Genomic DNA, 72,089 nt, shown 5'->3' with positions numbered 1-72,089 from the left:
ACTCGAGTCATCGCTCTGTTCTAAGATGTTTTTCTTTGACCAGTTGTGAAGTTCATATAAGTTGAATTCACAATTGGTTTCAACAATTTTGTACTCCTGGTCCACTAGAAGTTGATGGTCTAGGAATGTAATTGGGGGTAACGTGGGGTTTGGCTCCGTTTTTTAGACTTTCCTTTAGGGGCCATGATGAACACAAAAAGAAATAATGGATACTACGATTACCCAAGAAGAGGAACTGGGGGTTGGAGACCTACTTCCTATGGTTGTGATAGGTAATCCTGATGATTGAATGTTGTATAGGCTCTGCTTCTACATTTGGGATGTAAAGGTAGGTAGATTTTGTTGATTGATCACCACAAAGAATCTTTTTTTATTTTATTTCTAGGTACAAAATGTAGACAGGGGCCACTGGATGGGGTTTTGTGTTTTCATAGTGTAAAATTACCTTACAGTTGAGTTTGAGCCATTAGGGAAAGGATTTGTAGATAAAGGGGGAACGTTCACATGGTGAACGAGTACTTAACGGATAGGCGTAACAGGTGGGACAAATGGAAGGACAGGGTTGGAATAAGAGTGGGGGAGCAATAACAGTAGGTTGGAGTAGGGAAGGTATGTGGAAGACAGTTATTATATGGGATGGGCGATGTGGTGAGGTTATACTCTTATTTTTGGTGGGAGGCAGATGGTTGTTTTTGGAGGGGGGCTGAGGGTAGTAAGGGGTTTTAGGAGGGGGACAGGTGCAAAGCACTTGGGAGGTTGCCATGTCACCCAAAGAGGGTAGGTTGTTTCCACTTTTTCAGACCCTCCCACCGCCCCCCATAATTAAATGTCGAAGGGGCTGGGAGGGACTGAAGCTCATCACCCTTCGTTGATCTGGGCAAGTGAGATCTCCACCATCCAATGTTGCACAAATTTTACTCAGAAAATGACAAAATGACATGTCGTGTTAAACTTTATTCAAACCATATACATTTGAGCTTATAGCATGTAAAGCGGGCTTATTACACTAATTTTATTTCGTTTTTAATTAAACCACGATTAAATGGTGTAGTTTAATTAATCAACATTAAATAATCTAATCAAATCAAGGTTAAACCACGATTAAACATTGTGGTTAGGCAATTTGATTCTAACTACTATAATTTTAATCACGGTTACACTTTGTGGTTAAAACATTATTTTTCTACCTAAACACATTTAATCAAGCCTAATCATGCTTAAACGGTGTGATTAAATAACTAACCCTATTTATCTCATTTTAATGTGGCATTTTAACTAGTGGCACATTAATGAAACTTTCTAAGGTATTGCTGATGATTTTTTTAAATTTTTGAGTGGCATTTAGACTTGATCACTTACTTTTTGGGGTATTTTGATTCTTTTTCAATTTTCGCATATTTTTTATTTTTTCCATTTCTTCACATATATATTTTTTATTTTTTTTGTCCCCTTTCTTTTCTTTTCTTTTCTTTTCTTCTAGAAATAATTTGCAGAAAGGAAGATTATTTACAATAATCATATACATGAAAATTCACATATAATCAACTTATGATCCTATAGATTATAGGACCCTAATAGTGGCTCCAATGGGGATTGTGTTGAGATTTCCTATTAATTAAATTTGGAAAAAAATCTCATGAATGTGATTTGTTGCTAAATTAACTCCATTTTTCCTGATGGGGAGTTATGGCATCCTATATTCGCTGTGAGTGAATTTATGATTCAATTTTCTACTCCTAGCTATAAAAATGTAAGCCCGTAGAGGATATGTGCGTTGAGAAAAAGTGCAAATCTGTTGTTGTAATCTCCTGTTGAGTAATAAGATTGTCAATGCCTCTGTTTAGTGGACGTAGCCCAGATTGGTTGGGTGAACCATGTTAAATTAGCTGCCTCATGATTTCTACTGTGTGTATGATTTGTTTTGTTTCTGTTGTGCATACTCTGACAATTGGTATCAGAGCGTCTCAGGTTGAAGCTAGTCGAGTATGGGGCATCAAGGCTTCTGGATCATGGATCGCTGTCTCCATTAATATGCTATGTATGTGTGAAATTGAAGAACTGTGTGAAATTTTGTGTGGTCATGTGTGTTGATCCGCTGTGCTGTTAGCTGGTGGAAATCTCTGTGTGAAGTGGAATGATAATGCAGCAGTGAGTTGGAGGATAAAGCGTTGGCACCTTGATTTTCTGTCCACGCCTGTTTTCTGAGCTCATAAACATGGAGCCTGGTCTTTGCAGCATACCTACTCCACATCTGTGCCTGCAAATTATATCACTCACGCAGTCTACCATTCCTACATCTCGATGAGCTTCCTGGTGCGAGAACGAATGGGTTAGAAATAGAGCGTTAGAACTTTTTTTTTTAATCGATGTTTGATGAGATAGAGCACTGGTCAAGATAGTGTTGTTGGGACGTGCACCTATGATTGGGGGCTGGGGATTTGACCACCCGATCAGTCAATTTGTATTTATGGTGAGCTGTAGCCGTGGTGTGTCTGCTAGTTGGGAGAGAGATCCGATCAAGAGGCAGCAGATCAATTGAGCCGGCAGTACAACATAGTCAAGCTAGCGGCGTTGGTATCTGTTGTCGATGGATGGCGAGTTATGATGCCGCTTGCAGGCCGTGGGACTCCACATGAGCATCACCTGCAACTTTTCATACTGTTTTTTCAGAACTAACCTACTAGGATACTTCCACATGTTCAGTCCAACTTCGCGTTGACCCATGGTTGCCGAGTTACGAGCTTGTGACTGATTTTGTCAATTAAATCATTGACTATGGAATGAGCTGCGGATTGGCAATTTTGTTGTCGATATTGTCAAAAATCATTTAGGCGCAGATTATTAGGCCAAGATCTTATGGCTGCAAGTGGTGCCTTCACACACAGGCTAAGTAAGCATCAAATGGATGCAAGGTAGTGTTTTTTTTTCATTTTGTTGCTAGTAGTATTGAAATGCCATTTGATTCGTATGATAGTTGCTGGTATTTTCAATTTACAGTTTGTGGAATTTTATGAAATTGTTAATTTAATTTAAAAAGAAAATTAAAATGTCAAAAACACAAAGTGCTCGGTTTGAGATCAAGAAGTTCAATGGCAAAAACAACTTTGAGATCAGGAAAGTGAAGATGTATGATCTACTCATGCAACAAGGCGTGGCAAAGGCGCTATTGGGAAAAGCCAAACAACCTTACACCATGATAGATGATGAATGGAATGACTTGGATGAAAGAGCACTGAGCGACATTCGATTGTGTTTGGCAGATGATCTTTTGTTTAACATCGTGTCAGAGAAAACTGCTGTTGGTTTGTGGACAAAGCTTGAAAAGTTGTACATGACAAAATCCTTAACCAATAGGATTCTTCTGAAGCGACAATTGTACAGTTTGTGCATGAAGGAAGGTACATCTATCACTGATCATTTGAATACCTTTAATACTGTCTTGGTGCAGTTAGAAAGTATAGAGGTAAAATTTGAATCAGAAGATAAAGCTATAACTTTATTATGCTCGTTGGCCGAGTCATGGGATCATTTTGTTACTTCTATAAGTCTTAGTTCATCAGAAAGCCTTGAATTTGATGATGTTGTTGGAGCTCTGTTGTCCAAAGAAACAAGGAAGAGGTCAAATTCAGAAACCTCTACATCAAAAGAAATGATGGTCAGAGGTCGTTCTAAAGAAAGATGCTTCAGTAATCACAACAACTCACATTCAAAATCAAAAGGGAAGAAGAGTAAGGTAAAGTGTTGGTTTTGTGGAAAATCGGGACATTTGAAGAAAGACTGTTGGAAGAGATAGAAAACATCCAAAGAAGACTCTTCGACGGAGAAGAAAGAAGCAAACACAACAGATACAGGTTCGACATCCATTTCAGGTATGAGTGATGAAGTGTTATTAGTTAGTTTGTCTAATCATGATCAACATTGGTTGTTAGATTCTGGTGCGTCAAATCACATGTGCATTCACAGAGAATGGTTTAAAACTTATAAATCAATCAATGATGGAGTAGTTTACATGGGAAATGATGTCACATGTAACATTGTGGGAATTGGTAGTATCCAGATTAAAATGTTTGATGGGACAAATAAAATTCTAACTGATGTAAGACATGTACCTGAACTAAGAAAAGACCTCATTTCACTAGGAGTAATAGACACTAATGGATATAAAAAGTTTATTCAAGGTGGAGTAATGAAAGTTTATAAAGGAATTTTACTAGTAATGAAAGCAAAGAAGGTTGGAAATCTTTTTCAGTTAGAAGAACAGAGTCAGATCATGCTTCTACAGTATCTGAAAATGACAATAATTCTATTTGTTTATGGCATCAAAGGTTGGGCCATATGAGCAAAAGAGGATTAAAAATTTTATCTGATCGTAAGTTACTTCCTAGTTTAAAGTCTTTTAAGTTAGATTTTTGCAAACATTGTATATATGGGAAACAAAGTAAGTAGAAATTTAAAACTGGAAAACATACTAGTAAGGGAATCCTTGATTATATCCATTTTGATGTTTGGGGTCCATCTCCTACAACCTCATATGGAGGATTGTCATATTTTGTATCTTTTATTGATGATTTCTCTAGAAAAGTGTGGGTCTACATGTTAAAGAAGAAGTCTGATGTATTCACAGTTTTCAAACAGTTTAGAGCATTAGTTGAAAACATCACTGGAAGAACCATTAAATGTTTAAGAACTGACAATGGTGGTGAGTTTACTTCAAAGGAATTTGATAATTATTGCAAGGACGCTGGGATCGAAAGACATAAAACCACTGTATATACTCCTCAGCAAAATGGAGTTGCTGAACGCATGAACAAGACTCTTTTAGAGAGAGCAAGAAGTATGCTTAGTAACGCCAATTTGCAGAAGGAATTGTGGACAGAAGCAGTTTCTACAGCTTGTTATTTAATAAATCGATCACCATCAACTGCAATAAGATGAAAAATTCCTCAAGAGGTATGGAAAGGTCATCCTTGTGATTATTCTAAACTGAAAGTTTTTGGTTGTGATGCATATGCTCTAGTTCTGAAACATCAGCATTCTAAATTAGATCCTAAATCAAAAAGATATATCTTTGTTGGATATGGTAATATGACTAAGGGATATAGGTTGTGGGATCCTACTACTCACAAGATCATCATTAACAGAGATGTTAAATTTAATGAATCTTCACTTGAAAATCTAGATGTAGATGATAAATTGAAACAGGATAATGTATCTAAGTTTCAACACATTCAGTTTGAAACCAATTCAAATACTGATGATAGTCTAGATGAACAAGTTTCAGATGTAGATCATGAACATGTTTTAGATGCTGATCATGAAGAAGTTCCTACAGATAATAATCAGCAAATTGTGGAAGTACCAGAAACATCTTTAAGGAGGTCCATGCGAATCAAATGTCCTCCTAAAAGGTATGATGATTATGTTACTTCAGTTGCTTTAACCGATATTGATGATGAACCTTTGTGTTATCAGGAAGCTGTAGAAGGTTCTAAAAGTGATAAGTGGAAAGAAGCTATGAAGGACGAGATGATGGAATTAGTCAAGAATGCCACATGGGATCTGGTAGAACTTCCTAAAGACAGGGAAACTGTGGGATGTAAATGGGTTTAAAAATTGAAAAGGGGTGTTGATGATATAGAGGACAGGTACAAAGCAAGGCTGGTCGCAAAGTTTTTCTCAGAAAGCAGGCATTGATTTTCATGAGATATTTTCACCATTTGTAAAAACTGTTTCAATTCAGATTGTGTTAGCATTAGTTGCTTTACTTGATTTAGAATTACAACAACTAGATGCTAAAACTGCATTTTTACATGGAGATTTAGATGAGGAGATTTACATGGAACAACTGGAAGGGTTTGTTCAAAATCGCAACAAGAAATTTGTCTGCAAACTCAAGAAATCATTGTATGGTCTGAAGTAGTCACCTCGACAATGGTACAAGAAATTTGATTCTTTCATGATGAGTCAAAACAATATAAGAAGTGAATATGATCATTGTGTTTACTTTAAGAAATTAAGTAATGGCATGTTCATTATCTTAGTGTTATATGTTGACAATATGCTTTTAGCAAGCAAAAGCATAACAGAGATCAACAGGTTAAAGGCTCAGATGGCTAGGACATTTGATATGAAAGATCTAGGAGCAACAAGAAAGATTTTGGGCATGGATATTTTCAGAGACATGAGCAATGGTAAGCTGTGGATATCACAACAGAAGTATATTGAGAAAATACTCTTGACGTTTGGTATGAACAATGTGAAGCCTGTTTCAGTCCCTTTAGCTTCCCATTTTAAGCTTTCTTCAAGTTTATGTCCTAATACAAATGAAGAAAAATAATATATGTCTCGAATTCCATATGCCAATGTAGTAGGTTGTTTGATGTATGCGATGGTTTGTACTCGACCAGATATTTCACATGCTGTTGGGGTTGTTAGCAGGTATATGGAAAATCCAGGAAAAGAACACTGGTCAGCAGTGAAATGGGTGCTTTGGTATCTGAGAGGCATAAGTGAATATTGTATCACTTATAACAGGAGTAGTGAATTTGTTTGCGGATATGTTGATTCCAATTTTGAAGGTGATTTGGATAAGAGAAGGTCAAATTCAGGGTATGTCTTTAGTCTTGCAGGTGGAGCTATTAGTTGGATGTCAAAGCTACAGAACATTGTTGCTTTATCCACTACTGAAGCAGAATACATAGCTACTTCACATGCTTGCAAAGAAGTGGTTTGGTTGAAAGGTTTGTTTGGTGAGTTTGGTAGGTTACAGGACAACATCAAGTTATTTTGTGATAGTCAAAGTGCAATTCATTTGGCTAAGAATCTAGCCTATCATAGTAAATCAAAGAATGTACCTATCAAGTACCATTTTGTAAGACAGGTTATCACTGAAAGGGGAGTCTCTCTTGAAAAAGTGCATACAAAGGAAAACTGTGTAGACATGTTCACAAAACCAGTTTTGTTAGAGAAGCTACGTTGGTGTTTGGCTTCTCTTGGCTTTCAAAAAAGATAAAATAATAATGGAACAAGGTATCAAGCTAATTGTTGTCAAGGTGGAGATTGTTGAGATTTTCTGTTAATTAAATTTGGAAAAAAATCTCATGAATGTGACAACAATAGGATTTGTTGCTAAATTAAGTCCATTTTTCCTGATGGGGAGTTATGGCATCCTATATTCGCTGTGAGTGAATTTATGATTCAGTTTTCAACTCCCAGCTATAAAAATTTAAGCCCGTAGAGGATATGTGTGATGAGAAAAAGTGCAAATCTATTGTTGTAATCTCCTGTTGAGTAATAAGATTGTCGATGCCTCTATTTGGTGGATGTAGCCTAGATTGGTTGGGTGAACCACGTTAAATTAGCTGTCTCATGATTTATGTTGTGTGTATGATTTGTTTTGTTTCTGCTCTGATAGATTGCATGCTCCTTGTGAGATGTCAATAACATTATAGATCAGTAGCCTTTATCAATTGGGAATGGAGTCCTTATTTTGTAGATAAATTGATTACCTATTGTTATTCCTAAATATGGGTAACAAATCACCAGAAGCTCAGGGCCTTCTCTTCAGGCTTCAATTTATGATGTTAGGCATCTTCACTCTTGCAGTAGAATAATAAAGTGATATATACAATGATTCTAAATGAAAACTAATTTAACTTTGAGGAAAGTAGTGATTAAGAAGTCTTCCATTGACAGGTTCACTAGGCAGTGCTTCTTCAGTCATGTCCTTCAAGAAAAATGCATTATTTCCTTAGAAGGTTGCAACTTTGTAGGGTCCCTTCCATAGATGATAAAATTTCCTATGTTTTTCTTTGTCCTCATTCCTTGAATCCCATTTAATACTAGATCCTCTAGTTGGAAATCATTTACCATCGTCCTTCTATCATGGATATTTTTAATCTTATCCTGAATGATTTGAGTTTTATTGTACACTTCCTCCATCGACTACTGCAACTGTATGGACTGATTTATTCTTCTCTGTAAATCATTGGTTTCTACTTGATATTCTTGTAATAATTTTAACACAGAAACTCCTAGAGAATTAGGAAAAACAACATCAACTCGATATGCTATTTGGAGTGGAGACATCCCAATAGATGTTTTGGTGCTAATTCAGATAGTCCATAGGGAATTAATCAACTTTTTATGCCAGATTGTTTTTCTATTGTAGTAGATTTTTGATGATGTTGACAAAACTCTTGTTGGAGGATGCATAATAGGTAGTTTAGTGACCTATTTTTATGTTATATTATGAAAAAACTCTATCATTTTCCTTGATTTAAAGGTTGTGGCATTGTCTGTTATGATCTGGTGTGGGCATCCAAACCTACACAGAATGTTACCATCTAAAAATTGTCTGATGACCGTGTCTGTAGCCTTTCTGGTTGGGATAGCCTCAATCCACTTGGTAAAATAGTCAGTGGGTGTCAAGATCCATCTATACTGATGTGAGGATCTCAGATGGAATTCTCCAATGAAATCTAGGTCCCATTGTTGGAAGGGGACCTCTACTGAGATAGGCTTTAGGAGTAAGGGAAACAAATTCATTTTACCTTCAAAATTTGGCATTGATGGCATGTTGAGTCCTTATTGTGCACATTTGCAAATAAGGTGGGCCAGTAGAAACTAGCTTTGAGGATTTTACTGGCTGTGGTTTTCCAATATAAGTGTCCTCCACAGTCTCCTTGATGAAATTCTTGAATGGTCTTATCTGCTTCATCCTTCAATAAACAATTTAAAAAAATACCTCCAACATCTTTCCAATACATATTCTGATCTAAAATGAAAAATATCATAGCTTTTAACTTAAGAAATCTAGCTTTAGTTTTAGTTAAACCAGGAGGATCTTGTAAATTCTGTAAAACAAAAATGATATATGCATACCAAGGAGAGGTATAAAATGCTTCTGAAACCTATGGAGTCACCTTCTCTTCCTGTTCATCAAGAGAAGCTATGAAATTTATGTCAAGAGCATGGAAATTTGACTTAGCCATTAGCTTAACCAATCCCTTCCCTTTAATAAGCTTGGTAGGTTTTATTTCAATATCAAACTCTAGGATGGCTGCTATCCACTTTCCTCATTTTCCATTTGGATCTGTCTGTGTTAGAATAACTTTTACCACAACACTAGGAACATAAGGAGTGATGTGTGAATGTAAAATGTAAACTCTGAGATATTTTACTGCTTTTACTAATGCAAAGCCTTGTTTCTCCATGATGTTGTAATTTATGGATGCATCTCTCAAGGGCCTAGTAAGTAAAACATTATGTTGTTCAAATCCTTCACTATTTTTCTGTGAAATATCAGCTACAATAGTATGTTTAGATGCAAAAGAAAAAATCATAAAATCCTTTGTAGAGTTAGTGCTAATTAAAACATGAGTTGTTGATAAAGCTTACTTTACTTCATTAAAATATTTTTTTGGCTTCAATGTTCCATTTTATCTCAACATATTTCTTTAGCATATTAGTGATGCCTTTTAAGATCTGGTCTAGGTTTGGAATAAATCTTTTGAGGAATTTTATCTAGCCTATAAAAGATTAGATTTCTTTCTTATTTCTAGGAGGGTCAACTTTCTGTATGGCTTTGACTCTATTAGGATCTATCATGATACTCTCTTTAGTAATAATATGACCTAGAATTTTTTGCTCATTTAAACCAAAAGGAGTTTTCTTAGGGTTTAAGGATATTCCATACTTTCTTCATTTTTCGAAAACTCTTCTCAAATGTAGCAGATGGTCTTCACTTATTTTTTAAAACACAATTATATCATCTAGGTAAATTACTATGAACCTGCCTATTTCATCAACAAATGCATAATCCATAGCTCTCTTAAATGTGGCCCCTGCATTCATGAGGCCAAAGGGCATCTTGACATACATAAAGGTCCCCCAAGGTGTAGTAAAAGTTGTCTTGTGTTGATCATCAGGATGAACCAGAATCTGGTTGTACCCTGAGAAACCATACAGTAGAGAAGTTCTACTAGAATCAACTAGTCTTTGTAAAATATGGTCCATTTTAAGGAGAGGATAGTTTTCTTTAAGAGAGACCTTGTTTAAATTCCTAAAATATACACAAATTCTAATTTCTCCCCTTTTCTTCCTAGTTGGTACTAGATTAGAGGCCCATTTTGAGAACCTCAAGGGTACAATTGTTTTAGCATCAAACGATTTCTTCACTTCTTTCTGTATTAGAGGTAATAACACTAGATTTACCCTTCTTAATTTCTATTTGAAGGGTTTTTCTTGTTATTTGATGGGGATGGTATGCTTTATGATAATACTATCATAATATTTTAAGTCCTTATAACTCCAAGCAAACACATAAGAGAAATAATTAAACAGATAAATGTATTTTTTCTTTTCTTTAGGAGGAAAGGATCTAAATAGTTTTATAATTTTAGGATTTTAGGATTTTCTTCCGTTGCTATATTGCAGTCCTCTACCTCATCTCCTATGGCACCAATAATCTTGGCATCACATTGTCTTTAAATTGCAGAATCTCAAGTTCTTCTTGATTGTCATCAGTTTCATTTAACACTTTAATTTTCATGATTAGTTACATCATTATAAATATCATTATCTACATCAATATTCACACACCCAAACTCACCTTTCATTTGTAAAAAATTCTCTATTTTCTTATCATTACCAAAAACTTGCGAATACCTTATATTATCAAGGATAGTTGGCCTGTGTTTCACTTCCACCACATATTTACTATTGGGATGGAAAGGGATTTTGTAAGTACTAGCTGAAACAATCAAGGCATCAACTAAAATATTTTGCCTTTGAGGGATAACAGACAAATCATATTCCAAAAAGCATTGCAAAAAATCTAAGACTACATTCCTATAGGCTCTTAATCTAGGGTGTTTAGTAGAATATTCAGCCTTAATTTGATTGATAATTAGCTCAAAATCCCCATGCACATAAATTATTTTTGCTTCTAATCTCTTTAAAATTTCTAGCCCTAAGATCAATGCCTCATATTCAGCTATGTTATTGGTGCACACAAAATTAAGTTTGTAACCATTTCCCTTTTCCATATTTGTTGATGAGTTTAGAATGAAAACACCTACCCCCGATCCATCCTTACTCACAACCCCATCAAAATTCATATTTCAAAGAGCTTCTCCCTCTACATCCTTTTCTTCAGTATCCAATTTTATTACTTGTGTATTACTAAATTTAGCCTCTAAGTGTGAATCTTCATTTTCTACACATTCATTATTATACAAGATAAATGAATCCATGTCTGAATGCACTCAATATAGGGGATAATTTTTGGGTTTGTCTTGAATATTGACCATGTAATTCATTAATGTCTCCCTGTATAATCTTCTTGGCTAACCAATCACCAGAATGGTAGCATAAGTCATATCCATTTGTAAAGTGCCTTGTAATTTTGTTCCCCAGTATCTAGAGAGAAACATTCCATACTTAGGAGATATTTATGCTACTACAATGTCCATCAACAAGCTCTTTGCTAGTATTTGGACTAAAGTAACACATAAATCTTTAATTAATCCTAAGCATCTTATTTTAATTGAATCAAATGAATATAAATCTTTGTATGGCCTGGTTATGTTTAAGCCTAGCTTCTCCATAATTGCCCTAGGCATTAGATTTTGTGAGGCTCTAGAATCAAGAATAACATTATGTATAATTTCATCATGAATATTCAATCTAATTTAGAAAGGGGGCACACTGCCATCTTGAGGTTTTCCTTCGACCTTGTGCCCAAACAATAACTCGGTTGGTCATCAGTCAAGTTTATTGTGTCAGTCCCTTCCCCTATCTTCAAGGATTTTATGACTTGCGATATATATGAATTTCTATTGATTAATTCAGTGAGGGGAATATAAATTTTTACTTTAGCCAATTCATTTTCAATGCTAAGAGTTGTACGATTTTTTTCTATTTCTTTAGTAGCTCCATCCTATTTCTTGGAAATTTCCCTATGAGAATCATCTTTAGGTTGACTAGTAGAAGGGATCTCAATTTGGGTCTTCTTGGTAGGTGTGTGTTGAGGCCACGAAAATTGCTACATCAACATCGGGGAAAACCACCTGGTCCGGACTTTAAATGCAACTCCTTTTCCATTTGGTGTGGTGGCTCCGACTAGATATAATGGGACCAGTTTCCCAATGATTTGTAAATAGGATGGATAAGTGATTGATTTTCTATTATCTAATGATAATGATGGATGATTTATTCTAAAATGCAAAATTATAAACAACTAATCTATCCCAGGAAATTTCCACTTTAGTGCAACTTTTGATGATCTTTATCTACAAATAGGCATATAGATGACTCTATTAATAAATAAAGACATTCATTCATATGATAATTACTTTTTTCAAGTAGTTGAACAAAGTAATAATTAAAACATTATTACACTATTCTTCATATATCATTGATATTAATACGATTCAAAAAATAACATTCCTTAAACATTCAATAGTGATAAGTACAAGGACTATTGTTAAAACACATACATATATCAAATGATAGCAAGATTTAATAAACCCTGATTCATATAAAAGGATGGAGCAACGACATAGATAATAGTACCATATGTAATTTGAATCCCTTCCAATATCAATCGCATTTAGATCCCATCTTCCAACTTAGAAATACTCTCACAAAAAGCAATAGTGCATATCTCATCAAAGTATTCTTAATTAAAATTCAGAATATAGGTCCAGTCTTCATAAAAGGATATATATCGGAAGCACAATAGTGCAACTCCCAATCCAAGTTTTGATACAAAAATTGGGGACCCCTTCTAAAGACATGAAAGGGTCTATAAATACTATCTAAGCTAACTGACTATGAAATAAAAATGTTATGAGGTGGTATAACCAAATCATGAAAATCTCCTTGAAATAGACATGCTTGCAGTCGGTAGAATGATTCACTATTTCGGCTGATTATCCTTTGGCTTGAGCTGGCATATAGCGAGCATTGGTTGCAATTCTGGAGGGTGACTCATACGTGAATGCAGTTGGGCTGAATACGTAGCATCATTAATTTCAGGAATCATGTAACCGATTGCATCGGTTAAACATTTCATTGCTGCCTTTTGACTATGTGGTTTAACCAGGAAGAACCAAAAGGTGTCCCAAGTTAAACTTTGGATGCCCGCGATCAATCTCTCCTTCTTTTCCAATTCCTGTTTGCATGTCTGCTCCAATGCTTTGGCTGATGGCAGTTTACCTGGAGTGCATTCTGAAATCAAATTAGACAGATAAAGAGTATCATTAATTAATTCAATCAAATTACCAGTTGCTGATCTACATCTTGAAGTTGCCCTCTCCGCTTTCATCAATTGAGATTTCCATTCTAGGAACATAATTTCATTATGTGATTCTAGAATTTTAGGTAGATTTGCAGCTTGTCCTTCCTTGCTTTCTTCCCAAGAAAGAAATTATGTTAATGTCTCATCGGCCTACTCCAAATTTTGCCTTGCATCAACTGATTTATCAATCATTGATGAAGAAATTTCATAGAGGGGATCAGCAAGAGAAATATTATGACATAGCAAATTTAATTGATTAATCAATGCCTTATTGATCTAGAGAGCTTTGGATTTAAACTCTGCTACTTGAGGAAAACCTTTGAACTTTTCTATTTGTTGTGACAGTTGAGCGATTTGATCATCTTTTGTTTTTCTCAATTGTTCATTCATTAACTTCAGCTTGGCCAATGCTAGGGATAATTCTTTTTGTTTCTGAACTACACTTTGGTCTATCCTCTACTTCTCCTTGAGCAATTGCTCGTTTATCTGATTGTTTGATTGTTGTTGTGTTGCTAACTGCTCTATCCTCTGCTGCCTTTCAGATACCTGTGCTTCCAGTGAAACAATTTTCTGATCTTTTTCTTTGAGTAAATTGCTGACTTCCGATGAATTATCCATAGTAGTTGTTGAGTATGCCCTGGCATATTGAGAGATTTTTGTAAGGTCTTCGAAAGGATTGAATTCATCTTTCCATACCACATTAGCCATCTCCATCTATGTAGGTAAAAGAGAAAATTGATCAATCTTTCTCTTTTTCCTTTGTCTTTTTACTACAGCCCTATGCTTAGGGTTGTAGAAAACATCTAAAGGTGGTATTTCTTCTATATGTAGAACAATTTCATTCGATGGATCCTTTGGAATCATCTCTACATCCTTTTGACTCATGGGTGGGCCACTGGTTCCTTTAGTTGGAACCGTATTAGTTGTTGTCTTGTGACTAGTTGTCACTTCAGGCGTGCTAAATCCCTGTAAGTTCTCAGTATTGCTTATAATGGAATAGAACTGTTGCCATTCTTTAAGAAGCTTGGGATCAATCTGAGTATCTGTATCCATGAGTTGACTATCTTTTCCCTGTTCTTTCTCCTATTCTGGTGTTTTTTCTTTCTCAGGAACTTTTTCCACTGTAGGAGCTTTGTCAATAGTTTGCTATTTAGTTTCGCTTGACTGGACTGTCAAGGTGGTGGCTAAGAGGTCTAGAGGTAGAGTTTTCATCCTCTGTTCTCTAAGTATATTAAAAGTTTCAAGCCCTTCATCTTGATACCTGATCCTAGCCAATCACTTAACCTGAAATAATGATTTAGTTGAGGAAAATAGATCATCGAAATCATCCTTCTCATGATCAAACTTTGAAATTTTGGCTTGTTCAAGAACATTATAGGCAACTTTTCTTGGATCATATTGCCTGTTAGGAATTGTGGCAAGATTCAACATTTGTATCTTTTCTGTCTCCTTTTTTGCGTGTTTGTAATCATGAAGAGTGAAAACATTGCATCATAAAGGGAATATAGGCCATACCTATTTCTTAGAATTTCTAAGGGTTTTTGATGTCCCTTCTACTGTTATTTGATAAGCCAATTCCCGAGCTAATAATTTATCAGGCACATACAAGGGAAGAACATGGGGTTTGGTAAGGCTACCAAAAATCCTTATATAAGTGAACTTCTCCTCCTCGAACCAATTACCTAGTGCAGTCAAGTCAATCCCTACTTCCTCAGAAATCTTGGGGGCATGCTTATTAAAAATAGCATAATACACAGGCAACATAAAACCATTGCCAATTTTATACAAATGATTTTTGTAGTGAGCCTTCCATAACAGTTGATGATAAATACGGATTGGTTTAGGGTCTTTGGGAGTCCCTCTCCATCCGACTATCGGATATTCAGAATTAAAGCAAATAGTATCCATAATATAAGCACTGTAATAGAAAGGCAGAATGGTCCTGGTAGTTTTACATGCAGTTGATATGTATTCAAGAATTGCTGTGGCCAATTTATCAGACAAAATATTTGCCCAATCCATCACATATCCATTTATTGCAGCTTCCATTTGGGGGACCATTTCTATGGTGAATTTAGCATAATCATGTATTCCCCACATCCTACACATCATAGCCCCAACGTAACAATAAGGGGAGGCCAAAGAGTCAACAGAGTACTTACCTGATGATTCGTGCTTGTGCTTTTCTGGGAAATGTCTCCATTGCTTTATCGGTGCTAACTCTGAGTCGTTTTCCTTTGCAAATGCTTCTAGGAATGCCTTGTTGTATCGCTTCTCAGGTTGAGGTAAGTGATACATTTTCCTGAGATCTTCCAGCTGAAATGAGCTAAATATCCTCCCGTTAGCTGTGCAAAATGTTCTGTTTGAGACTGGAATTTCCTCTACCACCCATCTTACTACGTCAGTATATGGCAGGATTTTTTCTTGCGCTGCTATCCTGTGAAGATAGGAACAAGCTAACTCTTTAAGAGTTGCTTCTGATTTGTTACTTGAGTCAGCTATGGCTTCCTCTAATACCTCCTATGGCTCTTCTGCCTCTATTAGATTGTAAATGGTCTCCCAGCTAGTGTTTCCTAGACTGAAGCACGTCGTATCTAAGATTAATCCTTTTTTGCTTGGTCTGGGATTATTGGCTGGCTACTGTAGGAGCTGTTGCTATGGACTTCTTTGATTTGTTTCCCATTTTTCTTCAGATTTCTGGTTTCAGCGAAATTCTGCACAAGCGATTGAAAAACTGTGAAACAGAGAAATGCTGCTACAGACCAATATGATAATGAAAAAGAGTTACGTCAATTAGCAGGTGATAATGGAATATAGTTAAAGATTGCCGCGAATAAAATCTAAAGAAAAGATCTACCCTTAACTGCTTCATTGAATAGCCGTTTAACCTATCAATCGTGGTAAAGAAGGTTTTAAATGCCCATCATGTTGCTTATATGCCGAATGATTCATTCAAGCATGCCTTAGATTTCTTTGATGGATGATCAGTGATGAATCGCAAATCGGCGATTGGGAACGTCAAGGGAAAGGATTTAATACTTGCTTTAAATATCTCCGATCATCGGAAGGTGATACAATGCATGCAAACAATTTTAAATATATTCTCGAGATGTGCGCCTAATTAATATATCGCAATCAGGAATGGACTCAGGCTTTATTGTTTTTTCAATGTGATTTCGCTGATTGCCGATTGCGATAGGATTTATTGCATCAGAGGATTTGAGCCTGCCTTTGTTCATGGGTTGGCTTATTGTTGTCATCGCCGATTTGCCGATTGCAATATGCTTTATCGCATCAGAGGAATTAAGGGGCTCCATTATATTGTGCTTGGTGTTTGGCTTCTCCGATTTCCAATTGCGATTGCCTTTTTGGATAAGGTTTATTGTGGCTTTGTGTATGTTTCCTTTGTTATTGCAATATGTGATCTTCCAATCGCTTTATCGCAATAATGAAGAGTTTTATAATATTTTTTAAAGTCACACTTTTATTTCCATTCAAAAGGATTTTAAAATGATTCATTTACCTTAAGCCTTTTAATAAGGATTTTTCCTTATGATGGGTGAATACCAATTTTATTTATGAACACACAAATCTTATCTAAGTTAAATTAAAGGGACCCATTTCTTATTTAAATTTTATGTAAATATTTTTTAAGAAATTGGGGGTTGTTGTTTAGCACAATAGAGTGTCAATAGTCTTTTTACTCAAGTTATATTGTGTATGTACTTCCATAATTTCATTATGATATCCCTGTTTGTAGTCTTTAGACTCTAATGGAATGACTTCTTGTTTTGAGAGTGGGACATTGTCTTGTGCTTCCTCAATGAGGAAAATATGGTCAACTTTAGTTTTCTCAAGAAAAATTATTTGATTTTCTTCATGATCTTCAAGTATGTTAGCTTTCTCATCTACATATTTTTCTTAGAATGGAGGTATAATCTATTGATGATCATTTTTGCCTCTCTGCTCTCTTTGTTTAATTTGAGGTTGGTTTTTCCCGAAATTTTGATTTCTAATTTGGGGACCACCTTGGTTCTCCCTTGGAGGGCCTCTATTAGCCATAATAATTCTCTCCATCATTTTCTCCATTGCTTTTACTAAGGTATCCAACTTAACATCAGAGGAAGAAGAAGCATGTTCCTCTTTTATGGTAACTCTCCTTTCAGTCTTTAGTCTAGCTCTTTTTGCTAATAGATTGGCTTCAAAACTAACTACATTTCTTTTCATTTCCTGAAGGGTTTTAGGTTTTATTTCTCTTAATTGGTAAGACATATTAGGTTCAAAATGATTTGGTAATTTAATCAGGGCTATCCCCGGCGGAGGTTGTATTGTTGTAGGGATAGATTTATAGATACTGTTAAATATGATACAATAGTCTTAGACTATTTCACCATGGGATCTTTTGATACTTTCATACTCTGCTAAGATTTATAGAGAGTTATTTTTCACTTCCCATATTCTGAGGGAGGTGTCATGAAATTGAGTTAGGTTTGGAATAGAATAAGCTGGTAATCCTTTAAACCATTTTTTAGCCTCACCAGTGAGACTTTGAGCAAACATTCTCATTTTTACATCATCATCATCTCTCTTGGAGGTATAAGTAGTCATACATTTTATAAATATGCTACTAAGAAGTTATGGGCCTAGTGCTATCGAATTGAGGAATCCTACTCTGGTAATCTTGAGGCATTGCATTGAGTTGTGCAGGTAGGACCAAAGGGGCATAACGGGCTGCCATGATTGGTAAATGAGAATGAGAATATGATGAAACTATAATAGGTGTGTATGTCGAAGGGGTTAAGGAGGTGGAGTAGAACTCTGTTGAGTTGGTGTAGCAGTAGTGGAAGTAGGTATTGTAGTAATGAGAGAAGTTATTAAGGGAGAAGTAGAAATTGGAGGAATTTCTGGTGAGATAGAAATACTAGGAGTAATTTTGGTGGGGTTGGGTATGAAGTATTAGAAGAAGAAGGTGAGGATTTAGGTGACTGATGCACCAGCGATTTATGCATGGCCTGATCTAACTCACTTACCAGAGCTTCAATCTTGTCAAATTGTTTAAATTCATCATCAAAAAAGTCTAATTTAATGGTTTGAGGTTTGGAGATATAAGGTTTTAGAAAGATTTCATCAATCACAATTTTAGGCACAAAGCTATCAGATTTACTTCTAAAAAGACTATGTTCAAAAGATAAATCAAATTCTATATCTTCTAAAGTGACAAAATTCTCAGGAAGGGAATTAACCCTAGGTAGAGGACCTTCACTTGATTCACTCTCAGATACACTTTTCTTTCTAATTATTTTTTTTGGATTATCTACAATTTTTGGTGGATTTGGATCTGGATTAGCTCTAGTGTATATTATTTTAGGAGCTAGATCTACTATTAAGTATTCACAGATAAAATATATACAACTTTTAAAGTGGAAAATAGCCTGAAACAAATCTATTTCAAAGCCACAAACTTGAAATAGCTTTAAGGTCTAATGAAATATTTACTAAGGAAAATTAAATTTCTATGAAATATGTTCGTGTCCCCAGTATGTTTGCCAGAATGTTAGCACTTCGTAATTTCCCAAGCTATAAAGGAATTTTAGAGGTAACCACAAAACCACTTTTAATTTTAGAAGCTAACCCTTCTAAACTCATAGAGGGATCTCTCCGTTAGATTTAACTTTGGTGCTTTAGGATTTTAGGCTAGATATAAGGTTCAAAGTTTGGTTTTTTTAATCTTTTGGTTGAAATTGCAGAGAACAATCATTGGGAAAATGGGGTCAAAGGCCTTAGGGTGATTAGATGTAGAAATATCAAAATATATGTAACATGGAAAGGTAGGAAGGCTCTTGGATCTTTGTACCTTGATGGAGTGATAGAGAGGAAAAGATTAAGGTTCGATTAAACATAAAGAAGTTAAGAATTCTATATTTAATTTTAGTTTGAAAACACAGATATTACTTATAATCCAAGGCATAGTGTAATTAAAAAATCCAGTCTTTCATTTTCTTTAAACAATATAGATCAAAATAATATATGGAAAATAGAGATACAAAAATTTTACGAAGAAAACGTCACCAATTCCTTTGAAACAAGAATCCTGGAACATATTTATGTATTAAAGAAATGATCACTTTCAACTTAGTAAACAACTTTACATCAATAGCATGCTTTCTTCTTCCAAGTTCCAACCTTTGTACTTTAATTTATTAAATACTTATACAAATTCCAAAGAAAAATATCTTGATTGAAAAAACCAAGATTTATTACAAATATCTCAAAATTGTATTACATAAATAGAACAAAAATATAGGAAATTTTGTTGAATTTGTTAGCATCTTCGAGGGTTGTTGTTGAAGATTGGGCCTAGAAAAGTGGTTCTTTTTTATAGAAGATATAAACTAATTTTTACTCGAAGAGTTGACACAACTTGTCCCATCTGTGTTCATCTCAAATGGGCATTTTAACTAGCTTTCTATAAGTTTCATCTACCTCAGTGTATTTCTGGAAAGTTGGTTTGACAAAAAATAATTGCTTGATTTTAGCTCTGATAACCAGATCAAATTCTAAAGCCTCAATGAAAGATTTTCTTGTGATTGTGCCTTTGATAGTAGAAAGATGGAAGGCCAGGAGGTAACTCCTCAAAAATGAGAATGTATATTCATTTAGGCTGTTCATTATTATATACATGAGGGAGTGACTATTGAGTTTCATCTCCCGATGACTCTCCATTTTCTCTATTATTTATTTACATTATTTACAATTGTTCACCCAATCCCTATGATTAGGTGTAAACATTCCCCCCCTTAATCTGACGTGATGTTTGTGAGTCCAAACATCATTTTGAATCTTTCAATCTTTTCTCTTCTAAGTGCTTTGGTGAAGATGTATACAATCTTCTCATTAGTGGAACAATGTCGAAGATGGATTGTTTTGGCCTCAACATGATGTCAAATCAGATGATATTTTGTATTTATGTGCTTCATTTGATCACGGAACTTTGGGTTCTTTGCCAACTTTATTACCGAGGTATTGTCAATCATGAGTGGAGTCAAATGTACTTGTTTTACCTGTAGATCTTCCAGAATTTTCCTGAGCCACACAATTCCTTTTGTTTCCTTAGTTGCTGCCACATATTCTACCTCTATTGTGGAATCTGCTGGAATAGGTTGTTTGCGTGATCTCCAAGAGACATCTCCTGATCCAAGACTCATAACATAACTTGAAGTAGATACCCTAGTTTCTTTGTCTCCATCGAAGTCTGAATCAGAGTATCCAATCAAGCTGAAGTCGCCCACATGTGTATACTTGAGTCCAAAGTCTTCAGTTTCCTTCAAGTACTTTAGAACTCCTTTTGCAGCAGACCAATGCCCCTCACAAGGCTTTTTCATAAGTCTAAAGAGGATTCCAACTTCAAATGAAATTTCTGGTCTGGTAGTAGTCATGTAGTTGAGACTTCCTACAAGCTGTCTATACTTTGTTGCATCCTCAAATTCTTTTCCTTTAATGGATGTGAGCTTTAAGTTTTGTTCCATTGCAATAGTCAGAGGATTGAATTCAGCCATGCCAAACCTATTCAACAGATCTCCACTGTTCTTCTTTTGAGAAAGGATAATGGACTTCGGATGTTGAGTTACTTCAATACCAAGATAGTAATGAACATAGCCCAGTTCAGTCATTTCAAAACATTTCCTCAATTACTTCTTTATGGATGCAATGTAGCTCTCACTGTTCCCTGTCATCAAAATATCATTTACATATACCACAAGATATACAACTATTTTGCCAACTTTCTTGACAAACAAAGTTGCATCATCAAGATCATAATGTTTGAAATTGAGTTTCAGAAGATGCTTAGTTATTTTTTCATATGAGGCTCGCGGTGCTTGTTTGAGGCCATACAAGGATTTCAAAAGTTTGCGTACTTTATGTTAATGTCCTTTCACAACAAATCCTTCAGGCTGGGACATAAAAGCATTCTCTTTTAGCTCTCCATTCAAGAAAGTAGTTTTTACATCCATTTGATGGAAATTTCAACCGTTCTGAGCTGCTAGGGTAAAGAGTGTCCAGATGGTAGCCATTTTGCCAGGGGGAAAGTCTCCTCATAATCAACCCTTCCTTCTGTGCAAAACTTTTTGCCACAAGCTTGGCTTTGTGCTTGTCAAGTGAGCCATGAGTTTTATACTTTTTCTTGTAGACCACTTGCAGCCAATTGGTTTGGTTCCGAATGGAGGATCAACCAGCTTCCAAGTTCCATTCTTTATTAAGGCATCATACTCCTTTTTCATTGCTTCTTTCCACTCATCATGAGAAGCATCTTCTTTGAAGGGAGTTGGTTCAAAATATGTAGACAAATTCAATTCACAATCATAAGAAACATCCATATCAACAGGTGAATCAGAGTCATCTACATCACCTCCATTTTGCCAGGCTGAATTTCTAGTTCCTGTCTTTCCAACCTCATCAGGATGAACACTTTCAAGCATCTTTGTCAGCCACTTTGGGGGACCTTTTTGAGATGGTTTAGGATGCTCTGTTGATTGAGTTAGGACTGAATCAAGATTGAGTCTCCCAATTCTATCAATCACATCACTCAAAGTATCATCTGTTGTTGGAGTTTCATGCGGGGGAGAGAGTTCTTTAGGAAAAGATTCCATAGGTTGATATAGTATAGGAATCCTCCCTTCAAGATATGGAATTTGATTATCAAATTCTTGAAATGATTTGGCATTTGCGAATCTATCCAAGCTATCAAGTTGTCGCTCAACAACATTGTCAGTTTTGGATGATTTAAGAAAGATTACATCTCTAGATACAACAAACTTTTTATTGACTTCATCATAAAGATGGTATGCTTTGTAGGTGTTTGAATGCCCTAGGAAGATACACTTACAACTTCTTGCACCAAGTTTATTTCTATGTACCTTTGGTATCAAGGCATAACAGGTGGAACCAGGGACCCTGAGATGCTTTATCGAAGGAATGTGTCCATACCACATTTCATAAGGTGTCTTGTTTCTAATAGCATTAGATGGACATCTATTCTTTACATATACATCACATAGAACTGCATTAGCCCAAAACATCAATTTTACATTTTTGAAAAACATTGTTATCTCAAAATCAGATCCTGATAGGCTACTGGTCAGGTTGACTCTAAGTAACTATTTCAGACCTACTTTAGGCTGAGGCTTAGCCTCCTCAACCTGAGAGGGCTCTCTCTTAAAGGATTAATGATTTTGATTAAAGATAAGATGGCTAACTCTTATAGAACAACTGTGAAAAATATGAATGCTGGAAATACTTTAAACAACTATCCATTGGGCTTATGGAGTCAACAACACCTCAATATAACAGTGAACTCAACCTTACATAGAAGTCAGGGCACTCAACATTTAGACATTCAGAACATAACTCATATAGGACCACAGTTTATAAATGCATACAGGAAATCAGAGCACATTCAGTGAATTCTGAGTGATTATACATCTATACCACTGTAAAAATTATGGAAAGGACCAGATCACATATTCTGAACATAAGAAATCCTTCATGAATCCTGAGAAGTAAAGTCAAAATTATATTACTGAAAATGAGTCTTTACATAAGCCAAATACAAGCTGTATCATAAAATTTTCCAACCTTGATTACATTGCTGTTTCAGCTATATATAGAGCTCTTATTCTAACTGATCGAGATTCCTCCTCCAGCATGAGGGGAATTCGAAAACTACTTCTAATACTAACCACTCTTAAACTCTAACTACTTAATAAATACAACAAAATGTTGACTGGAGTTTTTAGAGATCTAAATCAACTATGACTCTAACACCGTGACAGTCTTGGTCTACAATCATCTTCGTTCTCTGACATCTGGTTCCCTTTGGCGGTGGCTGTGATAGACCTTTAATGCTTCATGTTGCTCTTCAATGTCACACGTTTTTCCATTGTCCTGAAACATAGGAAATTATCCCTGTTTTACTAGTCTTTGGTTTACCTCAAATGTTCGAATCCAAAGAAGCATGTCCTTTATCCTTTAATTACCCAAAATAGAGCAGACTGCCACGTCCTTGATGTGCTGTCCACCGTTTTCATGTACCTGTGTGATGACAAAACCTTTCAAAAAGATTTTCCACTTTGTTAATCATAATTGATCAACTGAATTGTAACATGCAGCTACAGCAGTTTCGTAGCGCGCTACGAAACTGCTGTGTAATTTCAAAAGCACAGTCTTCCTTTCATAGCTAAATGATTGCCACTGTTCATGGCTTAAGCACCTTACTCCCTTGATCATTATTCATCTTCATTTCTGGGATCCAATAATCAGAGATGTATGGTTTTTTTTTTGTCATCCCTGCAAACTCATTCATAACCATTCATGCCAGTCCAGTTTCTTGAAGAGTTAGACAAATTCAAACCAAAGCCAATATATTCTGCAAGGGGCATTTTCCTATCCATCTGAATGCAATGACTATAGGCTTTTAACTGACAATCATCCTTGGCATGAGACCATTCACTCTCAAACTGGAAACCTTTCTTCTATTATATACCTGTGTGCTTTCCTTCTTATGATTGGCACTTTTTTCAAAAGCCACAGGATTAGTGGTGTTAATGATGAACTTGGAACAGCACTGATTTTTACACGGGCACCGTGTTTGGTTTTTGGATATTGATATTAAGACATTATCAACCTTCTCAATTCCATATTGGCAAATATGGTTATCTTTTGAGTTTGAAAATCCATTCCATTTAACATGTTGAAACATGTCTACCTTTTGTCCACTGTCTTCTTTTCCATTTAATGACTGCAAATTGGACTCCAAAGAAAACATCTGGTCATAAACTAGTATTTTATCTGAAAATTCTCTTGCAACATTGAGCTTTTCCATTGAATCATTTGGAGAAACGTATTGAAATGCTCCATCAATCCGCTTTAAATATCTGTCATTTCCCATTGGAGTGTGACAATCAGATGGTGACAGAAGCTGCTGACTTGATAAAGAATCTTTCAGTGTGCCATCTTTCACTTTGCAGACTCTTTTTCGGGCTTTGTATCTCTCACAGCGCTGCCAACGGAAAGGCCTACAGCGTTTTGGGATTGACCTCCATGTTTAGCAACATCATAGCTCGAAGACTACAATGCTTCTATAGAAATGTTTTCTAAATTTGAACAGTTTTGCATGACATGTTCTTCTCCTTCACATCCTGGGTGGAAAACTGGGTCATATGTCAAGTCAGACTCTAAACTGGGCAAAAAATAACACTGAGATTTATTACTTAAATGGCTACAGCTTCTGGGCAGATTAACTGATCCCCTTCCTGAATGTTCTTTTAAAGGTATATAAGATGCATTCATCTCTGCAATTACATGTCCGATATGTTGGTAACAGCCTCTTGAGAATAATACGCATGCATAACAAGGCTGTGAGTATCAACAAAATCCTTTGAATACCTGCCACACACAATGCAACTTAGAGAACCGGACTTCCCCTACTTCTGGTATTTTTTCCTCCGTTCTGAATTGCTAGGTGTTCTTCTCTAAACTCTCGGAGAGCCTCAGAATATTTTCCCTTGCCTGGAAACCACGTTTGTAGCTGGTACCAGGAAGATTTATAGGCATGGAAATGGTTCCTTCCACAAGTTTACAGAATTCTGACAAAAATGCCTCTTCCTTCGGACTAGACTTGATACTCATTACCCGCTGTAAAGACAAAAGCAAAAGCATCTCTTTAGTTTTGTCCTGCAGATTGATTACGCGGTCATTCCAATGTTGCAGATGTATGTCCATGAACTCGTTGATATCAGAAAGCAGGTGGCCTTTGATCATGGAGGGATTGATCAATGCGAGCATGGCTCCTCTCATGGTTTTATGAAGATCGCTTTGAACAACAGCAATGTTCCATTTTCCCAATAAGTCAAGCATAGACTGCAGGTATCCAGGAATTAGTCCTCGGCCTTCATTCAATAAGATATATCTGTTGAGAGCTGGATCCGTCGATATCACCGTCGGGCATCCTAGAATGTGAGTCTTGAACAAATCTCGATATCTGGACTTTCTATTTTTGACAAATTGTTGACCATATCTAAGAACATTCATGCTATGTGTTGTCAGGATAACTGTTGTTATTCAATTTGCGTTATAATCATGGGAAATGACATATGGCACACAGAGTGCTATCAAAAGCTTCATGAATATTGATAACAGAATTTGGTGAAGTACCCATAATCCACGTAAGCAAGAAAACCCATCTGCTTTGACCTGCTCGAACTTTATTCGTCCGCTGTCATATGTAAGGAGTGCCATTTGACCCAGCAATATCAATTTTGTCCATATCTTGAGAAAGATAAGCCTAAAAGCCTAATCCTGATAGAGGAGAAAAACGTGACTTTCATCCGCAGGAACCTGCAAAGGGACTAACACCAAACCTTTATAACAAAAAAAATTGATGTTCAAAATTTAAAATATTTTCCTTGAGTGATAACAGGTGGCTCCACTTGGGATAGTGTGCTCCTGCGGTACACTAAGAACATGCAGGTCCAGTGCTTTATCTTTTTTATTACAAACGGAAATTTGTTTGACAAGCATCCCCTTTAAGCTTCTTGGGCCTTCACCTTAGATGATCACTGTAGGAGAAAGAAATCTATATCTACTGAAAAATGCTCAGTCAACCTTGAGCTTATTTTCATTTTCCTACCTACCTACCCTATCAGCTGCAAGCTCCACTTGTAGCTCAAGCAACATGATATTTCCAATAAAGCCAATCAATTGTCTTTTCTGATATTGGAGGCTCTTGACTGTATCTGACCTCAAAATAACCATAGTAGTGAGATGACCACATCAACTCATAATATACTTGATCTTCATATTGCAAATGAAAATGAAAGACCGGAGTGCAAAGCTTGTCCATATATTCACTTATAGGGTCAAAGAATACATGGTTATGTTGATGATCATCATAACATTCTACATCTTTAGCCAACTAATTCTCAACCACACAAGATTCTTTTGATATGCTATCGAACTGCTTTTCTGAATGCTGCCTACAAACAATGTAATTTTCCTCTTTCTTATGATCATTTATTGTTGTAAGCTGCTGAGAAGTTTGACATAAAAAACCAACCTTTTCCTCTGCCTGAGGGTCGTAAAAGCTATCTTCCAGTACTTCTTCTTGGTGTTTGCAATCAATTTCATACTCTTTATGACCAAAAGACTGGCAAGTTTGTTGCATCTTCTCATTCATATCATGGGATTGAACATGGTTTTCATAAGTAAACCCCTGCTGATATTCATGTTGCATTTCATGAGATGTTATACTTTCTTCTTGGCGCTGAAATGCATTGTTATGAAGAGCCTCTAAAATTTCTTCATCCATAAATTCATCATCATCATAACAATCCTCCAAGTACTGAATAAGACTTAAAGAATGCCTACAGCAATCTTTAAGCAGCAATAAGGAAGGATAACATTCTTTATACAACTCATAGAATTCATCATGAAAACTAGCAAGCGAATATATTGAACCATTTTCCAAACTTTTATACCAAGACCATGCTTTTCCTTCTAAAGTGGTCATAAACATCTTCATGAGACAATCTTCAGGGAAATGAACTTTAAGACTGCGCACATGCATATGAAACCTAACCAAATGAAGAGCAGCATCGTCTTTCTTTTCATCTTTGAATATTGGAAGATCCTCTAACCAATAAACCTTTGGCAAAGGATTTCGCAAACCAGGGATATGAGACTGATTCATAGGAGCATACCTGGCATTCATTCTTGCAGTGGAACTCATCTTGTAACTTCATCAATCTACTGATCTTCTAGCAGTGGAGTCACCTTCCAATTTATTATTTGATGTGTGGAGTCGCCAAGGTAGTTTTGCATCCTCAAAAAGATGTCTGAGCTCCTGCTACCTTCAGAAGTTCAACCATTGATTTCGGGAATGAATAATCTTCAGACTCCCGGTAGACGCACCAAAATGTTATCTCAAAATCAGATCCTGATAGGCTGCTGGTCAGGTTGACTCTAAGTAACTATTTCAGACCTACTTTAGGCTGAGGCTTAGCCTCCTCAACCTGAGAGGGCTCTCTCTTAAAGGATTAATGATTTTGATTAAAGATAAGATGGCTAACTCTTATAGAACAACTGTGAAAAATATGAATGCTGGAAATACATTAAACAACTATCCATTGGGCTTATGGAGTCAACAACACCTCAATATAACAGTGAACTCAACCTTACATAGAAGTCAGGGCACTCAGCATTTAGACATTCAGAACATAACTCATATAGGACCACAATTTATAAATGCATACAGGAAATCAGAGCACATTCAGTGAATTCTGAGTGATTATACATCTATACCACTGTAAAAATTATGGAAAGGACCAGATCACATATTCTGAACATAAGAAATCCTTCATGAATCCTGAGAAGTAAAGTCAAAATTATATTACTGAAAATGAGTCTTTACATAAGCCAAATACAAGCTGTATCATAAAATTTTCCAACCTTGATTACATTGTTGTTTCAGCTATATATAGAGCTATTATTCTAACTGATCGAGATTCCTCCTCCAGCATGAGGGGAATTCGAAAACTACTTCTAATACTAACCACTCTTAAACTCTAACTACTTAATAAATACAACAAAGTGTTGACTGGAGTTTTTAGAGATCTAAATCAACTATGACTCTAACACCGTGACAGTCTTGGTCTACAATCATCTTCATTCTCTGACATCTGGTTCCCTTTGGCGGTGGCTGTGATAGACCTTTAATGCTTCATGTTGCTCTTCAATGTCACACGTTTTTCCATTGTCCTGAAACATAGGAAATTATCCCTGTTTTTCTAGTCTTTGGTTTACCTCAAATGTTCGAATCCAAAGAAGCATGTCCTTTATCCTTTAATTACCCAAAATAGAGCAGACTGCCACGTCCTTGATGTGCTGTCCACCGTTTTCATGTACCTGTGTGATGACAAAACCTTTCAAAAAGATTTGCCGCTTTGTCAATCATAATTGATCAACTGAATTGTAACATGCAGCTACAGCAGTTTCGTAGTGCGCTACGAAACTGCTGTGTAATTTCAAAAGCACAGTCTTCCTTTCATAGCTAAATGATCGCCACTGTTCATGGCTTAAGCACCTTACTCCCTTGATCATTATTCATCTTCATTTCTGGGATCCAATAATCAGAGATGTATGGTCTTTTTTTTGTCATCCCTGCAAACTCATTCATAACCATTCATGCCAGTCCAGTTTCTTGAAGAGTTAGACAAATTCAAACCAAAGCCAATATATTCTACAAGGGGCATTTTCCTATCCATCTGAATGCAATGACTATAGGCTTTTAACTGACAATCATCCTTGGCATGAGACCATTCACTCTCAAACTGGAAACCTTTCTTCTATTATATACCTGTGTGCTTTCCTTCTTATGATTGGCACTTTTTTCAAAAGCCACAGGATTAGTGGTGTTAATGATGAACTTGGAACAACACTGATTTTTACACAGGCACCGTGTTTGGTTTTTGGATATTGATATTAAGACATTATCAACCTTCTCAATTCCATATTGGCAAATATGGTTATCTTTTGAGTTTGACAATCCATTCCATTTAACATGTTGAAACATGTCTACCTTTTGTCCACTGTCTTCTTTTCCATTTAATGACTGCAAATTGGACTCCAAAGAAAACATCTGGTCATAAACTAGTATTTTATCTGAAAATTCTCTTGCAACATTGAGCTTTTCCATTGAATCATTTGGAGAAACGTATTGAAATGCTCCATCAATCCGCTTTAAATATCTGTCATTTCCCATTGGAGTGTGACAATCAGATGGTGACAGAAGCTGCTGACTTGATAAAGAATCTTTCAGTGTGCCATCTTTCACTTTGCAGACTCTTTTTTGGGCTTTGTATCTCTCACAACGCTGCCAACGGAAAGGCCTACAGTGTTTTGGGATTGACCTCCATGTTTAGCAACATCATAGATCGAAGACTACAATGCTTCTATAGAAATGTTTTCTAAATTTGAACAGTTTTGCATGACATGTTCTTCTCCTTCACATCCTGGGTGGAAAACTGGGTCATATGTCAAGTCAGACTCTAAACTGGGCAAAAAATAACACTGAGATTTATTACTTAAATGGCTACAGCTTCTGGGCAGATTAACTGATCCCCTTCCTGAATGTTCTTTTAAAGGTCTATAAGATGCATTCATCTCTGCAATTACATGTCCGATATGTTGGTAACAGCCTCTTGAGAATAATACGCATGCATAACAAGGTTGTGAGTATCAACAAAATCCTTTGAATACCTGCCACACACAATGCAACTTAGAGAACCAGACTTCCCCTGCTTCTGGTATTTTTTCCTCTGTTCTGAATTGCTAGGTGTTCTTCTCTAAACTCTCGGAGAGCCTCAGGATATTTTCCCTTGCCTGGAAACCACGTTTGTAGCTGGTACCAGGAAGATTTATAGGCATGGAAATGGTTCCTTCCACGAGTTTACAGAATTCTGACAAAAATGCCTTTGCCTTCGGACTAGACTTGATACTCATTACCCGCTGTAAAGACAAAAGCAAAAGCATCTCTTTAGTTTTGTCCAGCAGATTGATTACGCGGTCATTCCAATGTTGCAGATGTATGTCCATGAACTCGTTGATATCAGAAAGCAGGTGGCCTTTGATCATGGAGGGATTGATCAATGCGAGCATGGCTCCTCTCATGGTTTTATGAAGATCGCTTTGAACATCAGCAATGTTCCATTTTCCCAATAAGTCAAGCATAGACTGCGGGTATCCAGGAATTAGTCCTCGGCCTTCATTCAATAAGATATATCTGTTGAGAGCTGGATCCGTCGATATCACCGTCGGGCATCCTAGAATGTGAGTCTTGAACAAATCTCGATATCTAGCCTCTCTGTTTTTGACAAATTGTTGACCATATCTGAGAACATTCATGCTATGTGTTGTCAGGATAACTGCTGTTATTCAATTTGCGTTATAATCATGGGTAATGACATATGGCACACAGAGTGCTGTCAAAAGCTTCATGAATATTGATAACAGAATTTGGTGAAGTACCCATAATCCACGTAAGCAAGAAAACCCATCTGCTTTGACCTGCTCGAACTTTATTCGTCAGCTGTCATATGTAAGGAGTGCCATTTGACCCAGCAATATCAATTTTGTCCATATCTTGAGAAAGATAAGCCTAAAAGCCTAATCCTGATAGAGGAGAAAAACGTGATTTTCATCCGCAGGAACCTGCAAAGGGACTAACACCAAACCTTTATAACAAAAAAAATTGATGTTCAGAATTTAAAATATTTTCCTTGAGTGATAACAGGTGGCTCCACTTGGGATAGTGTGCTCCTGCAGTACACTAAGAACATGCAGGTCCAGTGCTTTATCTTTTTTATTACAAACGGAAATTTGTTTGACAAGCATCCCCTTTAAGCTTCTTGGGCCTTCACCTTAGATGATCACTGTAGGAGAAAGAAATCTATATCTACTGAAAAATGCTCAGTCAACCTTGAGCTTATTTTCATTTTCCTACCTACCTACCCTATCAGCTGCAAGCTCCACTTGTAGCTCAAGCAACATGATATTTCCAATAAAGCCAATCAATTGTCTTTTCTGATATTGGAGGCTCTTGATTGTATCTGACCTCAAAATAACCATAGTAGTGAGATGACCACATCAACTCATAATATACTTGATCTTCATATTGCAAATGAAAATGAAAGACCGGAGTGCAAAGCTTGTCCATATATTCACTTATAGGGTCAAAGAATACATGGTTATGTTGATGATCATCATAACATTCTACATCTTTAGCCAACTAATTCTCAACCACACAAGATTCTTTTGATATGCTATCGAACTGCTTTTCTGAATGTTGCCTACAAACAATGTAATTTTCCTCTTTCTTATGATCATTTATCACTGTAAGTTGCTGAGAAGTTTGACATAAAAAACCAACCTTTTCCTCTGCCTGAGGGTCGTAAAAGCTATCTTCCAGTACTTCTTCTTGGTGTTTGCAATCAATTTCATACTCTTTATGACCAAAAGACTGGCAAGTTTGTTGCATCTTCTCATTCATATCATGGGATTGAACATGGTTTTCATAAGTAAACCCCTGCTGATATTCATGTTGCATTTCATGAGATGTTATACTTTCTTCTTGGTGCTGAAATGCATTGTTATGAAGAGCCTCTAAAATTTCTTCATCCATAAATTCATCATCATCATAACAATCCTCCAAGTACTGAATAAGACTTAAAGAATGCCTACAGCAATCTTTAAGCAGCAATAAGGAAGGATAACATTCTTTATACATCTCATAGAATTCATCATGAAAACTAGCAAGCGAATATATTGAACCATTTTCCAAACTTTTATACCAAGACCATGCTTTTCCTTCTAAAGTGGTCATAAACATCTTCATGAGACAATCTTCAGGGAAATGAACTTTAAGACTGCGCACATGCATATGAAACCTAACCAAATGAAGAGCAGCATCGTCTTTCTTTTCATCTTTGAATATTGGAAGATCCTCTAACCAATCAACCTTTGGCAAAGGATTTGGAAAACCAGGGATATGAGACCGATTCATAGGAGCATACCTGGCATTCATTCTTGCAGTGGAACTCATCTTGTAACTTCATCAATCTACTGATCTTCTAGCAGTGGAGTCACCTTCCAATTTATTATTTGATGTGTGGAGTCGCCAAGGTAGTTTTGCATCCTCAAAAAGATGTCTGAGCTCCTGCTACCTTCAGAAGTTCAACCATTGATTTCGGGAATGAATAATCTTCAGACTCCCGGCAGACGCACCAAAATGTTATCTCAAAATCAGATCCTGATAGGCTGCTGGTCAGGTTGACTCTAAGTAACTATTTCAGACCTACTTTAGGCTGAGGCTTAGCCTCCTCAACCTGAGAGGGCTCTCTCTTAAAGGATTAATGATTTTGATTAAAGATAAGATGGCTAACTCTTATAGAACAACTGTGAAAAATATGAATGCTGGAAATACATTAAACAACTATCCATTGGGCTTATGGAGTCAACAACACCTCAATATAACAGTGAACTCAACCTTACATAGAAGTCAGGGCACTCAACATTTAGACATTCAGAACATAACTCATATAGGACCACAGTTTATAAATGCATACAGGAAATCAGAGCACATTCAGTGAATTCTGAGTGATTATACATCTATACCACTGTAAAAATTATGGAAAGGACCAGATCACATATTCTGAACATAAGAAATCCTTCATGAATCCTGAGAAGTAAAGTCAAAATTATATTACTGAAAATGATTCTTTACATAAGCCAAATACAATCTGTATCATAAAATTTTCCAACCTTGATTACATTGCTGTTTCAGCTATATATAGAGCTCTTATTCTAACTGATCGAGATTCCTCCTCCAGCATGAGGGGAATTCGAAAACTACTTCTAATACTAACCACTCTTAAACTCTAACTACTTAATAAATACAACAAAGTGTTGACTGGAGTTTTTAGATATCTAAATCAACTATGACTCTAACACCGTGACAGTCTTGGTCTACAATCATCTTCGTTCTCTGACATCTGGTTCCCTTTGGCGGTGGCTGTGATAGACCTTTAATGCTTCATGTTGCTCTTCAATGTCACACGTTTTTCCATTGTCCTGAAACATAGGAAATTATCCCTGTTTTTCTAGTCTTTGGTTTACCTCAAATGTTCGAATCCAAAGAAGCATGTCCTTTATCCTTTAATTACCCAAAATAGAGCAGATTGCCACGTCCTTGATGTGTTGTCCACCGTTTTCATGTACCTGTGTGATGACAAAACCTTTCAAAAAGATTTGCCGCTTTGTCAATCATAATTGATCAACTGAATTGTAACATGCAGCTACAGCAGTTTCGTTGCGCGCTACGAAACTGCTGTGTAATTTCAAAAGCACAGTCTTCCTTTCATAGCTAAATGATCGCCACTGTTCATGGCTTAAGCACCTTACTCCCTTGATCATTATTCATCTTCATTTCTGGGATCCAATAATCAGAGATGTATGGTCTTTTTTTTGTCATCCCTGCAAACTCATTCATAACCATTCATGCCAGTCCAGTTTCTTGAAGAGTTAGACAAATTCAAACCAAAGCCAATATATTCTGCAAGGGGCATTTTCCTATCCATCTGAATGCAATGACTATAGGCTTTTAACTAACAATCATCCTTGGCATGAGACCATTCACTCTCAAACTGGAAACCTTTCTTCTATTATATACCTGTGTGCTTTCCTTCTTATGATTGGCACTTTTTTCAAAAGCCACAAGATTAGTGGTGTTAATGATGAACTTGGAACAGCACTGATTTTTACACGGGCACCGTGTTTGGTTTTTGGATATTGATATTAAGACATTATCAACCTTCTCAATTCCATATTGGCAAATATGGTTATCTTTTGAGTTTGACAATCCATTCCATTTAACATGTTGAAACATGTCTACCTTTTGTCCACTGTCTTCTTTTCCATTTAATGACTGCAAATTGGACTCCAAAGAAAACATCTGGTCATAAACTAGTATTTTATCTGAAAATTCTCTTGCAACATTGAGCTTTTCCATTGAATCATTTGGAGAAACGTATTGAAATGCTCCATCAATCCGCTTTAAATATATGTCATTTCCCATTGGAGTGTGACAATCAGATGGTGACAGAAGCTGCTGACTTGATAAAGAATCTTTCAGTGTGCCATATTTCACTTTGCAGACTCTTTTTCGAGCTTTGTATCTCTCACAGCGCTGCCAACGGAAAGGCCTACAGCGTTTTGGGATTGACCTCCATGTTTAGCAACATCATAGCTCGAAGACTACAATGCTTCTATAGAAATGTTTTCTAAATTTGAACAGTTTTGCATGACATGTTCTTCTCCTTCACATCCTGGGTGGAAAATTGGGTCATATGTCAAGTTAGACTCTAAACTGGGCAAAAAATAACACTGAGATTTATTACTTAAATGGCTACAGCTTCTGGGTAGATTAACTGATCCCCTTCCTGAATGTTCTTTTAAAGGTCTATAAGATGCATTCATCTCTGCAATTACATGTCCGATATGTTGGTAACAGCCTCTTCAGAATAATACACATGCATAACAAGGCTATGAGTATCAACAAAATCCTTTGAATACCTGCCACACACAAAGCAACTTAGAGAACCAGACTTCCCCTGCTTCTGGTATTTTTTCCTCCGTTCTGAATTGCTAGGTGTTCTTCTCTAAACTTTCGGAGAGCCTCAGGATATTTTCCCTTGCCTAGAAACCACGTTTGTAGCTGGTACCAGGAAGATTTATAGGCATGGAAATGGTTCCTTCCATGAGTTTACAGAATTCTGACAAAAATGCCTCTGCCTTCAGACCAGACTTGATACTCATTACCCGCTGTAAAGACAAAAGCAAAACCATCTCTTTAGTTTTGTCCTGCAGATTGATTATGCGGTCATTCCAATGTTGCAGATGTATGTCCATGAAGTCGTTGATATCAGAAAGCAGGTGGCCTTTGATCATGGAGGGATTGATCAATGCAAGCATGGCTCCTCTGATGGTTTTATGAAGATCGCTTTGAACAGCGGCAATGTTCCATTTTCCCAATAAGTCAAGCATAGACTGCGGGTATCCAGGAATTAGTCCTCGGCCTTCATTCAATAAGATATATCTGTTGAGAGCTAGATCCGTCGATATCACCGTCGGGCATCCTAGAATGTGAGTCTTGAACAAATCTCGATATCTGGCCTTTCTGTTTTTGACAAATTGTTGACCATATCTGAGAACATTCATGCTATGTGTTGTCAGGATAACTGTTGTTATTCAATTTGCGTTACAATCATGGGCAATGACATATGGCACACAGAGTTCTGTCAAAAGCTTCATGAATATTGATAACAGAATTTGGTGAAGCACCCATAATCCACGTAAGCAAGAAAACCCATCTGCTTTGACCTGCTCGAACTTTATTCGTCAGCTGTCATATGTAAGGAGTGCCATTTGACCCAGCAATATCAATTTTGTCCATATCTTGAGAAAGATAAGCCTAAAAGCCTAATCCTGATAGAGGAGAAAAACGTGACTTTCATCCGCAGGAACCTGCAAAGGGACTAACACCAAACCTTTATAACAAAAAAAATTGATGTTCAGAATTTAAAATATTTTCCTTGAGTGATAACAAACATCATGGAGTGCACCATATTTAAGATTGTCTAATTCATTCTTTCATCTACTCCATTCTGTTGGGGATTATAAGGCACGGTTGTTTGATGTTTGATCCCATGTTGGCAAAGATAGTTTTCAAATTCATTTGAAGTGTATTATTTTCCATTATCAGTGCGAATAGAGCCAATATGAGATTGTGCATCATTTTCAATTCATGTATTAAAGTTCTTGAATGTTTGAAAAGCATTAGATTTGTTCTTCAATAAATGAACCCAACAGATTTTGGTGTAGTCATCAATAAATGTCATCATATATTTATTTCGATTTGCAAAAGTTACAGGCATTGGACCAGATAAATATGAATGAATGAGTTCAATTTTTCTATGTGCTCTGGAATGTGAATCATGAAAACACTGTTTTCTATTCTTTCCTAGAATGCAAGCATCACATTGCTTAATTTTCCTAGGAATTGTAAGCAAACAAATAACACCATTTTTCTTCAACAAGTGGTAGCTATCATAGTTTAAGTGTCCAAATCTAGCATTCCATAATAAAATTGATGGAAATTTACCTTCTTCATAATGGAAATTGTATGAGAAATTTTGTTCATGAGCAGAGGTACCCTACAACTTGAGAAGCCTTTCTTCTTCTATCCCTGTCATGACAAGTGAGTGGTCTGATGCTTTTCTCACTTGAAACTTGCCATAAAAAATATGAATGGAGTGTTCGTGCTAGCAGATGTGGATGAAGGACAACAAGCTTCTCCTCAGCTGTGGGAGATATAAAACATGATGTAGAAGAAAGTCTGGAAGACCAGGCAATTTAAGCATGATTGTTCCAAGCACTGATGGCTTGAGTTTTGATTTGTCTGCAAAGTATACTGCTCCATCAACATTGTCAGTAAATTCTTCAAAAAAATCTCTTCTAAAAGTCCTATGGCAAGTTGCTCCTGAATAAAGCAACCAATCATTTTTCCAAGAAGCAAGTGAAGCATTAAATAAGTCTTCATTTACTCCAATATTACAGTGTGCCACAACATAGTGAGCGGATTTAGGTGCTTTACCTTTCTCTTTGTCATTAGTTTTACCTTTGGGTTGGTTTCTTTCCTGTTCAATTTTGTCCCAAGGCAACTTGCATGCGGATGCAACATGTGATCCATCTCTTTTGCAGCGTATGCAATGTAAATATGACTTTTCTCCTTGAAAGTGTCTACCCCCCTGCCTCTGAAATTTCTTCCTCTTCCTCTTCGACAACCTCTTCCTCTGGAAGAATCTTGAGCAAGATTCTTCTCTCTATTTTCAAGACACACAACCTCTTTAGAAGACTGAGGAGTTGTTTTCTTCCCAAAATCTTTCTCTCTTTCAACAATTTTTTCACAAGGGAGTCAAAGGTAATATCTTTGAGGTTTGCATTTGCTTGCAATGACTCAAGATAATTTGAGTAAGTGGGATAAAATGCCTTGAGAAAAGCTATAAGAGGAATGTTCAGTTCAACATTAGTGACTTTGATATCATGCATAATAGATTTTACTTCTGATGCAAGAGCAAGAGGATCATCATTTTGTAATTCAAGGTTGAACAATTTAATCATGAGTTGAACAACTTCAAGTGCAGAGTGTGAGTCATAGAGTTCCTTCAGTTTTTGTAAGGCTTCGAAAGCATTTGAAAATGGAAAAATATGGTGACTCACCTCTTCATTTAGTAATGCTGCAATCAATGCATAAGCCTTGTTGTTCTTATTTTCCCAAATGGTGAATCCCTTATCTGAGGTAGGCTGTTCTGGCTCTTTGTCCCTGTCTCCAACACACATTCCTTTCCACAGCTCATTAAAAATGAGAGTGTGTTTGATTTTCCATGACCATTTTGAATATTTCTCCTTGCCAATAAGAACCACTCCGACAATGGATATCAATGAATGCATTTTAAAAAAACTGTGTAGTGTAAAAAAATGTACCTCTGCTACCAATATGCTTTAAGAAATTGAAATTCAAATGTATATAACAGAGCTATATAACAAAGGTATATATAAAAAATGTTCCTCTGCTACCAATATGTGTCCCAATGTTTCTCTTCTAATTGCCAATATCCAAGTTGTCGGAAAGTGAAAGGACTATTTAGACTTGGAATGCAGTGTAGAGTTCGTGCCTCAGGGGGTTGTAGTCAACACATACACTACACATAAACTATTCACCGCACATTACTTATTGTTCAAAGCACGTAGTTGATCATTCAATGAACATACCAGAAGGACATTCAATGCACCATTCCCATGTTGCATTCCCACTATTCAACGCTACATTCAAAATATATTCAACGCTCCATTCACACACTACAACAGTACATTGAAAATTGTATTCAAAGTTGTTTTCTACACAGTTCAACTGATGCATTCAATACAACCTTCACCATAGTCCATTCATCACACAAAGACTATGAATCGATGCATAGACACCGTAAAAACATTGTATAGCCAAACCAAGTGCACAAATCAATGCATATGAACCAGAATACTGACCTGAGCTTAAATTTGTGGGTAGACTCTATGCATTTATCAACAGAGCATAGAACCAATTCCAATATATAATAACAGTCATGGATAGCAAGGAGGGTATGTGTTACTAGTAGCATAATCAATTTTACAAGGAAGAGAACTTCACGGAATCAAGACATAATGGAGAGTTTCTATATACCAATGCATATGCAGCTGCCAAAATACGTTGGAGCATCCTAGGTATGGAGTTATAGACCAATGTTCAGGCAGCGTTCAATACTTGATTTCCATATGACCAGTAGGAGATTGACAGGTCTTGGCTTTCAATGGTCGAGTGTCATAAATCCTGTGAAGAATTACCTGTAATTGTGGGCTTGATGCCTTGAATTGGCTCAAACGATGGCTCAATGCCACAATGAGAGTAATCCGCAAGAAAGGAGTGTTTCGTTGCTCTTCATGTCAAGTTCACCAGAGAGTGTGGAGACGAATCATTTAGGTAGGAATAGAAAATGCATACATATGACAGTGTAAGTAAGGTGGGTTCAGGCCTCAGGAGCATGACGTTCTGCAAAAATATGCCAAACTTACGCAAGAGGGAGTTACAAGGGAAAACTGTAATGCTAAAAATAGAGTTGGCTCTGATACAATGTCAGGCCAGGAGGTAACTCCTCAAAGATGAGATTGTATATTCTTTTAGGTTGTTCATTATTATATACATGATGGAGTGACTTTTGAGTTTCATCTCCAGATGACTCTCCATTTTCTCTATTATTTATTTACATTATTTACAGTTGTTCACCCAATCCCTATGATTAGGTGTCAACAAAAACTTTGAATTTCTTGGGCTATTGAGTACAATTTTTTATGGTAATCTATTAGTTACACTAACTTGTCTCCATCCCCTTTAGTCCTAGCAGTCCCTTTAAATGTAATAAATTGAATTTATTATGGAACATATGGATGTTGGTCTCTAAATGCTTGCACTTGTTTTCCAACTGTACTAGCGAATTCCTTTTAGTAAGGACTCTCTTGACGTCCAAAATAGTCACTCTCCTATCTACAATTTCAAATTATGCTGACTCATCCTTAGTCTTTGAATTCAAAATTTTAATTAAAGTATTAGCTTCCCCTGGCCTCTGTCCCAAGATGTTTTTGGATTCTTCAATCAACTCCTTTGATCTCTGTATTAAGTCCTCCTATTCAAACATTATTTCAATTGAAGGCCATATTTCTTTGATGGCCTCACTGATTTCAATCCATACATTTTATTTGGCCTATGCCAGTGTTTGATCCATTACAGACTCATTTTCCAGCTTCTCAATCCTTTGGGTTAACCTGTGATATTTTTGTAGCTCTACTATATATGAATTATCTATTTTCAATTTCTGATCATGTAAAGTTTTAGGTTGGATCATTAATTTTCCAATTTCCTATCCTCTGATGGATATGTCTTCCACAGCTTTAACAAGCTCATTTAAGGAATATATGGTTTTTGCTTTTGTTGTTGTCAATGTAGATGATCCTATTGTGGTTGTTAGTACATGGAGCTATAAGGATAGACTGTGACAACCAAAGTGAAATTTTCTTGGTAAAGAACCCTGCTTATCATTTAAAGACAAAACACATTGATGTTCAATATCACTTTGTGAGAGATATGATAGAAAACAAAAAGGTGTTGCTGGTAAAGGTGGAAACTTTGAAGAATACTGCAGATGCATTGACAAAATCTGTGAGCTTTGAGAAGTTCTCTTGGCGTAGAGAAACAATGGGCGTTTCAGGGCTAGATAAATGACTAAGCTGTCCTATGGCCCCCTGTGGAAAGTAAACAACAAGTGGGAGAATGTTGGGTTGTGTTATATTCTTTCCTACATAGTTATATTTTTTTGGACCCTATATTAGGTTGGGCAGACCTACCTATGGTTTTGTGCATGGTTTTCGCACATGGTTTTGGACGTAATGGTTTTTGGTCCATGGTATTGGATGCTTCGGCATGTATAAATATGTATTGTAACATTGAAAGGAATATAATTAAAAATCAAGCTGGTAGTCCCGGTTTTGTGATCCAAGGAAAAATATTTGTGTATATGTGTTTTATGTGTTATGCTCTCGCATTATTTATTTTCTATGTTTTAGAATTCGTATGCAGGTAATTTATGTATGGGGTTAAAACCTACATTTGGTATCAGAGTTGTTTTGGCTTCAAGGGGATGCCTTTGTTGATGAGGGGTTTTGCTAGGGTCTATGGTAGACCCCGTTCAATGGGAGATCTGTGAGATCGATTCTAGTGGTGAAAGAAGATGGTGAGTAGTGGAAAGATAAAGATTGAGAAATTTAATGGTCAGAGTTTTGAGTTGTGGAAACTCAAGATGGAGGATCTGTTGGTGGATAAAGATCAGTGGATCATGGTAGATTTGGGTACTAAACCAACGAGAGTGTCTGATGAAGAATGGAAGAAGTTGGATCGAAAGGAAAAGAGAAAAATACGATTGTGTGTCTCAAATTCAGTATTGGTGAATGTATCAGGGGAAGATACGGCTAAGGCTTTGTGGGACAAGTTAGGTACTTTCTATGAATATATATCTCTAGTGAATAAATTGTTCCTACAGAAAACGTTGTATAACTTGAGGATGAAAGATGGAGACTCAGCGACACAACATCTGAATGCATTTCATACTGTGGTAAGTCAGTTATTATATGTTGATATTAAAATTTCAGATGAAAATAAGTGCATCAGTTTGTTGTGTTCTCTACCAGGTTTGTGGGATAGTTAGGTTATTGCAATAGGTAGCAATATACCTGCCTTGCAGTTTGATGAAATAGTCTCATCCTTGTTGTCAGAGGAGATGAGATGGAAAAATATGGAGAGCCAAAATGGTGATGCCTTGTCTGTATGAGGACGGTCCCAGAACATAAACAAAAATAAGTCATCAAGTTGGAGATCTAAATTGAGGGAGATCTAAATCTCGAGGAAAACCTGTAAAGGTGGTGTGCTGGAAATGCGGAAAGGAATGGCACTACAAAAGGGACTGTATATCTAAAGCTCCTGACAAAGGAAAGGGATCTGATGATGCTCCTTTTGCAGAGGCGAACACCACCTCAGATGAATGTGGGGATGTGTACCTAGCTTCTTCAAGTACAAATTTAGATCATGAGGCATGGTTGATTGACCCGGGTGCATCCTTTCACTTCACTCCCAATAGACAGTGGTTATGCGAGTATGAGAAATATGATGGTGGTGATGTCTTCTTGGGGGATGATAGGAAGGATAGAATTTTTGGTCGCGGAAAAGTAAAGTTGAAGTTTCAAGGTGGAAGGGTTAGAACACTTCTCAGTGTTCTGCATATTCTTGCATTAGCCAGAAATCTAATTTCTGTAAGCAAGCTGGATGATGCATGTGTAAAAAAAGTGTTAGAGAAGGATACTTACAAGATGGTTCGGGGGGCATTGGTATTAATGCATGGAGTTTGGATTGGAACTCTGTACAAGATTCAAGGTAGCACTATTTTTTATCAGTGCAACAGTTCCGTGCTTTCAGAAAGTGGAGCAGAAAATCTAGTGGTCTCTGGAGAGGAGACCATGCTATGGCATCAAAGGCTTGGACATATTGGAGAGAAGGGCCTTCGAACACTTCATGTAAAGGTATGGTAGAAGGTATGAGTAATAGCTCTCTAGATTTTGATTTCTGTGAAAATTGTGTATATGGGAAGCGTAATCGGGTGAGTTTCCCCTCTGGTGGTAAGAGGGCGAAACATATATTAGAGCTTGTGCACAGTGATGTGTTTGGACCTGTGAAGGTTCCATTACTGGGTAATTTTGTGTACTATGTATCATTTATAGATGACTTCTCAAGGAATACACGGATATATTTCCTTAAGAATAAATCTAAAGTCTTTGACAGGTTTAAAGAATTTAAGGCTCTGGTGGAAAACTAGACAGAGAAGAAGATAAATGTGTTGAGGTTAGATAACGGTGGAGAGTTCTGCAACAAGGAATTTGAAGAATTCTATAATAAGTGTGGTATATCACGGCAGAAGACTACTCCATACACACCTAAGAAAAATGGAGTTGCAGAAGGAATGGACAAGAAGTTGATGGAAAGGGCAATAAGCATGCTCAGTGGTGCCAGGTTAGGATAGGAATTCTGGGTAGAGGCAGTGGAGACAGCATGTTACCTGGTCAATAGATCACGTTCATCAGGATTGGAGGATAATACTCCACAGGAGGTATGGACTGGTAAGAAACCCTTTCTTTCACATCTGAGGGTATTTGGATGTGATGCATATGTACATGTTCCAAAGGAGAAAAGAACCAAGTTAGATAGTAAATCTGAAAAGTGCATCTTTATTGGGTATAAGGATGGTTTAAAGGGTTATAAGCTTTGGAACCCAGTAACAAGGAATGTTGTGTACAACCGAGATGTGGTGTTTAGAGAGGTGAAATATGTTATTAAACATGAAGTCCAACCAAAGGAACTTGAGAAGATAGAGTTTTAGCTTAAGGAGGAAGAATCAGACTCTACAACGGAAGAGGAATCAAAAGATGAAGAGCCACAAACTCCGAGTGTGAGAAGATCTGTTCGAGAAAGAAGGTAACCAGAAAGGTATAGTCCATTTTCTTTTTGTTAAAATTTTTCTTTATCTATTACTAATGATGATCCCAGAATTGTGAAGGAAGTAGTAGATTCAGAGAATGGAAAACTCTAGAAAGAGGCCATGGTTGATGAAATGGCATCTTTGCACAAAAATGAGGTTTGGGATCTGGTGGACTTACCAACTAGAAGGAAACCCATTGATAGCAAATGGGTGTTCAACAAGAAGACAAATGCAAAAGGAAAGGTGGAGAAATACAAAGCTTGGTTGGTAGCAAAAGGTTATTCCCAGGTGCTTGTAATTGATTTTGGTGATATTTTCTCTCCTGTTGCCAAGGTAGCTTCTATTATATTACTATTATTTGTTGTTGCTGCTTTTGATTTTGAGGTAGAATAGATGGATGTGAAGACAACATTTCTTCACAGGGATCTGGAAGAGGAGATATACATGAAGCAACCTAAATGTTTTGCGGTGAAGGGTAAGAAAGAACTGGTATGCAAGTTAAAGAAGTGTCTGTATGGGTTAAAATAGTCACCAAGGATGTGGTATCATAAATTTGATACATTTATATGGGGACTTGGCTTCACCAGAAGAAAAGAAAATCACTATGTGTATTTTAAATTGATTGGTGACCATGTTATCTATCTGGTCTTGTATGTGGATGATATGTTGCTGGTTGGAAATGACAAAGAAATTATCGAGGATTTGAAGACCCAATTGTCCTCCAAATGCGACATGAAAGATATTGGTGCTAAAAACTATACTTTGGGCATGGAAATTAAAAGAGATCGGGCAAAGTGGAAGCTCTAGTTAAACTAGAGGAAGTTTATCAAGACAATATTGTAGAGGTTTAATATGCAGGATAGTAAATCGGTGAAGGTTCGTATTCCTGTAGGTGTAAAGTTAGCTGCTGAATAGTATCCCAAGGCAGAAGAAGAGGAAGAGGACATGTCCCGTGTTCCATATGAAAGTGCAGTTGGTAGCTTGATGTATGTGATGGTATGTACTAGACCAGACAGTGCACATGTAGTGGAAGTATTAAGCAGGTTTATGTCAAAACCAGGGAAGGAGCATTGGACAACAGTGAAGCAGGTCTTCAGGTATTTGTGTGGGACTAGTGATTATGGTTTGTGCTACTAAGGAAGACCAGGATTGGACAGAGTTTTGGATATTTGTGGCTTTGTTGATGCAGACTGTGCTAGAGATCTGGATCAGAGAATATCTACAAGTGGGTATGTGTTTAACCTATTTGGAGGTGCAGTCAGTTGGATTAGGAAGAAACAATCTATAGTGGCACTATCAACTACAGAGGTAGAATACATGGCAGCCACTAATGCAAGCAAGGAAAAAGTTTGGTTGTAGAGATTGTGTTTAAGTATGGGGTTAGTACAAGGATCTATAAGGATCGACCGTGACATCCAAAGTGCAATTTTCTTGGCAAAGAACCCTGCTTATCATTCAAAGACAAAACACATTGATGTTCAGTATCACTTTGTGAGGGATATGATAGAAGACAAAAAGGTGTTGCTGGTAAAGGTGGACACTTTGACGAATACTGCAAATGAATTGACAAAATTTGTGAGCTCTGAGAAGTTCTCTTGGTGTAGAGAAACAATGGGAATTGTAGGGCTGGATAAATGACTAGGCTCTCCTGTGGCCCCTTATGGAAATAAAACAACAAGTTGGATAATGTTGGGTTGTGTTATTTTCTTTCCACAACTACCCCACATAGTTAACTGGGGGGTTAGACGGCAGGTGGAGCCCCCCATTCATTGCGCCAATTGCATAGCGGGGGGTTTGAGGGAGGAGGGTAGCCCCCCTCTACGAGGTCCAGCGTAGTGCCCTCGGGAAAATATTTTTGGACCTTATATTAGGTTGGGTGGACCTACCTATGGTTTTGTGCATGGTTTTTCCACATGGTTTTGGACATGATAGGTTTTAGTCCACGCTTTTGGACGCAATGGTTTTCGGTCCATGCTTTTGGACGCGATGGTTTTCAGTCCATGGTATTGGATGCTTCAGCATTTATAAATATGTATTGTAACATTGAAAGGAATATAATGAAAAATCAAGCTGGTAGTCCTGGTTTTGGGATCCAAGGGAAAATCTTTATGTATATGTGTTTTTTGTGTTATGCTCTTGCATTTTTTATTTTCTGTGTTTTAGAATTTGTATGGAGGTAATTTATGTATGGGATTAAAACCTACAACGGTTACAACTGAAATAGGGACTACTATCAGTGGAACTATTTTTAGTTGTGAAGACCAATCCTTTTCCTTCTGCAATCTTTCTATCTCAACCTCCATGTTCTTAGACCATTTTGTTGAATTATAAGTTTGAACATGTCATCTTTTTCTATCTCAAGCTCCAAAAATTCCTTAGTGTGTGGGTCTTCTATAGAGGGAAGGTTGAGCTGCTTCTTGAGTGCTGCAATATCAACGTTATTCCTTTTTACAATATATTCTATTGCTTTCACATCACTTAGATCATGCCCTAGTTTGATTACAAGGTCCTCTAATGATTTTATCTTTGTATCTTTAGCCAGAGATGAGATCTTTTCAAGTTTTAACTAAGGTTTTATATTGTTGAAAAGGATTGCGATTTGGATGTTTTTATGGCAGTATTGGTCATAGTAGCGTATAACATTTCACCAGTTTGTTTATGTATGTCCATTTGTTCAATGGGGTGAATCTATTTGACACTAAAAGAAAATATAGACTTCTTGTAATCAGCTGGGGTTTTTCGAAATGGGACATGTGCTTAAAGGAATTCAATTTGAATTTTTCCCTTTTCTGTGTCAAATGCTGAAAGAAGCCTATGCTGTGAAGAGGTTTTCCTGTTCCAGAATTGGGAGTATGTGGTGGCTCTAAGTGGTTCCCTTTTCTTCTTGATTTATTTGAATTTGAAAAAAATGTTTGGTTCAGCCTGGTCTTGAACCAACTCTGTTTCTTGAGTTGTATCTTGGGGATCCTCGGAAGCTGAGGAAGATGGAGATCCTATGCGGATATCATTTTTCCTTGTAGAAGCATGAGGTCTTGTTAGGACTATGGTTGATTTCTCATCATCCTTGTGCAGAAAAACTGGTGTAGGATTAGTCCTTTGTTTCTTGTTGTATATCTGAAACTCTTTGACTCCAATCTCTATCATTGAAGGGGAAACATCCTCCCTTTACCTCTTTTCCCATTTCTCTTGAGGTGTTGGAGTTGGTGGGCTCTAGTATTGCAGCAATAATGCTACAACTCCTGGTACTCCCTTCTTTACTTTTATCAACCCGATAGTTCGTAACAAACTTGGAAGCGACGGTGCTATATGCACAAGTACTAGCTCTTGTCGCAGGTTGTCACTTGATCAGCTGGCACAAGTTTGCTAGGAGCTTAAGCCAACTTCTATGAGTTCTTAGAAGAAGGTTTTAACAGTGATGGATGAAGGCTAACTCTAAGGAGGCTAATCTATTTGCATAAAGAAACTAAAAGCTGAAAGGAAATGCAAACCCTAGCAAACCCTACTTTTATCAACTAACCCTACTAGTGCAAGAGAAGAGATGGAAGTTGCTGAAATGGATGCCATTGAATCTTGGAAAGGTAAAATGCATGTGTCTAAGCTACTTCTGAACTAAAATCTCGAAAAAATATCTTTTTGTATTTTCGAGTAATTTTGCAGAATTATTATGCATGTGCTTTAACTGTTTTTTATTGTGCAGAGGTTTATTGGCGAAAGGAAATGGAGCGGGCACTTGCAAGAGGTTAGGAAGTTGACAAGAGGGCCTAAGGGGTCCCTAGGACCCTTCCAGAGAGTTTCACAGTGATCAGATCTTGAGAAACTGCCCACGTGATCTTCTACAGGAAGTCTGCAAGGGTTCTACAAGATGTTCTCCAGGATGTTCTATAGGAAGAGCCGAGAGAGGATTTTTGAGGGTTGATGGAAGAAAAACGGTGGGAAAGTGGAAATGGAGGTTGGATGAGGCTATGAAGAGGTCTAGGACCTGGTAAATGAGGCTAGGGGATGATGTAGATGGTTGGATTTGTTCAAGGATAGAGGGACCAATGTTGCACAAAAATGAAGAAATTAGGTCAAACTGGCTGAGTGTGGTGAATGAAGGGAACGAATCCAGAATTTGGGGTTGGAGTAGGTGGTGTGAGGAAGGAAGGATAGGCAGAGATGGATTACAGGTGATCTGCACACTATTTCTCCAAACTAATCAAAGAAAGACTAAAAACATTGGAGATCTATCTACTTTAATTTGTTCTGACCTAAAAACTAGAAATCATGGTGGACAGAAGTTTATTGGCAAAAATCCATGTAAGACAACTATGAAAACCAAGCAAGCATAGTTCTAAGAATGTCATCATAACTGGTATCAACTTCCCTAACTAAAAATCTACCACTTGCGATTGCATGGAAAGGCAAAGCAGTGTTTTTGTGGCAGCAAGTATGCCTTGGTCTCAGCTCATGGTCCCAAGGAGGGAGAGATGAGATCAAGGATTGTTTCATGGCCTTTTTGTAGGTATTTTCCTTTACCAAAATATAAAAAAAACCTGAAGCATGAAAAGCTATTTCAATCATCAAAAGCAACCTAAATAACAAAGCAATATGTTAATCTAAGTAACAGAAACTATTCTAGGAATGCAGCAAAAACATATAAAAGTACACAAGAGGAGGTACTAGTACTTGGGTTGGGCCCAACCCCAAGAGCTACAGCCTCCTAAAAGAATCTCAGAGCTGATGCAAATCGAAACTAATCTCCATCACTGAAAAAATAACCATGTCACAGAAAGGTTTACAGCAAAAGCTCGAAAATGAGCTAAAAGGCAAAGTAGCACTAAAGTGGGAAAATACAACTATTCAAGAGCTAAACTACAAAGTTTGGAAGCCTTCCTACTTATCACCACGAGGACCTCCAACAGCCCTCCTTAACTCAAGGGGCTTGGCTGCTCAAAACTGCAAGTAAACAGCCACTTCACAAAAGCTACTCGGTTGCCCTTGGGGATCATCTTCGGTTGGCTGCTGAACTCCGAGCTAATGGTGGAGAACTCGAGGAAGGGGCCATTTAGTGTAGGAGACACCCTTCGTACAAATCCTCAGCCTTGTTCCCTTGTATTTGGCTATCAACTGGCTCATAAATGCTTGACCTTGTTCCAAAAGATGTCCAAAAATCTGCAATAAGCACGTATTAGACTTCATGGTCAAGTGACTATTCTCATTCATTCAATTAACATAAATATACTATAAAGCATGAATAACCTATGAAGGATGGTGGATTAATGGAGAAAAATAGGCAAAATGAGCCCAATAAGTTACCCATTTTTGGGGCTCATCATCACCCCCGTGCTAAATGGGTTGCTCATCCTCTGAGCAACTAATCCAGCTCATCATCTTTGATTGCTTTGACTGCCTCTCTCACATCCCAGGCTTTTGAGGTGATGTCTTCTTCTCAGTCATGGAACCCTGCTTTTCTCTCCACTTCCTCCCAATGCATGTGCTCCTCTTCTTCTTTGACTCCTTCCAGTAGTACTAAAAGAAAGGGAGGACTGAACTTTAGGCCGATCCAGTTGGCCTGCAGATTTTGCATTGACTATTTATAGAGTGGTACTCTTGCCAAGGCCTCCCTCATCCTTGTTGGCGTGTGGTATTCTCTTATTTTCAGACTGTGGAACAGCGTGTTCCATCTCCTTGTGCAAGCATGAATGCAGTTATCCCCCAACAGTCTTTCCATGTCCTCAAAGTGAGCAATGGCCTGAGCTTTTTTCTCAATGTAATCTGAGTGAACCTGGGGGTTGTTGGCAAGTTTTTGATGGGCATACACTAAAGCTAAGGGATCATCTCGTTCTGCTTTGATCATGAGTGGCTCCTGTAGCTCCCTGTCCATAACATTCCAAATTTCTGCTACCCTCTTTTCCTCATGGTTTAACCAAGAGGCCATGGCCATGAGTTGCACATCCCCCAATGAAGCATTGCAGTCCCACAAATTCTTGTTTGGAAGGGCCAAATTTTGTAAATAGAATTCTGATAACTTGGTCTCATCTTCTGTTGAGCTGCTGTCACACAAAGCCATGAATTGATGGTATTTCTTAAATGGAATGGTGCTCCTTTGGGCCAAGGTGTTAATTTGGAATTGCAACCATTGATCTTTAGATATAAGGCATATGACTTAGCAGGTTGCCTACATTGTAAGGCTTCTACTGCCCAGCTGGCCATGCAGGCCAGTTGGGCCTCTTTCTCTTACACTTGTTGCTTTAGGGACTATATTTCCTCTGCTACCAGCGACTCCTTTTCCTGTAGCAGTTTTGTTAGCGCCTCAACCTCAGCTTACAGCTTGTCCCCTTTCTATTGTTCATCAGATACTTCCTTGTCTACCGAAGGCCCTTCTTGCCGCTGATGTTCTCCCAAAATGGAGGGCCTATCTTCGTTATGACATCCCTATAGCTGCAACTGTTTTCTTAGCAGTTCATTCTCCTGATGTAGCTAGGCTCTTTTGCAGCTTTCTACATGCCTGACCATGGCCAGTTCTCCTCTTAACTCTTTTAACTTCTCCTCCATGTGGCCTATTTCCTCAATTCCCTTAGATTTGGCAATTTTCATCCATGTGTGTGTTCTAATCCTCTCTTGTTCTAATGCAAGGAAGAGTGGCACAACAAATTTCTGTGGGATGATTTTCCCACCCTCTAACAGGGTGTAGTATGAGCCCAAGCTAGGCTGAGGGCTTGGTTCCAGTATCTTCTCGGTCTCTCCCTCTCACTCTGATGATTTGGCTATCTTTTCCTCCAATTTCTCAATCTCTTTTAACTTAGCCAGAGTTTCCTGTAGAGACATCTCGACTTCCTGTAGAGCTATCTTTGAGTCCATCATCTTAATTCTCTCTCTCCAGGTGGAGGATTTTGGGCTTCCTCATTCATAGGTGATAGACATGTTTGAAGGAGACTCTTCTTTTGGTTTAGCTATTGTGTCCTGAATGAAAATTGGCTCTTTTGACTGTGGCTGGGGTCTGCCCACTTTTATCTATGTGCTCCTCCTTGCTTTAAAGTACATGGAGGTTTGCCTCTTTCTTTTCCCTTTTTGTTTTGGAGGTGTGCTTAAGGCAACAAACATAGTTGCTGCCTCCCTTGCCAATATCTCAGGTGATTTCTCCTCTTGCTGTTCTTTTTCCCTGCTTCCTATAGAAATCCCTGTGTCAACTGTTTCTATTTGTGTTGCTGAGATTTCAGGGTGTGTCTTTTCCTTTTGTTTTTGTGTGCTTGCTTTGGTTGTGGTAGCCTTCATTTGGGCTTTTTCAACCTTCTCTGTTCTACTCTACATCCTCTTTTCCTGTGGTATTTTTGCTGTTGTTTCTTCCCTTGTTTTAGGCTCAACAATCTGGCCCATTTCCCCTTTTTCTTTCTGTTCTTTTTGTGCTTGAATGTCCTGTGTTCCTTCACCATTAGTTTTGTCACTTTCCTCAGTGTGTTCTCCCCCCTCACTACTGGATGAGGTGATGTCTTCGGCTAGAATTCTAATATTGTCATCCCTGGACATGTTTCGGAAGGTATCCCAAGATATGGGGACAGTGTAGGTGTGCAAAGCATCTTCCACCAATAGTTTGATGAGCCCATGATGGGCCAACTGATCTAGGATCCCTTCATTTAATTTTGTACCACATTCAATTAGTGACTAAAGAAGAAAATAGGGGATGCTCAGTTCCTTGTTTGGAGGCAAGTCAATCCCATGCCTTAGCTCACACAACAACCTGAAATGATATCCATAGATGATGCTAAACCTCCCTTCACATGTGATGTACTTCATAATTTGGAAACTGACTTCACTCTAGAGAGGAGGAAAGCTGGTTCTTCTAACCCGATTTTTTTCTTCTACAAGATGCTCCGTGGGCAGAAAGAATGACTTCTTAGAAATTTGGCCCAATGATCTCTCTTCTTTGCTCCAAGGGAGCCCCAATGGTAGCCCAGTAACTGCATTGATGAGCTCAGGGGTGAGTTCCAAGGTCAAACCCCTAAACTAACCATGGCATGTGTTTTTGACTGTGGTCTTAGGGACATTAAAAACTCCTCAGTTGTCTCCTCATCATGACCGTGAATTTTGTCAAAGAAGGATATCTAATTTTCTCAGGTGAAAAGGTCCACCACCTTAGGATGCTCGTGCAGTTTGCTAAAGTCTAATGGTTCTTTCCTTATGAATCCTCCTGGCATGGTGAGAGTGCTCTTTTTATGCTTTAATCAGAAAAGGAAATGCCTTTTATGGTTTCCCCTGAACCCAAGAAGGAATTTCTCGAGTGTCCAATATCAACTAGCAACAATTCTTTGGTTTTAAGATTGTTGTCACCCAAAACTCAACTGTCTACTTATGAAAAGACGAATTTGGTTTTTACAGACAGAGCACAAGGATCAAGTTTTCTTCTCAGCACATAGATAGATATGCAAATTCAAAAATTTTTACACACATAGGCTGGCCCCCACGGCTGCATATATCTTCCCTACAGGAGAATTCGAAAAGGAAACGTGGAGGAGAATTTTGATGCAAAAAACTGGGAAACTCAGTGCAATACGCATGCACACATTTTACTTCCAATACACAGGAAAAAAATTTTCTTTGATTTTCCAATCTGATGTTGTTCAATTCACCACCTTGCACAAACACTCATGCATAGAGGAGTTTTTTGAGCCTACCTCGTTTGGAGCTCCAAATTCGACGAAAAATCCCAGGTTCTCTTGCTCCGGAAAGCTGTGCATGTTTTTCTGTAGAACCCTTCCTGTAGAAGGCCCCCGGTTCCTGTAGAATGTCACTGTGCTATTGAGCGAGCCCGATACACGAGAGATTTTCAAAAACAAGTAGGAAAACTGGTGGAGGACGACTTGTTAATAGTTTTTGGAAGCAGAGGACGCGTACTCTAGTCGAGGATGTTGCAAGTGGAAGATGAACAGAAGGTGGTGTAAGTTTCCGCCGGGCATCTTTCAACTGCAGCATGATTCGTGGTGAGGTGATGAGGTGGCTGGACCAGACCGTTGATCCGACATCATAGCCATAATTTCTCTGCGTGTTTTTGACCGCCATGACCTCCTTTCTACCATTATCTTCTGCCACCACTACCAGTCCCGACGATTTCTCCCGGAATGGACACTCCACACATGTTGGCTGCACATTTCGTTGGAAATTTTGAATGTAACAGGGCTCGTTTGGATCCTGCGAGGATATATAACTGGCTGAGGGTGGCCAGTTGACTAGCCACTGATTCCACTCAATCCAAACAATTCCCATAGGCATGCAACTTTTAAAATATAATTTATGCAATTGACGAATGAGTTTAGGCACTTATCTGTGTGGTCACAGCCACGTTATGCAGACTTCAGGTTTTGGAAGCACTCCTTCGTTTGCTGCTATTGCATGCACAGGTTTTGCTTAGCTTTGGCTACTACTGATATTTTCACATTCAAAGAGAGCCCTTTGCATGTCTCCTTTGTCGTTTTTGGCTGTCCCTGTCTCCAGAGTATGTCTTCCAGAGGGATCAACTGCTACAGGATTCCTGTAGCATGTCTTGTAGCTGCTTCTCCTCCTGGAATGCAATGCTAGAATGAGCAGGGCTATACTGTTGAGGAGGGGTTCAGCTAATGAGGCATCCAGATGGAGATTGACAGGTATGGTGAGAGAGACACTACTACTTGATTTGTCACTAGAAGTTCTCGCTGGCAGTATGAAGAAAACAGGGTTTTCTTTGTGTGACTATGCAGGAAGAAATAACAGGATGAGTGCAACGGAGGTGTAAAGAGATGAAAAAGGGTGACATATGGTGATGGACGGAAATAGGGGTGTTGGCAGGTCTCATAGGCAGATTCCCAACCTTCGGATTCTCTTCTGAGATCAATTTTGCTTGTCTGTGGGTTCTACAGGATCTTCCTGTAGAAGACACAGAACTTCCTATAGAGGGTGAAATCTTGGCTCGAATGAGATCAAATCTTAGGAAAGGGGAGTGGTCATGGAGGAATTGTTTGTGAGGAATGCTTGTAGCCTCGTACCAACCTTTGTCCTTGTTTTGTGTGATCCTCCTAACCTGCAATGTCCTTCTTGCAACCTACAATTTTTTCAACAGAAGTCAGGTTGATTTTTCTATGTTTTTTTTTTTGAGAGACAGCTAGGGCGCCTCCAAGAGATTTTCACCCTCACTGTCTACCCTGGGCACCTCCAAGAGGTTTTCACCCAAGGATATTTTTATTCTTTTTCTGTTTTCTCCTCCTTTTTTTTTTTGGTGCTCAGAATGTGGATGGGGTGGACACAGGGACCTACTCCACTACCAACACTGATTTATCTAGAGTTTCAATGAACTCCTGCTTAGAAAGGGACTTCTTGTAGATCTTCAAACGATGCCCATTGACGAGCATGGGGATGGCTTCTTCATCAATGGTCCTGATAAGGACTGAACCATTGTCGTTACATTTCTCCACTGTATATGGTCCCAGCCATCTTGTCCTCATCTTCCCTTTGAAATCCTTGTATCTTGAATCATATAACAGTGCCCAATCTCCTGGCTGAAATTGCTTCTCTTTAAGGTGTCGGTCATGCCATATTTTTCTTTGAAGTTGGACTACTTCTGAGTGGAGGAGGGCCTACATTCTTTGTTCATCCAGTCCATTCAACTGAAGTAGTCTTTCCTGTTACGCATGGCTAAGATCTAGGTCTAGCTGAGCTGCCAACCTTAATGTGTTGTATTCAAATTCTATGGACAACAAATCCTTCTTCCCGTATACCAGCTCATAAGTTGTGAAACCTGTTGTAGTTTTCCAAGTAGTGTTGTAGGCCCAGGTGGCCTCAACCAAGTGATCTGCCCAATCCTTTTTACAGCTGCCCACCACTCTAGTCAAGATCTCTTCCAAAGCCCTGTTAGTGACTTCCACCTGCCCATTTGCTTGCGGATGATAAGGGGTGGAAGTTCTGTGCTTAATCTTGTGATGAGCAAGCAAGTCTTCAATCAAGTTAGAGGTAAACTAGCTTCCTTGATCTGTGACTAATTCTCTTGGGTAGCCAAATTTATAGAAGATATTTTCCCTCAAAAACTCAACCACTTTTTCTTCTGTTGCTGCCTTGATTGCCTTTGTTTTTGCCCACTTTGTCAGGTAGTCTGTGCACACAATGATGTAAGACTTTTGTCTTGAAGGAGGGTTGATAGGACCTACAAAGTCCATGCCCCACTTCTCAAATTGCTTGAATGTCACCTGAGGTTGGAGGGGCATTTCATCCCTTGGAGTCAGTTTCTCAATCCTTTGACATCGGTCACATTGGATGATGTATCTTCTGACATCTTGATGAAGATTGGGCCAATAGTAGCCTGCCTGTAGAATTTTGAAAGTGGTTCTCTTTGTTGCAAAGTTGCCTCCACAGGGTCCATCATGACAGGTGAGGAGGATGTCATAAACTTCCTCCTCCCTAACACAATGCCTCAAAATCTGATCTGGGCCAACTTTGAACAGGTTGCCCCCAATCCAAGTGAATGGGGTGCTTTTCCTCACGGTCTTGCTCTTCTCTTTTGAGGATAGGTGTGGCGGGAATTGTGCTGAAACCAAGTAATTTGCTATATCAGCAAACCATGGTCAGAGTACTGAAATAGAAAATAGGTGTTCATCTAGCAGTTGATCATCCACCACCCCTTCTTCTCCCACAGGCAAATCTAGTCTAGACAAAAAATCAGCAACAACATTTTCCTTACCTGTCTTGTCAACAATGGTCAAATCAAATTGCTATAATAAAAGTAACCATATAATGATATGAGCATTTACATTAGGTTTATTCATCAAATACCTAATTGAAGCATGATCAGTGTGTACGAATGTCTGATAAATAGTGATGTAGTGTCTAAACTTGTTTAGGGAATGGACTACAACTAGGAGCTCTTTCTCGATTACAGTATAGTTTAATTCTGCCTTAGACAAGTTTTTACTGACGAAATATATGGCATATGGTAGCTTCTCTTCAACTTGTCCTAAGGCTGCTCCTATGGCTTTGTTCGAGGCATATGTGTGAATGTGGAAAGGTAGGGTCCAGTTTGGACCTCTCGAGATTGGGGCAGTTACCAGCTTATCCTTCAACACATCCAGAGCCTCTTGACAATTGTCAGTCCACATAAACTCAACATCTTTCCACAAAATACCAAACAATGGAGAGGCTAGCTTACTGAAATCTTTAATGAGCCTTCTATAATATCCTGCTAAGCCTAAAAAATTCCAAACATCCCTTACCTTTTGAGGGGGTGGAACCCTTTGGATGATAGCAATCTTGTTGGGATCCACTTGTAAGCCTTGCTAAGAAATTGTATGACCTAGCATGGTCCCTTCAGTCATTAGGAACTCACATTTTTCAGGACTGAGGGATAGGTTCATTTCAACACACTTGGTTAAAACTTTTCCCAAGTTAGTCAATGCTTCTTGGAAGTTGGACCCATAAGGAGTAAAGTCATCCATGTAGATTTCCACCAAATCATGAACCAACTCAGCGAATATGCTCAGTACTGCTCTCTGGAAAGTGGCAGGAGTGTTGCATAACACAAAGGGGAGGACCCGGCAGGCAAAGGTACCCCATGGACAAGTGAAAGTGGTCTTATCTTGGTCTTCCGAGCTGATTTGGATCTGATTATACCCATTAAACCCATCTAGGAAAGAAAAGAACTTCTTCCCTGACAGCCCATCTAACACTTGATCTATGAAAGGCAAAGGGAAATGGTCTTTCTTGGTGGCTTTGTTAAGTTCTTGATAATATACACAGATTCTCCACTTCCCATTTTTCTTGGGCACAAGCACCAGAGGAGAAACCGACTCGCTGTCAGAGATGGGGTAGATGAATCCTGTGTCCAATAACTTTTGCAGTTATTCTTTAACAATGTCCTTAAGGGTTGGATTCATTCTCCTCTGAGGTTGCCTGATTGGTTTACAATCCTCTTTGATGTAAATGTGATGGGTACAAACTGAAGGGTGGACTCCCTTCATCTCATTATAGCTCCAAGCAAAAGCATCCAAATGGCGGTTCAACAAGCTACACAGCTCCTTCTCTTGAGAGGGAGATAGGGACGAGTTGATCTTCAAGGTTCTTTCAGGGCCAAATTCCACATTCTTAACTAAGGAAGAGGTTGGATCATCTACACAGAGATCCCCTAAAGCACTGGCCTGGGTGTCTCCTACCAATTTTTCTAATGGCAGCACACTGGGAGTTAGATTTTGGATTAAATTCTCAATAAGGTCATCCTTAGTTTGAGGACCCCCCCTGGTGGCTTCCACGGTGCACACGAGTGCAGAGTAGACTTCATCCTCATCTTCCTCCTCCAACCAGAGAAGTAAGTCATGTTCGAGCAAAGGTTGGGTAGGAGGATATAGGACTAGCTGTTTGGATAGTGGCCCATTCTTAATGGTCATGCTCCCAGCTCGACAACTGATGTAAGCATCTGTAGTAGCTAACCAAGGCCTTCCCAAAATGAGGGGGTATCCAGTGAGTTTTTCCTTTGGCTAAAGGACCAGAAAGTCCACAGGGTACTCCCAAGAATCAACAAAGACTAGGACATCTTCCACAATCCCTTCAGGAGTCATGGTGGAGTGGTCTGCTAACTGCAGTACTGTCGAGGTCTTTCTCAGGGAACCTTGAAGGTTAAGTTCAAGCATAGTGTCCCTGGTCTTCACATTAATGGCAGCCCCTAGATCAATCAGGGTGCGGGGGATTATGGTGCCATTGATGTGGACATCCACTACAAGACTCCCAGGGTCCAAATATTTTGGACAGATTAGTTTTCCCAACATTAGATCGGACAGTTGTCCTATGACATTGATAGTTGGGGCATCTCTCTTGCGCCTACCTGGGTGCCTGAAACACTTCTCTTTGATCAATTTGTTGTAGATTGGTACATCTTTGATGGCCTGGAGAAGTGGTATTTTTACACACAGTTGTTTAAGTTCTCCCAGAAGTTCAGTCTCTTCCCGGTTTGGTTCCGTGTATCCAGTTAATCTCTCAGGAAAGTGTGGAATGGCTTTGGGTTCACTTTCCTGTTTTTCAGCTTCATCCTCCTTAGGAGGAGGTTGGCTATCTGGGAGGACCTTCCCAGATCGTAGGTTGATCTCCTGAATCTCCACCGCGTAGGTAGGGCATGTTGTCTGTCCAGTATATACCTGTTGGGCCTGTCTATTATTGGGGTTCAGGTTCGATTGAGCAGGCATATGGGGTTGTGTTGGAGGAGTAGCAGGTAATGGTTGTGGTTGAGAAGGTGGTGGAGGAAAAATGACAAGAGGAGAGTTGTACTGGGGCCTCCACCCCTATTGCGGTGCATTCCACTGAGGTTGTGGCTAAACATGAGAATGAAATGAATGAGCAGCAGGTTGAGTATGGTATTGAGGTGGATATAACCAAGGATGGGGTGTGGACCAGGGACGATGAGCGGAGGGACCCCAAGAAGGTATGGGAGTGGATTGGTTTGGGTTGTAATATGATTGGGATGTCCCTTGCATCCCCTGCTGATAAGGTTTGGATCCATGTGGCCTCCTTTGGTTGAGGAAGTAGAGTGGTTCAGTGGCTCCTTCAACCCCTTGGTACACAACTTTAAGTGTGGGTAAGGTTGGGCACTAGTTTGTAGGGTGGTCTTCCTCACAAATACCTCTACTGAGTGCAATGGACACTTGCTCTTAGGATGCTTCCTTGTGCATCTGGGACAAAAGATGGCCAAAGCCCTCTTAGCTTCTTCTTTCTTCTGTTGGATTCGGAAAGTATCCAGTTGCATGGCAATGGTCTGTCTCACCTCACTTTTAAGGTCTTCCATCTGATTTGTAAACTCATGTTTGGAGAAGGTGGCAATAGCTGAAAGTGGATTCCCCCTACCTCTTTTCTGGGCTGCCCTATAATGGTTTCTAAACACAGTCTTTATGTCATCATAAGGTAGTTGGTAGATGTCTTCCCCCAGCTAGCAAATGGAGGGTATCTAGAAGGTCTTCAAGGACTCCCCGGATCAGAACTAGCTTCAGAGATTCAGGGTCAAGTGTGCACCTGGCCCTTTTATAACTGAGTTGGAACCTTTCTTCATAGTCTTCCAGAGGCTTGTCACTTTCCATGGTCATTCGAAAGATTTCTCCCTTCATTTCCTTTGACCTACAGTAGTCTCAGTATTTGTTGTTAAAGGCTTGCTGCATTTGAGCCCAAGTTGTGATACTGTTTCCAGGTAACCCCATGAACCAGCGTAGTGCTGCATACTTAAGGGTAGAGGGAAAAAGTTTCAACTTTTTCTCATCTCCTGCATAGTCATAAGTTCGACAAAGGACAACAAACTCAAACAAGAAGGTATCAAGGTCTTCAGTGGTCAATCCATGGAAGTGAGGTAAGGCTGGGGGACTTATGTTTTTCATTTTTGTGTCCCCATTTGTTTCTTGGATGGGAAAGGCACCTTCTATTCTCTCCTCATTCCCTATACCATTCCTGTGTTCAACCATGGTCTCAAGAGGAACGTTTTCTTGCTCTTATTTTGTTATAGGATCTTCGTATATCTTTGGAGGTTCACCTATAGGTTTTTCTGGATCACTACCACTGAAGAAGAGAGAATGGTGACTTAGTGATGTGGTGGGGGTGTTGGGTAAGAATTTTCCTGTATGGTCTCTGTTCCTATGAGGCATGAAAATGAAATATTTTTGGTTGATTTTTTCTTTTTCTGCTTGTACCTGCAAAACTGAAATGGATTGAACTGCAACTAACTAAAATCTATCTTGCTGGAATGAAAATGCAAAATTGAAATGAAAGCAAGAAAGGACTAATCTATGCTGCTGAAATGAAATTGCAGAAAGGAAATGCTAAGCTACACTTGCAGAATTGAAATTGCTGAATTGAAATGCTAATTTATGTTTGCGGAATTGAAATTGCAGAATGGAAATGCTACTCTACGCTTGTAGAATCGAAATGCTAATCTAGGAAAGTAGGAAATGTCTAATCTACTTTTGCGGAAATGAAATTGCTGAATGGAAATGAAACAACTACTCTACGCTCGCTGAAATAAACTACTGAGTAGAAGGTTGTAGTAGAAAATAGAAGAAAAGAAGCAATTACAAATACTCTGACACTTCCCTAGCAATGGCACCAAAAATATGGTGGGCTCCAGTATTGCAGCAATAATGATGCAACTCCCGGGACTCGCTTCTTTACTTTTATCAACCCGGTAGTTCGTAACAAACTTGGAAGCGACGGTGGTATATGCACAAGTACTAGCTCTTGCCGCAGGCTGTCACTTGATCAGCTGGCACAAGTTCGCTAGGAGCTTAAGCCAACTTCTATGAGTTCTTAGAAGAAGCTTTTAACTATGATGGACGAAAGCTAACTCTAAGGAGGCTAATCTATTTGTAGAAAGAAACTAAAAGCTGAAAGGAAATGCAAACCTTAGCAAATCCTAGTTTTACCAACAAACCCTACTAGTGCAAGAAAAGAGATGAAAGCTGCTGAAATGGATGCCATTGACTCTTGGAAAGGTAAAATGCATGTGTCTAAGATACTTCTGAAGTAAAATCTGGAAAAAACATCTTTTTTTATTTTCGAGTAATTTTGCAGAATTATTATGCATGTGCTTTAACTGTTTTTGATTGTGCAGAGGTTGATTGGCGAAAGGAAATGGAGCGGGCAATTGCAGGAGGTTGGGAAGGTGAGAAGAGGGCCTAAGGGGTCCCTAGCACCCTTCCAAAGAGTTTCACAGTGATCAGATGTCGAGAAACTGCCCACGTGATCTTCTACAGGAAGTCTGCAGGGGTTCTACAGGATGTTCTACAGGAAGAGTCGAGAGAGGATTTTTGATGGTTGATGGAGGAAAACCCATGGGAAAGTGGAAATGGAGGTTGGATGAGGCTGTGAAGAGGTCTAGGACCTGGAAAGTGAGGCTAGGGGGTGATGCAGATAGTTGAATTTGTTCAAGGATGGAGGGACCAATGTTTCACAAAAATGAAGAAATTAGGTCAAACTGGCAGAGTGTGGTGAATGAAGGGAGGGAATCCAGAATCTGGGGTTGGAGGAGGTGGTGTGAGGAAGGAAGGATAGGTAGGAATGGATTACAGGTGATCTGCACACTATTTCTCCAAACTAATCAAAGAAAGACTAAAAACATCAAAGATCTATCTACTTTAACCTATTCTGACCTAAAAACCAGAAATCATGGTGGACAGAATTTTATTGGCAAAAAATCATGTAAGACAACTATGAAAACCGAGTAAGCACAGATCTAAGCATCTCATCATAACTGATATCAACTTCCCTAACTAAAAATCTAACACTTGCGATTGCATGCAAAGGCAAAACAATGTTTTTGTGGCAGCAAGTATGCCTTGGTCTTAGCTCATGGTCCCAAGGAGGGAGAGATGAGATCAAGGATTTCTTGGTGGCCTTTTTGCAGGTATTTTCATTTACCAAACTATCAAAACAGCCTGAAGCATGAAAAGTTATTTCAATCATCAAAAGCAATCTAAATAACAAAGAAATATGTTAATCTAAGTAGCAGAAACTATTCTAGGAATGCAATAAAAACATATAAAAGTACACAAGAGGAGGTATTGGGACTTGGGTTGGGCCCAACCCCAAGAGCTACAGCCTCTTAAAAGAAGCTCAGAGCTGATGCAAAGTGAAACTGATCTCCATTACTCAAAAAATAACCATGTCACAAAATGTTTTACAGCAAAACCTCGAAAATGAGCTGAAAGGCAGAGAAGCACTAAAGTGTGAAAATACAATTGTTCAAGAGCTAAACTATGAAGGTTGGAAGCCTTCCTACTAATCCCCATGAGGACCTCTAACAACCCTCCTTAACTCAAGGGGATTGGCTGCTCAAAAATACAAGTAATCAGCCACCTCACAAAAGCTGCTCAGCTGCTGTTGGGGATCATCTTCGGTGGGCTGTTGAACTCCGAACTGATGGTGGAGAACTCGACGAAGGGGCCATTTAGTGCAGGAGACACGCTTCCTACAAATCCTCAGCCTTGTTCCCTCATATTTGGCTATCAACTGGCTCATAAATGCTTGACCTTGGTCCAAAAGATGTCCAAAAATCTGCAATAAGCACGTATTAGACTTCATGGTCAAGTGACTATTCTCATTCATTCAGTTAACATAAATATGCTCAAAAGCATGCATAAACTATGAAGGATGGTGGATTAATGGAGAATAGCAGGCAAAATGAGCCCAATAAGTTACCCATTTTTGGGGCTCATCAGGAGTCTGTGAGGTAGTGATGGATATCACTTGCTCTTCTACCTCCTCTAGATTATTCTCCTCCCATTGACTTTGATTCATAAATTTCTCTATCTTTGGTCTAGGAGTGTGAGTATAGGAGTGGTTTTCTACTCCACTCTCAGTTTGGAAATGATTCCAAAGGGTTCATAAGACTAGGTGAAACCCAACTTGAAATTCATTTACTTAAGAAGCAAATCTGCCAACTTACCTGCTGCCCTGATCTTACATATAAATGGTCCAACCTATGTCTTGATCTTAAACTGAGACTTCTTCTTTGCTGCAACAAAATGGAGATCATCCATATTCATCATATGTCTTATGTATTCTAATGAGAAGATCCTCGTGGGAAAAAAATCTAGAAGATTGTATGGTGGCAATTCACACCCATAAACTCTGATCTGGGTATAGTTTTGGTAAAAGTACCAATCTCCTATCTCAGTATGCTCATTGAGATGCAAAATTCTCTGTATTTCTGGTCCTATCCTAGGCTCCATATCAATGTTCAACAAGCATGCAACTATATATAAGAACTGACCTAAAAGGTCACTGAAGGTAAACTCATTGGAATGCTTCCTCATCAAGGAAGTCCAATGAATTACTAATTGAGAATTGCCTTGCTCATCTAATTTTTGCAATGAAATCCTAAATCTCTCTACTTGGTGAAATAGAAATAGATAAATTAATACAAAAGCATATTTAAACATTCCCTCTGTTGAGCATTTCAGAAATTTCTCATGAATTGTATCTATTAGAAACCGACTATAGTTGAAAATGGCAGAAGGTTTCTCTCTTATGAAAAAAACTGACAGAAAACCTAGGATGGGGTCATCAACCCACTTATCGAATTGATAGCCTAAAAGACATGAAACTAATGAAATAATATACTTGGTCATGTTTGGAAACATAGAATATGGATAAGGTGGATTCTTTTTTGGTAATTGAACATCTTCTAGTAGGAACATTTCAAACTTCTTAGCTCTTTGTGGGAAGGTAAGTTTCTTGTAGAGTTCCATGAGGGAATCTACTAAAAATGGGCTCAGAGAGTCATTACATGGGATTTGCAGCATTTGGTTGATTGAATGAGGGGTTATGGTGAAACAAATGTCTCCATTCTAGGCTACAACTACCTTCTAACTAGGAATATACCTAAATTGACACCAGTAGACAAATTCATGGAAATGGTGTGTCCAGGGAAAGATGAATTGGGGTAGGAGAGAGTCCCAGAGACTCAAGTCATTGCTCTCATCTAAGAAGATTTTCTTTAACTAGTTGAAGTTCATATAAGTCGAATTCATAACTGGTTTCAACAATTTTGTACTCCTGGTCCACTAGAGGTTGATGGTCCAGGTCTATAAATGGGGGTAACATGGGGTTTTCCTAGATTTTTTTAGAGTTTCCTTTAGGGACCATTATGAATGGAAAAAAATATAATGGATAGTACGATTACCCATGAAAAGGAATTGGAGGTTGGTGACTTATTTCCTATGGTTGTGATAGGTAATCCTGATGACTAAAGGTTTTACAAGCCCTGCTGTTGCTCACTAGGCCGCAAAGGTAAGTAGATTTTGTTGATTCATCGTTGCAAAGAATCTCCTTTTTTCTTTTTTTCTAGGAACAAAATGCAGAAGGGTGCCACCGAATGGGGTTGTGGGATTTTATAGTGTAAAATTGGCTTACAGTTGAGCTTGAGCCGTTAGGGAGTGAATCCAATAACAAAGGGGGAACATTCACATGGTGAACAGGTAGTTAACGGATAGGTGTAATGGGAGGGACATATGGTAGGAAAGGTTTGGAGTAAGAGTGGGGGAGGAGTAACGGTAGGTGAGAGCAGGGAAGGTATGTGGGAGAAGGTTAGTGGATGGTATGGGAGACGTGGCAGGATAACGGTCTTATTTTTGGCGGGAGGTAGATGGCGATTTTCGGAGGGGGTGGGTAGTAAGGGGTTTTAGGAGGGGTGGTGCAAAGAACCTGGGAGGCCACCATGTGGCCCAAAGTGGGAAGGTTTTTTTCACATTTTTGGACCCCCGCCCCATGATTAAATGTCAAAGGGGCTAGCGGGGACCGAAGCTCACCACCTTCCATTGATCCAGGCAGGTAAGATCTTCACCATTCAATGCTGCACGGATATTACTCAGAATATATATATATATATATATATATATATATATATATATATATATATATATATATATATATATATATATATATATATATATATATATATATATATATATATATATATATATATATATGTCGCATTAAAGTTTATTCAAACCCTATACATTTGCACTTTTAGCATGTAAAGAAGGCTTATTACACTAATTTTATTTCATTTGTTAATTAAACCATGATTAAAGAGTGTATTTTAATTAATCAAATTTAAACAATCTAATCAAATCAAGGTTAAACCACTATTAAACAGTGTGGTTAACCAATTTTATTCTAACTATTGTAATTTTAACCGCACTTACGTTGTGTGGTTAAAACATTATTTTTATAACTAAACACATTTAATCAAGCTTAATCACACTTAACCGGAGTGATTAAACTAACTAACCATATTTATCTAATTTTAATGTGGCATTTTAACTAGAAGCACATTATTTGAATTTTCGAAGGTGTTATTGATGCATTTTTTCAACTTTTGAGTGGCATTTAGACTTGCTCACTTATTTTTGGGGGTATTTTGATTATTTTTCAATTTTCTCATATTTTTTTTTTCATTTCTTCACATACATATTTTTTTCTATTTTTGTCTCCCCTTTCTTTTCTATTCTCTTATTCTATTTTTTATTTTCTCTTTCTTTTGGAAGTAATTTGCAGTAAGGAAGATTATTTACAATAATTATATACATGAAAATTCATAGATAATCATCTTATGATCCTACAGATTATAGGACCCTAATAGGGAGCATGCCCCTAAATTATCTGCTCCTACAAATCTCCATAATCTACCTAATATTCTCACAATATTTCACAAAAATGCATAATATTAGGCACAAATATGCAGTTATCCATAAACCTTCCTAATGAACATATTAAAGTTAAAAATCCATTATCTAGTGCAAAAGGAGAGGTTTAATGTCCTAAAGGATGGTTGGATGGACCTTAATTTATCTCTAATTTGGAGGCACGTCATACCCCCCTGTTAAAAGTTTTGCTCACCCTTTGAGAAACTTAGTGACCTAATTGTGCCTCATTCCTGGCCCGAGTGGCCTCTCTCTTATGCATTCCTCAGTCCTTTCTCTTAAGAATCTTAGTTGTAAGTTTTGCAAGGACAAGCAAAAAAATGTAGTTGTTCTTTTCATGATTATTTAGCAGTCTTTCAAGCACAAAAACATAACTTTCCTCTTTGCAAGTCAACTCTGTTAGCTTGTAGAGCCATTTCATTCACATCGTCTCCCTTCAAAACTTCATTCCATTTTCACTGATTTTTCCAAAAATGTTTTTCATAGAAAATTCACAGTGTTTCTAGAGACCACTATCCCACTTTCTTCCACTTATTCAATTTGGGTTCTTGAATATTTTTTGGTTTGGCAAGGTCTTCCACATCCGCTTCCAACTTATTGCTGCCTTTTTCCATAAGTTGGACACCTCCGAAACCCTTAAAATTCCCTTAAATGAGAACCTATAGAAGCATAGAGCATCCTGTAGCATACCTGTAGCATAATTTAGCACATCACAAAATATATCAAATCGTGTCCAAGATTGCACCTTATGCTTAATTGTTTCCTCTTACCTTAATATAACATCTCCTAGGCCTTGAAAAATAACTAGAAAGAGATTAGAGACCTCTTGGAAAGCCACATTCCATCATTGTGGTTTGAGTTATATTTTGATGGTGAATGCCCTATTTCCTTTTGTTGTCTTCTTCTTTTTTGTGGCCTAGATGATTTCCTAATGGGATTTGGAGTTCTATGTTTTGATTAGGTCTCTCTTAGGCACTGATATTTTGGACTTTAGCACCATTTGTTCCTTTCTTCCATCTTCCATCATCCTCCTTGAGTTTTTATTTTGGTTAATTTCCCTCTTCTCCATATTCTTTTGTTTCTTGATTAGAATATTCTTCTCCTTCTTCTTGGTTGCGGGATTTCTAGGGTTAGATACACCCCCCATAGCCTTCAATGGAAACTTCAAAAGTTGGCAAGGTAACTCCCTATCTTTGCTAGAATTTTAAATATTCTTGTGCGATGAGAGTTTTTATGACAGAGGAAGAAAAAAACTTCCTTATATTTCATGGAGGAAGGATGATTTCATGTTTACTCCAAAATAATTGCAATTTCCCTTCTTATCGGGCTCAATTCAAAGGAAGCATCCATATTTTTATTTTTTTGGTAAACTTTTATCACATGTTTCTCATAGCTTGTACTACTAAAAAAAATGAAAATCTTGAAGGCTTATTGTTTAAATATCGCAAGGAGAATATGTATTTACCCTTGTTTTGGGTGTTGTCCTTCGAGTCTTAGGATTTGGGAATTAAATTCCTCAAAATCAGGGTCTTTTGCAACAACTTTTGCCTTCCTCTAGCATCTTTGTTTTTCCTGTAGCACATAGGCTGTCCTCCCTGTAGCATCCCTGTTTCTCCAGTATTAGCTTTGTTTTATCCTGTAGTAATGCATAATCCTATTGCATCTAGTTAGTCTTAGCTCCCCACATGTCTGACTTTCTCTATGAGGCTTGGGTTGCTTCCCCTTTGCTTGGAGGGAGGTTATTCCTTCAATTCGCTCCTTATTTGTCTCTAATTCTTCTTTTTTCTAGCAGGTTGATTCCTTAATTGTTATTAGGGCTGTTGAGGGAGGTTAAGGCTTTTTACCCATCCTTATCTTATAAAACGTCATCTCTCATGCATTGACAACAAATTTCTAGCTATGATACGCTCAAGAGAAGAGGTGAATAATATTCCATATCTGTACCTACTTGATGGATGTTAGAGAGGCATGCATATTTATGTTGAGTTGTTCATAGATCCAAGCTTCTCTAGAGGTGATAATTTCCTTTGTTTGCTTCTGCAAAGATCTTCATAGCTTGATGATTCTTTAACTGATAAGGTTGTTGTGTGCAAGTTTCTTTCGATTGCCCAATCTACTGCTGATGGAGTAGATGACTAATGAAAGTGGTGTTGGGGGACCTCTCTCAACCTTCCCTAAAGAAGAAATGAAATTTTGACCCATTTATCCAATCATATTTCCTCCTATAGCTTTTTCTCATCCATCCTGTAATACTATAGGATCTTCCTATAGTGCTACAACATCTTCCTATAGCAATTACAATCTTCCTGTAGAAATCTTGTTTTATACATATCTCTCAAAAGGTAGACTGAATTAACTTGAAATTTTTTGTGCATGTTGACATCATCCTTATGCACCTCCCCATAACAAGTCTTGGCCAATGGATGCATGAATCCTAAGAAAAATTAAAAACTGTTGTAGGTGATGGAGGTCGATTTGTCGAAAAGTGTGCACTGGAATTTGCATCTCCTCATGAAATAACTTGGCAAATGAATGCACGGTTTTAAGGATATGATAAAACAAAAAATTTTCTCTCTGTATTTTGACTTCTTGTAGCAAAACAGATCCTTCTTGTAGCATTTTAGGACAACAAGGAAAATGAATGGGAAAATCTTGGGAATGATGGGTGGAAAGAGATGAAGGTGATGGATTGGCATCGACTTTGTCATTCTAAAGCATCTAAGAAAAGGGGGAGAAAGTCTAATTTTGATGTCCTTTGTGTTAGGGTCCTACCCTAACCCCCTTATTTATGTAATAGGATCGAGTGATAGTTATAGTTAAGTAAAGAGTCAATAAAGCCCATATTAATGATTCTAAATGGTTAACCCGCATTTAATGAAGGGACCACAGTTAGTTGCAAATGGGCCATGGTATTAGATAGATGGTATTAATAAGAACCATGGTATTGCCCCATGGTATTGCATGTATGAATCCTATATAAAGGATAGAGACTCCCCTCAAGGAGCATCATGTCTTATTTTGTAATTGAGCTCAGCTCTATTGGAGGTTGCCCCCTCGAAGAGGCAAGTGAACATTGCTTTTTGAATAATAAAATACTTGCTGTTCTTTCTCATTGTTCTATGTTATGGGTATATTTCTCACATATTTTGTATTCTGGTATCGTCTTGTAGGTTAAGAGCATAACAAGTGGTATCAGAGCACTTTCTAGGGCCGGTGGGATCTCCAATTTTTAGCAAAAAAATTTTTTTGGCTAGAGACGTGTTCCGGCTTCTTTAAACCATGGGATCTGTCATTGAGCATATAAACCTACGGATTTGGGGAGGCATGCACGCAGGAAATACAAGAGGAGGTCACACTTGTTGGACTCCCTTGTAACCCCTGTGGGCACCCCTTTGAGTAGTAGCGCATTAGACAAAGCCGCGCATGGACTATCTTCCAAGTACCCTCTAGGTATATCGGAAGCCCCCTAACTCCCTTGAAACCTCACCATAGATAAACCGTCGGCCGTCTTGCTACTACAATAGACTGAGAATGGCACTCAGAGAGATTACTCGCGCGTACGATAGGGTAGTTGGGTTGTACGGCTAAGGGTACAGTTGATCCTCCTTGGTTAATACCCTAAAAAATTGGGTCGAGTACTACTGTCAGACCCTTATGTATATTGTGATCTGTAGCACCTGACACTCCTGGAGACCATAGTTCCCTTACCTATCTTTGGATCACACATAATCTTTGCCAGATCAGATCTTGCAAGTGGGCTTTTCTCGCCGCAGCAGCAATCAGTTCCGCCGTTCAGATCTATTGGATCAACCATTCAAATCTATTAGATCCATCAGATCTGCAACAGCAATCAGTTATGCCATTCAGATCTGTCGGATCAACCATTCAGATCTCTTAGATCCATCAGATCCACCATCCAGATCCGAGTAGTTGTGTGGGTTCCTATACCTGGGGATGATTTTCACAGGACTTTTGGTAGCATTGACATTCCTAGGATTCAGCTACTGCAGTATTCCTAAGCAAGAAGTAAAACTCCATTTGGAGTAAAAAAAAAAAAAAAAAAGTCTGAGACCCCCCGAGGCGCTTATTGGTGACTTAGCCCATAAGAATCAGGACGACGAGATAAGCAAGGTGGTACCATTGAAGTGTTAGTGCCAAAAAATTTAGGCGGTCACAAATTTCAAGTGCATCGGATCGATGCATGGTACAAACTAGAGCTCAAGCTATGTCCAATGAGAAGATTGACAAACGTGAATCAACATTGAACAAGGTATTGTTGTCGCTAAAGAACATAAATGAAACACTCTCAAAGGGCAAGATGGAGGAACGCGTAGAGGCATATATTGGCAATGAAAACAGTGAGGGTGAGTCTAGCCAGTCTCTTCACCTCTTTGGCACCCACCAACAATCCCATTCACGACCACCCAAGCTGGACATGTATAAATTTGATGGCTCTCACCCGGCCTCATGGATAGCACAAATGGAGCAATATTTCACTCTGAATTATATCCTAGATAATGCGACTTAGCTTAGTGTTGGTATCATGTACTTGGACAATGAAAGATGGCAATGGTGGAAATGGCATCAACATTGCTATGGAAGGCCCTTATCTTGGGAGACATTCAAAAAAGCTCCTATGGATCACTTTGACCAGGAATCTGACTTTTTGGGTCGTCTCACTAAGCTCCGATAGACAGGAACAGTGAATGAATATATTGCAGCCTTTGAAGCCGTAGCTTTCCGCACGGGAGGTCTACACGAAGAGTTCTACGTGGAATGTTTTGTTAGTGGTCTCAAAGAAGCCATACAAGCCCACGTCCGACTGCACCACCCTAGCTCATGGCTACATGCTTGCAGGATAGCTCATGAAGGTGAACGTGTGTTAGCGGCCCAATCCAATTGCCCAAATTTCATCGCCAAGGGTTTCCCTCCACAGGCTCAAAGCACTACCCAAACACTCAAGGTTCAAAAGGTGTCACCAGTAGAAATGGCGAAAAGAAGAAAGCAAGGATTATGTTACTACTGTGATGAGAAATACTCCCCTGGGCATAAATGCAAGGAGCCCAAATTCTTTCAAATTGATGTTATTGATCACAGTTCATCGGAGGAAGCCCCACCAGTTGAGGAACCAGAGGAGCAAGAAGAGGACAACCAACAGGACAATGCACCTGAAGAACCAATTATCTTGCTGCATGCTTTGGAAGAGATTTCTTTGCCTCAAACTCTCAAAATCAGAGGTTTTATTAAGCATCGCCCAGTAGTAGTCTTGATTGATAGTGGAAGTACACATAATTTTATCCATCAAAGAGTTGCAGAAGCAGTGCATTGTTTTGTCCGAGTAGTTTCTAACTTCCAAGTCCAAATTGTTGATGGGGGAACAATGAAATGTCATGGCCACTGCGAAAATGTCAAACTTCAAATGGGGGATTATCAGTTAAAGACCCACATGTTTTCCATACACATGGGAGGGTGCGACATTGTCCTCGGTGCTGAATGGATTCGCACACTTGGCCCAATCACAATGGATTTCCAGGAATTATATATGAGCTTTAAGCAGAACAACCACACACATACCCTTCGCGGAATCCAGGTGGGAGCTCCCTCTATCATCAGCTCACATCAGATGGAAAAATTGTTAAAAAAGGGCCACGATGGAGTTATAGGTCAATTTAATGCCATCCAAGCCTTCGAACCCCATTCTCTTCATATTCATCCTGAGATGCAACAAATCTTAAACAACCATCTTCCAGTCTTTGACAAGCCTCATGAGCTTCCACCCTCGAGAGGGGAACATGAACATAGCATTACTTTGGTCCCAGGGGCTGAACCACCAAATGTGCACCCATATAGATATCCGTTTTCCCAAAAGAATGAAATAGAAAAATTAATCAAGGAACTCTTGGAAGCAGGCGTCATTCGTCCCAACATTAGTCCTTATTCATCGCCAGTGGTCATGTTGCTCAAGAAATATGGGGAATGGCATATGTTTCTAGACTTCAGGGCCCTTAATAAGTTGACAGTCAAAGATAAATTTCCCATCCCGGTTGTTGATGATTTGCTGGATGAATTAAATGGGGCTCAATTCTTTACTAAGCTCAACCTTCACTCAAGCTACCACCAAATTCACATGAAAGAAATAGACATTCCAAAGACTGCTTTCTGAACTCATGGAGGCCATTATGAGTTCTCGGTCATGCCATTTGGTCTTTGTAATGCCCCATCCACTTTTCAGAGCCTTATGAACCACCTGCTCAAACCATATCTCAAAAAATTTGTCCTTGTTTTCTTTGATGACATCCTCATCTACAGTCACACCTGGGCCGCACATCTTCACCATGTAGATCTGCTCTTGCAACTGCTCCGCAAGCATAAATTATTTGTCAAGATGTCCAAGTGTTCTTTTGGCATGGAAGAAGTTGAGTATTTGGGCCACATTGTGGGGCATGAAGATGTCACGGTGGACCCCGAAAAGATCCAGGAAATGTAGGATTAGCCTCAACCTAAGACCTTGAAGAGCCTAAGAGGATTTTTGGGTCTCATAGGCTACTATTTCAAATTTGTTTGCAATTATGGTTGCATTGCTAGGCCCCTCACTCAACTCCTCAAGAAAAATTCATTCCTCTGGAATGACGAAGCACAATAGGCCTTTACGACCCTTGGCCTTCACGAGCCAACAACTAAGTGGGAAGAATCTGGGACAATCTACCTATGAGAAGGAGATGATGGCCATCTTACATGCAGTAGATACCTGGTGACCATACTTATTGGGGCGACGTTTCCAAATTCACATAGACCATCAAAGCCTTAAATATTTTTTGGAGCAACGCCTATCCTCACCACAACAAAATAAATGGCTCGCCAAAATGTTGGGATATGCTTATGAGATAATTTACAATAAAGGGCATGAAAATATTGTAGCCGATGTCTTATCCCACCAATTTGAGGAGGAAAGTACCCTGTTCACAATTTCCCTTCCCATTCCAGAATGGATTGAAGAGGCTCCCAAGGAATGGTTTTCACATCCTTGGCTCTCCCACCTCATTAATCAATTGCAGGTGGATCCAAATTCCACAGTGGGCTACTCGTGGCAGGATGAGATTCTTCGCTACAAGGACAGAGTCGTAATATCACCAACATCCACCCTCAAAAGCCACATTTTGGTAGAGTTGCACTCATCTCCCACTGTAGAACATTTAGGCTTTCAGAAGACATATGGTCGCACTTGAAGATCATTTTTTTGGACTATCATGGAAAAGGAAATTCTTACTTTTGTAGTTGAATGCAACATCTATCAACACCACAAAGGAGAAACAACAAAATCCTCAGGCACATTACAACCATTGCCCATCCTAGCCTCAATCTGGACGGAGGTTTCTATGGACTTCATTACGGGTCTTCCAAAGTCAGGAAACAAGTCAGTCATCATGGTGGTTGTGGACATACTTTCTAAGTATGCTCATTTTTGCGCCCTACCCCACCCTTTTACACTGACTTTGGTCACTCAATCTTTCATGGATCAGATCTTCAAATTGCATGGCATGCCCACTTCCATTATGTCTGATCGTGACCCAGTCTTCACCAGTAACTTTTGGGAGGAACTCTTCCGGCTACAAGGTACCCAACTACAACTCAGTACTTCCTACCATCCACAAACTGATGGTCAAACTGAAGTAGTTAACAAATGTCTGGACACCTACCTTCAGTGTTTCACTTCAAAAAAGCATCATCTCTGGGTATAGTGGTTACCTCTAGCTGAATGGTGGTATAACACCAACTATCATCCCACCACCAAAATGACTCCATTTGAAGTAGTTTATGGTCAACTCTCTCCTTTCCCTACTTCTTATATCAAGGGATGCTCGAAGGTACAAGTAGTGGATCAACTCCTACAGAACCGCACAACCATGCTGGCCCACCTTAAAGAGAATCTTCATCAAGCTTAAAACTGCATGAAGCAATAGGTAGATCAACATCACTCAGAACGCGAATTTCAAGAAGGGGATCAAGTATTTTTGAGGCTGCAACCATATAAGCAAACATCACTCAAAGACAAGGGTTGTCAGAAACTATCTCCAAAATTCTACGGACCGTATCAAGTACTTCAGCGCATTAGAGAAGTTGCCTACAAGCTAGCTTTGCCACCCACTGCAAAAATCCATCCAGTTTTCCATGTCTCATGCCTCAAGAAAGTGATTGGGAAGAATTGCAGAATTCAAAATAGTCTACCTGAACAAGATGAAGAAGGGTGAATCTGGCTCCAACTTGAACAGGTTCTTGACACACGAGAATGGCACATGCGTGGCCGCATGATCAAGGAAGTCCTTGTCAAGTGGAAAGACACCT

At 38.4% G+C, this 72,089-nt stretch overlaps 3 pseudogenes; all 3 read right to left on the bottom strand.

The window, feature by feature from the left end:
- Positions 1-24,817: 24,817 nt before the first annotated feature.
- LOC149266973 (cytochrome P450 85A1 pseudogene) lies at positions 24,818-25,390 on the bottom strand (annotated as a pseudogene).
- Positions 25,391-29,686: 4,296 nt separating this feature from the next.
- On the bottom strand, positions 29,687-30,259 carry LOC149266972 (cytochrome P450 85A1 pseudogene; annotated as a pseudogene).
- Positions 30,260-34,606: 4,347 nt separating this feature from the next.
- LOC149266971 (cytochrome P450 85A1 pseudogene) lies at positions 34,607-35,128 on the bottom strand (annotated as a pseudogene).
- Between the last annotated feature and the right edge of the window lie 36,961 nt (positions 35,129-72,089).

The sequence above is a fragment of the Pinus tabuliformis genome, chromosome 6 (assembly GCF_031772625.1).
Source record: "Pinus tabuliformis cultivar Carrire ecotype Pingquan chromosome 6, CPIR1, whole genome shotgun sequence".
NCBI classification, from domain to species: Eukaryota; Viridiplantae; Streptophyta; class Pinopsida; order Pinales; family Pinaceae; genus Pinus; species Pinus tabuliformis.
The sequence above is the reverse complement of the archived record's forward strand: the minus strand, read 5'-3'. Positions and strand labels throughout refer to the sequence as shown.